This window comes from Hippopotamus amphibius, chromosome 1 (genome assembly GCF_030028045.1).
Source record: "Hippopotamus amphibius kiboko isolate mHipAmp2 chromosome 1, mHipAmp2.hap2, whole genome shotgun sequence".
Taxonomy (NCBI): domain Eukaryota; kingdom Metazoa; phylum Chordata; class Mammalia; order Artiodactyla; family Hippopotamidae; genus Hippopotamus; species Hippopotamus amphibius.
Genome location: NC_080186.1, coordinates 96228089 through 96298283, shown reverse-complemented (window position 1 = coordinate 96298283; position 70195 = coordinate 96228089). Strand labels below are relative to the sequence as shown.

General features: G+C 51.3%; 2 protein-coding genes and 1 non-coding gene across 3 annotated transcripts; 2 read left to right on the top strand and 1 right to left on the bottom strand.

The window, feature by feature from the left end:
* The first annotated feature begins 25563 nt into the window (after positions 1-25563).
* Positions 25564-35924, top strand: ALX3 (ALX homeobox 3). The gene is made up of 4 exons (XM_057745624.1): positions 25564-25840; positions 31054-31370; positions 34274-34402; positions 34808-35924. Exons 1-4 carry the CDS (start codon positions 25564-25566, stop codon positions 35114-35116), a joined length of 1032 nt encoding a protein of 343 aa, XP_057601607.1. The 3' UTR covers positions 35117-35924.
* A 4029-nt stretch (positions 35925-39953) lies between these two features.
* Positions 39954-59077, bottom strand: STRIP1 (striatin interacting protein 1). Its single transcript, XM_057728924.1, has 21 exons — positions 58883-59077; positions 56021-56090; positions 55217-55291; positions 54651-54785; positions 54431-54551; positions 53251-53319; positions 52094-52200; positions 51859-51986; positions 50445-50627; positions 49843-50060; positions 48700-48765; positions 48528-48591; positions 47376-47447; positions 46808-46882; positions 46514-46611; positions 45107-45233; positions 44797-44897; positions 43953-44019; positions 43296-43400; positions 42466-42670; positions 39954-40922 (listed from the first exon to the last, which is right to left on the bottom strand). The coding sequence occupies exons 1-21, from the start codon at positions 59060-59062 to the stop codon at positions 40675-40677; spliced, it is 2514 nt and encodes an 837-aa protein (XP_057584907.1). The 5' UTR covers positions 59063-59077; the 3' UTR covers positions 39954-40674.
* On the top strand, positions 48839-48911 carry TRNAK-CUU (transfer RNA lysine (anticodon CUU)). The gene has a single exon. It is a non-coding gene; the product is annotated as a tRNA-Lys (tRNA).
* Positions 59078-70195: the final 11118 nt, after the last annotated feature.

The window sequence follows — 70195 nt, the reverse complement described above, 5'->3', positions numbered from 1 at the left end:
ATGGGGGCTTTTAAAGGGAAGGAGAGCAGGCCAGAGCTGGCCCCGGGGCAGGCAGGCTGGGCGGTGATGCCATTCCAGGGTCAGGCGCACACGGAGCAGTGAGTGCATCTGCAGGTCAGATCCTGGGGCAGATAAGGGCCGAGAGGGAGAGGACCTGGGGGGCCAGGGGGCTGGGGGCTGAGGGAGGATGAAAAGGGTAGGAAGGAGGGAGGGAAAGACACAGGTTTTCCCCAAGAGTGCTTAGGGCCGGCAGCCTACACTCCCTGCGCTGGCACTGGGGTGAGGCAGGAGGTGAGGGTGCTGCAAGGCTGGGGGAGCCCCCTGGAGCCCACAGGAGCCAACAGGGAGTCATTTTTTTCCAGAGCTGGGGCTTTGGAGTGAGGAAGGATGGGAAGGAGGTGAGGGAGAGTCAAGCCCGGTCTCCACCAGCCAATGGCAGGGAAAATCCCTGTCAGGGGCCATCATGGAGTCTGAGCAATGGTGTCCGGACGCGAGCTTCGTGCCGGATGTGCCAGCACCAGAAGGGACAGGTGCTGACCGTGAGTCAAACATTCAGAACCCAGTGGAAATTGCAAGGTGTCAGGGTCAGTTTGAGAGAATCAAGGCCTGAAGCAGCAAGAGGCTGAGAAAATAATGACATCCCTGGGCAGATCTCAGGTTTGAAGAAGACCTGGAAGCTGTGGGCTGTGGAGGAACAGCTCTGAGGTAGGGGCCAGTGGGTGCTCTGGGATCCTGGAGCAACTGCTTTTAAAAAAGCCCCTGTAGGGATTTCCCTGGCAGTTCAGTGGTTAAGACTCCACACTTCCAATGCAGGGGGTGCAGGTTCGATCCCTGGTCAGGGAACTAAGATCCCACATGCCATGCAGCACAGCCAAAAAATAAAAAATAGCACAAGAAATATAATCAATATTGCATAATAACTTTCAATGAAGTATAATCTATAAAAATATCAAATCACTATGTTGTACACCTGAAACTAACATTGTAAATTAACTATATTTCCATCCATCCATCCATCCATCAACCAACCAATAAGCAAATAAATAAAAAAAAGAAAAGAAAAAAAATTTTAAAAGCCCCTATAGCCATACTACTGTACACCTGTTGTACAAGTGGCTACCCTCACATTTTCCCTGTGAGCCAAGGAAAGCAGTCCAGAGAGATTCAGGGACTGGTCCAAGGTCACACAGCCAAGGAGAGAAGAAGCCAGTATAATCACCTAAGGCTCAGGATATCTGGCCAGTGCTCCAACCCCCATGGATGGAACAGCCTCAGCCAGTTCTCAGGTCAAAGCCTTCAGATGGAAACAATAATGTCAGACAGTTAAAGACTGGGGTCCCAAAGGCCCTTCCCAGAACCCTCCTGCTTTCTGGCCACAGGGCACCAGAAGAAAGGCCTGGACTGGCTCTGCCCACTTGCCAATCACACTCCAACACTTTAGGGCACCCTTGCCTGGAGGGGACTGTGAGGTCATAGCTGGATGTCTGGGCCAATCCCCACCCCACCTTAGACCAAAGCATGGGCTCCTTGGGACAGAACTGGGTCTTCTAATTCAGGTCCTCAGAAGGGTTCTGGTCCATGACGATGCTTTTTCAAGCCAGAGGTGAAGGAGAAAAATCAATAATGAATTCCTTATATGGTAACATTTAGTCAGCTTTTAAACTTGAAATATCATCTCTTTTCTGATTTAAAATGCTTTCTTGTTACAAAATATAATGAAAGTAGGACTTTTAGAAAACCCATTCTTAGCAAAATTAAAATTGTCAACCCTATGTCCATCCTTTTAATTTTTAATTGGTCCATAAAATCCACAAGTGTGGGAACAACAGTATTATTTTATTCAGCGACATTCTTACCTAGCCTGAGGCACAGTGCAGAGCTCTGCATGCTATAAGTACTTAATACATGTGGAGCCCAGGACGTATTACAGTCCTGGTCAGCAGGGACTTGGGGTGGGGAGATCTGGGCTGTAGAATCTCAAATGGCTGGGCAGGCCTGAGCAAACTCCTGCCTTTTCAGGCTCAGTTTCCTCTTCTGGAGGAAGAGACAGAGGAGGAGACAGGACTTGGAGGCAGCCTCTAAGATGAACCCCAGGGGCAACATCCCATGGCTCCAGGAAGGGTGACGGAGCTCCTGGGAAAGAGACCAGCCAGTCCCAAGCCCTGAGTCTGCAGCTGTGTCCCAGGCAGAGGACTGAAGGGGGGAGAGGGGAAGGGGGTGGCACTTGTTCAGTCGGCCCACATGAGAGCAGTTCTAGTAACAACAGCCAAGAGTCTGCTGGCCATGAGAAAAGAGCTTAACTGGACAGTAGCCAAGACTTAGGCCCACACCAAATCAATGCCCACTGGCCCACTGGCCCACGCCTCCGGTCGCATCTCCCAGCCCCGCTGGGCTGGGACCTGGCTCAGAGCCACCCTTTCACCATGAGTCCTGCCACTCCTCTGTAGGTCAAGTGAATCTGGTCCAATGCAGCCGACCTCCGCGTAGCCCCTGCTCTGTGCCAAGGGCAGGGGACACACACATTACCCAAGAAAACGGTGCACACAGTAGTGCCGCACCAGTTAAATTTAGAATAGACGTATTCATAAGTATCCAAGTGTGTTCAGAGGCAATTAGACTAAACAACACATGAGCAGACTCTGCCCTTAAGGACCAGTCCTTAGAAAATGGGCCTACTGACATGAGGGAGATACAGAGGAGAGAGGAGACCCAGTCCTCCCCTAACAAGCATTCTGGACAACAGAAAAGGTGGGTGTCGTGCACAGACCCAGCAACAAGGTAAAAGCAGAGGCAGAAGACACGGACTGTTGGCCATTGATGAAGCCGTCTCTCTGAATGCTGGAGTGAGATTAGAAAGGGCTTGTGCCAATCCAGAGCCAGGACTGTCACCCTAGGCACTGTCTCCAACGCGTGGGTGACTTTTTAGCCTTGGTCCAGTTGTGAAGCAGGAAAGAGGTGTCTTTGCCAGGGTCCTCTGGTGCAGGCGGAGTGGGCACAGCGGCTTGAACTGAGTATGCAAGGAACAGGGAGCCGTGGGGGCAGGGTGGTGGCAGCCCGTCCAGCCCCTCAGGCGGCTCAGCTCTGCACAGTCTCAGCCCCATTCCCCAGACACTGAGGGACACCCGCTGCTGACACCATGGCATTGGGTTTCCCCTGGGCTGGCTCAGGCTACTGTCACCAGGCCTGCCAGGAAATTGCTGCTGACACTTGGGGAAGGGCCCCGGGAGTGGGGAGGCTGGGCACTGTGAAGTCGGTGAGTTCTGAGCAGGCACTGCATAGGGCTGCAGCAGGCGAGACAACGACAGTTCTGAGTGGATTCTAGCCACGCAGGGCTGGGCTCTGCATCTCCATCCCACTCCTGTCCCTCCTGGGCTTCCCCAGGAAGCCAGGGGACCTTGAAGCTCGTGGGCAGCCTGGCCTCATGGCGTGAGAGGGAGGGGAAGGGACAGGACTCCCTCCATATCCCCACACCCAAGGCTGTACAAATTTGCCCCATAGCGTCCCTCTGGGAGGAATGCCAGGGCTGCCCCATCCTCACCAGGCCATGTGCCCAGTACATCGAGGGGACCCCCACAGGCTTTAATCTGGAGAAAGATCATGTCCCCGCCCTGTGAGCCTTCCTCCGTCCCGCTGTCCCACCGGGTCTTGGACGGCTTGCTGTGCAGCCTCCCCTGTGCCTGTGCAATATCCCTTTCTTGCTCCTCTCTGCTGTGTCTACGAAATAAAAACATGCATTGACTCCCAGGTGCTCCTGAGTATCTCAAAGATTTGGGGAGAAAATGGGAACAGGGAAATGGGGTAAGTGGCAGGAAGTGGGGGACCTTCAGACTGGGGACTGGGATCCTCCAGCCGTCATTGCCCCTCCAGTTCTCCACTAGGAAGCACACAAGTGTGCATGTGTACGTACATGCACGTGTGTGTCGGAGACATTGGGGATGGAATGACCAGGGCCACAGAGCACTCTGGGCTCCCAAGGGCAGTACTTCCCTAAGGCTGGGCCCAATCCACTTGCAGAGAGAAGTCTGTAGGTTTCTCTGCCCTCTGAACTGCACCACTCCCCACCCAGGAAAGCCCTGAGACCTAAACTGGGATGGGCAGCCAGGGAGGGCTGGCTGATGGAGAGGGGGCTGGGGGGTGGGGCGGGGGTGAGCCTCATGTGAGTATGGGGTGAGGGGGTGAGCGTCCAGCCAGGGGACCCCAGAAGGTGATGGACGGTTCCTAGTGCTAGCTGGCAGCCTCCGACCTCACAGCTGGCAGCTTGGAGCCTCCATCCCAGACAAAGACAGGTCTCTCTCCAGGAACCCCTCAAGGGCAGGGATACAGCATCTCCACAGATGACCAATCCACCCATCCACCCATCAGCAGGTGTTTTAAATACCTGCCACAGGCCTGACAATGACAAACACGCAGAATTTCCTTGAAGAGGCCTCTCTCTCCCTGAATTTAGGAGACTCAGGAAGGCACCTGAGAGCAGGGCTGGACAGGGGAAGGTGGGGGCAGGGAGGGGAGTCTAACTTGCTTGAAATTATTACTCAGTGTTCTTACTTTTCACTTAATCAAGTAAGGATATTAAAGAACAGACAGAAGAAAAGTATTTTAACACTCTTTTTTAAAAAAAATAAAGAGGATAAAAGACAGTTTTTCCCAATATCAATCAGCGATAGAGGTTAGACTAAGGGTTCCTCTGTGCGGAACTGACTTAAAGGGACACCAGGAGGCCTGGGGGACACTAGGCAGGTACTAGTTCCAGATGTGGGAGTGCATGGGAATGTGTTGATCTGTACTCTTGGTTAGTGCACTTGGCTCACTTAAGTTATACCTCAATGAAAGGAGCAAACAGAGACAGAAGTCGGACATTAGGCTCATGGAAGCTCACGGACACGGGACCACACTTCATGAATTCAAATTCTAGCCCCAACTCTTGGTACCTGTGTGACTTTGAACAAATTACTTAACCTCTCTGTGCCTCAGCTTCCTCATCTCTAAATGAGGATAACTGTGCTTATCTCAGAGTTCTTGTGAGAATTAAATGAGTTAATACTTGCAAAGCCCATCAAAATGCTTGCCATGTAGTAATCACTCGGTAAGCGCTAGTCATTGTTACTAATATTATTCCAAGAAAGTGCAGCTGCCAATTTCATACTGAAATATAAAAATAGGTTAAACAACCTCAAATTAAGAAAACATAAAGTGACATTTTATAGTATGAATTACATTATATGATACTGCTTTCTTACACAAACTTATTAGAGGCTCTATATTTGATTACTCATTCATAATTCAAGCAATGTTTATTGAATGCCACTAGCTTCCAAAACTATTCCAGACAGCGGAATAAAGCAGCAAATTAGACAAAGTCCCTGTCCTCATGAATTTATATTTTCATGTGGGAGACAGTCAGTATAGAAATAATCAAATAAATATATAATACAGCATCAACAGAGGACACCAAGCAGGATAAATACAAAAAAAATACACAAAGCCACACCACACTGAAATGGCAGAAAATCACGACAGAGCAAATCTCAAAAGAAGTCAGAAGGGAAAAATAATGCTTTACCACAGAAGAACAAGGTAAGAATTATATCATTCTCCTCAGACTTCTCTTCTCCTCAGACTCTTCATCATGCAAGCCAGCTGAAAGGGGAGTGAAATACTTAACATGTTGAAAGAATTCTGTATCCAGTGAAATTCTCTCTCAAAAGTGAAAGAGGAACAGACTTTCTCAGGCAAGCAATGTCAGCAGTGGTCAATGCTGTGAGGACAAAGAAAGCAGGGTGAAGGGAAGGTGCCGTCTCAGGGAGCTCAGGGCATCTCCCAAAGGAGAGGCCATGTCCACGGAGACCTGAATAAAAGGAAGGAGCAAAGCAGGAGCCATGTGAGGACCAGCCGTGAGGGCGCCTGGCAGAGAGACCAGCAGGGGCAAAGGCCCTGAGGTGGGTGGGCTGTTAGAGAAGTAGACAGAAGCCAGCAAGGCTGAAGCATGATGATCCCCAGGGCGGAGGGTGCGGGGAAGAAGGAAAGGCCCAGGGCCTGGGTCGTGGGAGGAGTTTGAGTTTGGTTCTGAGGGCCAGGAGAAGCCACTGGAGAAGTCTGAGCTGAGGAGTGATACAATCAGGCCTCTGTCTTCCAAAGATCACTCTTGGCCTCAGTGTGAGGAGAACGGGGAGGAGTAGGGAGACCCGGTGCAGGGCAGAGTCCAGGCAAGAGGTGGGGGGGACACGGAGCAGGACGGGGGCAGAAGGGTGTGGGGGGAGTCATTGGATTCTGGATAATTTTGGAAAGTGGAGCCGACAGGATGAGGCATGGACTGGATCTGGGGTGTGAGGAAAGGAAACGGGCCACGTGGGTCTTGGGCCTGGGAGGGGCGGTGCCTGTAGCTGAGACGGGGCGCCTGGGGGAGAAGCCGGTTTGTGGCAGAGTTGAGAGTTCTGCTTTGTTAAGTTGAGCCGCCTTTAAGTCCCGCAAGCGGAGAGGACACGCGGACAGCTGGACATACCAGTCTAGAACTCAGGGGAGCGGGCAGAGCGGAAAATACTGCTGGGAATCGTCAGCAGCAGGAAGTCGAGCTCAAATACCCCGCCTGTTCTCACGCTTGGGGTTTTCTCATAATCATTATGGAAAATTCCCTGTAGCTCTGCTAAGAAAAGTGGAAACAGTCTTTTTAGGGTTGTCTCATTAAGGTTGGACTATTCCGGGCAACATCAGAGAAGGCGAGACCGGCACCCCTTGTCTCCAGCAACTCCATCAGTCCTCTCCCCGTGCGCGGGTGAGCGGATGTCTAACAGCAGGGACTCCAGGGAAGGTGTGGTCAGGAAATCAGCTGAGAGGGATGTTTGGGGCCAGTGGCCAGAGAAAGATACCTCCTGGGCAGAACCACCCAGTGCTCCGGGCAGAACAGGAGACAGTCTGAGACGGTGCCCTGAAGGGAGGGCGAAATAATCTTTCCCGTCCAATTCGCTCTGACCTGATGACACGGTGCCCTTTGAATAAAAGCTGCATCTGGTCACTAAAACGGTGGCGGATGGGACTCTAACAGCCTCTAACACTTGCTGACATTCCTGTTTAAGGAAAGAAAGCAAACCTTAGACTCAAAGCCTTCCAAAGGCAACCCTAGCTACAAGGTAATCACCTTCTATGCTTTAGTTTGGTTTATTTTTCTGGCTACCCTCTGTTTAAGACAAGTGCTACCAGTGTTCCATTTATAGTAAGAATGTATAATGTTCTTTTAAAAGATATTCCTGTGTATGTGCGTGTGTGTGTGTGTGTGTGTGTAGTGAGTTAATGTAAAGAAAAATGTTAATAGTACAAGTGGCACTCAGATGTGGCCAGAATCATGAAGGTGCTACTCATATGACTAAAGCCTGAAAAACCATGGCTATAAAAGATGCAGAAATGGAAATAAGAGCCCTGAGCCTCATATTCACACACAAAGCTCATAATCACCCAAATCACTCAAGATCAAGGATGGGAGCATTTTCCTTTCTCTTTACAGCCCCAGCAGGCTGCAGGTGGATAACTTCTTCTCTTCCATGTTGCTTTTGGTATTTGCTGTGGCTAGATTTCACCAAAGGTGAACATTCTCCAAAAATACAATTGTCACCATCTCAAGGCCACAAATTTAATGTTATCAATGTTATTTCCCCAAACACTACAAACTTAACGAAATGCCTTCTGAATCAGCAAAGATTATGATGTGCCCTTTAAATAACAGCTGCAACCAATCGCACTTCTAACTCATGGAGATGGAAGTTCTGGACCAAAATGTCCCCAAATGATGCACTTATCAAAAATAAGGAGTGGGTTTGCACATGACTCAGGTCCTTAAGCAGTGCCCAGCCTCGGCCAGACCTCAGGTGTCTCTGCGTGGTCCCTGCACAGCACTGCCTGCCCAAGTCAGATGACAGTGTCCACGTGCGGTCCATAGACCCAGGCGAAGAACAGAGCTTGGGAAGAACAAAAACAGAAGATATTCAGATTCGAGTCCTGCTGACCTCTTAGTACCCCAAAGAAGCCACCACACCCCTTCCCTGGAGACCTTTTGGCCCAATGATGTTATCCCAAAACTAGGAATTGTGGGTCCTGGGTTCTCAGTACCTCCAGCTGCGGCTGGGCTGAGGGAGGCACAGCTGTCTTGCCTGAGGCTGTGTCTCTTGTGAAGGAGAAACATCCGGCCAATTCCACCAAGAATGTCAATCAAAATGCAGGGCAGGACTCGGTCAGCTCAGCCATCCTGTCCAGCAGCTCTTGTGTCCTGGGAGCAGGCGTCTGCACTGTCCTTGGCCAGAATAGGGAGAGGCTCGTGTCCCAAGGGCTGTGGCCTTTGCAGCCCCCTCATCCCCAGAGTCCTCTCGCACCTAAAACCTGCAGCCTAGGGGAGCTGCAGGATTCGGAGGATGTGACCTAGGATGTGGGGACCCGTGGGCTTCATGGAGAGATATGCAGAGGTGAAAGGGCAAACCTGCTTCTAGTCTCCTTATCAGGAACGGTGGAAGGAAAGGGAAGTGGGCAGCCCTGGAGGTCAGGCTGGGGGGGGGGGGTCATGGCTGGGGCAGGGCGAGACTCGGGAGACCTACGAGGAGACCTTGCTGGGTGGGGGAGAAGGAGAAAGGGGTAGGGAGCTAGAGGGAGGCCAAGGAGGAACCAGCTGCTCGGCCCTTTCCCAAGGTGGGGGCGGGGCAGAAGCTGGGGTGGCCAACCCTCCAGGTTTGCCTGGGACTGAAGGGCTTCCTGAGAAACAAAACTTCCAGGCTTAAAACTTGGATGGCTGGTCACCCAAGGAGCAGTCCTGGCTAGACACTTACCTTGCCACCCTGTTGGAATGCCTTCTTAGTTCTCCCCCTCCCTTTATCCATGCAACAAATAATGAAATGTCCCCTCCACGCCAGGCCTGCTGCAGGCACGGGGGCTCAGCAGTGAAAAGAGAGGCATGGCCCCGGACATCAGAGCCTGTGGACTGGGCATCCCCCACAGCTCAGGTGGATGGCTTACGACACCCCCACCCAGCCAGCCTCTGGGGCATATTTCTAGGAAGCTCTTTTTTGTCTATCTCAGCAAACCCCGAAGGTGGGGGCTGCATCTGCCTCTCACTGAGCTGGCCCAGGGCCCTGAGCAGGACACGTGCTTAATACACGTCTTTGGCTTGAGAGGCTAAGACCCCGAGGGTGGGCTGAAAGTGGGGGCACCTCGGCAATCTGTGAATGCCCACAGCCCCTCACCCACACCAGCCCACAAGCACACCTAATCTTTGAAAGACATTCTTCCTGACCCAGCACAAAAGGGTGCCCACCCCTCTCAGCTGGGAACGGGGAAGAGGACACACGGCAGACCTGTAGGCAGACCCCAGCCTAGGTTTGGGGAAGGTGGTCCCCTAGATGAGGAGGAGCAGAGCTGGCTCGTTCTCCCCGAGCTGTGAGGTCTTAGCCTCGGGCTCCAGCATCCTGTTCCCTCAGGGGTCCCACCTACAAGGAGCCCACAATAGTCAGTGTACCCCAACTATGTCTGGGGTCAACACAGGGGGCCGAGCCAAGCTGAGACTTTCCTGGCCTTGGTCCTCGCAGCTGCAGAAACCAGTGTGGACCCTGAGCTGAGACTAGGGCTTTGGGGCACAGCAGGGACTGCTGGGGTGGGGGGCGGTACCGGAAGAGGCTAGGGGTTCCAGCTACAACTCCGACTGGCTCCTCTGCCCACTTAAGGAGTAGGGAACAGTATCACTGAAGTCACCACAGTAGTAAGCTGCTTGCAGGCAGGGGCTGTGTGCACTCATCTTATTCTACCCGGAAGGGCAGTGTTTGATGGGCCATGGACTCGTCACACTCTCCATGGACAACGCCCTTAGAGAGCAGTGCCCCACGTTTCTGTCCTGCCCCCTGGTGGTGTTTTGTCATATTGCAACTCACCAGATACAACAAAAAGCAAGGGGTGGGATTTCTGACTGGCTGAGTTCAGTCCACTGTACCCTCCATTTTGGGAGCCTGGTCTGGGGATATCATTCGGATAAACCCCTGAGTGTTCTAGGAATAGCTGGAGCCTAGCCACTCGCAACCAGCTGAGGAGTGGGAGAAAAGAGCAGGATGTGGGAAGACCACTTTAGAGAAAAGTGGTCTGGGACCTAACGCACACTCTATCCACAGACCACAGACAGACAGTGAAAGCACAGAAGGGATCTTGGATCTTTTAAATCAAAACGTAGGTGTCCAGAATTGAATTATCACTGTCTTTGGCAAACACACACTCATGCTTTCATTTAGTTAATTATTCACTTAGCAATTTTTCATAATTCATAAGTACCTATGAACTAGAGATTTTCTTTCTTTTTAAAGCAGTAGAGCTACCATTTTCTTCTAAAGGAAATTTCACAGGAACCCTGGTGTATAAAGTGGAGCCGCTCTGGCTGCAGGGGGCGGGGGCTGGCTGCTAGCTGCTTGGCCCCCTTTCACTGCCCCAACGGCCCTGAGTAGCCCCTTAGAATTCTGTGGAACGTGATCTATAGCAACATGATCTATGCCATGATGGCAGAAACCTGTCCTTCATTCCTATGCCCCAGTGCCCAGCACAGGCCCAGTTTGGTGCTGGGTTTCAACACATGTTGGGTGAAATGAACTGAATGAGAGACGCTTGCTCCAGTAACTACCCAGGTCTGACTTGGGGAGAGGGCACCAAAAAGTGCCTCTGCCTCCAAATGTCTCCCCCATTAGCCTACCACAGTGCCTACTGTTCCCCATTACCACGCAGTCTAACCCTGCATGTTCTCCAGGACCCAGAGCAGATGCTACCTCCTCCGTGAAGCTTTCCCAGATGTCCCCAGCCAGAGTCCTCCTGCTGCCTTTGAACACTGTGACCACATTATCACACCTCTTTCCTGCATTCTTCACACTCACTCAGCCCTCAGCCCAAGGTATTTGCATACATGTCTCATTTCCCCAAACAGTGAGGATACTGCACTCCTTAAGGGTAGGACACGTTTGATTGACGTTTGCTTCCATCTCAGTGCCTTTGAACAATAATATTCAATACATTTGTTTGAGGAAGAAGGAAAGTCTCCTGATACTCCTAAGGACACTGCGTCTCCAGATAGGCCCTTTTAAAATTCTCAGGAAAGGCACCTGGAATCAGTTTGACCTGACACATGAGCATGAAGTGGTTCCTCCACTTCACAGACTGTCACCAAGCAGAGAGCATGGAAGAAGATCCAAATTAGAGAAGTTTGGGTGGGAAAGAGACACCTAGGCTACATTAGTGCCCGAGCTGTGTGCAACAGATGGGTCCCTGACCCTGAGAGGGATTTGGAAAATGTGGACAAGGAAGAGGTGGAGGAAGGGGCCGCAAGAGGAGAGAAGGGCTGAAGGAGGGTCCTGGGCCCTGAGGCACTTGAGTTCACCTCCCCACGCCTGTCTCCAGTGCCTGGCAGGCTAGAACAGGGGGACTGGTTCCCTTTCTCTCCCCCAGAACATCTGGGGCTGCATCAGACATAACGATCTGGTAAAGAAAATTGTTATGGAAATATGTAACCGTGAGACGTTATCAAAGGCGTCTTTAAAGTCCCTTTTCAACCCCCAGCCGGGTGGAGGGGATTGGAAATTGGAAAACTGGGAGACGATTACAGAACCATCAAAGTGGCCGAAATTCAATCCAATCTGCAGGTTTAAGGATGGCTAGCAGACCCCTGCCCCAGCCCAGAAGGCTGAAAACCCACTGTTTAAAAACCAAATCAACGGCATCATCAGATCCGGGTCTGGAGCAAACAAACGGCGCCCACAAAGGCTTCCCTGGATTTCCCTTGCGTTGAAGAAATCTGAGAAGTGAGGCCCTGGGGAGGCGCCTAGCCCTGGGAAGGCTCCCAGCTTCCAAGACTTCTATCTTCTCCCCATCCCACCCCACCCCCATTCTGGGCTCCGCTCTTTGTCTCTCCATCCTTCTTGATGCCTTTCTTCTACATCTTTCTGTGCCTACTTCCTTCTCCTTCCATCTCTCTTTATATATTTCTTGTCCTAACAGTGTTTTCCCCTCTGTTTCCCTCTGTTTCCCGTTTCCCTCTCATAATCTGTCTTTTTGTGACATTTCCACCCCTTTGTTGTGAATTTCCATCCCTTTTGTCTTTCAGCACTGCATCTGTCTCTTTACATTTTGTCTTCTTTCAAAGATCTCTTTCTCTTTCTCTCTCTCACACACACATTCTCTCTTCTTTCAGAGATTTCTCTCTCTCTGTCTTCCTTTTTCTTTCACAGCAACAACCTCTTTTCTTCGGCCTCTCTTTAATTTTTCTGCCCTTTTTCTGCTTGTGGATTTCCTGTAATTTCAGGCTATGTATGAGAGGAAATCCTCTTTGGCTGGTATATTTACCATTATGAGTCCTGGGTATTTCTCCCAGGTGTCCAAACACAAATAGCCCTCCATGCATGCCCATCGAAGGACTCTTGTCTCAGCGTCCGTCACCATGAATTGTCCATGGCGGCAAGATTACTGTGCCAGTGTACACAGGCACACAAAATGGACATGTGGTTTTACCTATGAGCAGGCTCTGCAGACACGGAAATTTATGTCCGCAGGGGTGGAATGCTACAGCACATAAAATTGATACAGGCAGAGAACGTCGGTAATTTACAATTCTTTTTTACATGGAGTGAGAGAAAGAGACTATAATTTTGCTGCTAATAAAGTTCTCCATATTTATCCTCAAGATGTGAGGGTTTATCTCCATTTATATTTCTTGTGGTCGTAACCTTGAAGGCTCTGTGAGATTGCAGATTTATAATTAGAAAAGAGCTCAATTCACACGTCTCATCGGAAACACCGGGGAGTTTCATCCCACCCTGCAAAAGTCGTCGGTGACCAAGCACGAGAAGAAAGCTCCATTTAGTCATTCACCTTAGAAGAATCGTTTTGGGGATGCAAAGGAGAACACACGTATATTTACGGAAGAACGGAATGGAGAAAGGGCAGGAGAAAACGAAAGCAAACGCACAGTCCGCGCCGCAGGAACCCCCGGGAAGGCGCGGGAGCCGGCGCGGCTAAGCGCGCGCAACCGACGGAAAGCGGCAATTCGCGGCCGGGCTGCTCGCCACGGACGAGAGCGGGACACGAGCTGCAGCAGCGGCGGCTTCAGAGCAGCCGGCACCCGCCCCCCTGTCCGCCACTCGCCCGTCACGCCGTCTGTCCGTCGCGGGCCTCGCGCGCCGCGCTCCCGGCTCGCGCGTTTTCCTCTGCCCGCCGTCGCCAGCTCGGCTCCCGGAGAGCCTGGCCGCGCGGCGGACAACCTGCGGACGGCTGTCAATTCGCCAGGCCCCAAGTTCACGGGCGCCGCGCCGGTTCCGCCCGCGTGCGCCCCGGCCGGGCTCAGGCCCGGGGCTGCGGTGCTGGAATCCTCGGCCCCGGCTGGAGAGAAGAACGCGCCGGGCGGCCGCGGGCTCGACCCCAGAGGCCCCCTGAGCCCCAAGGCCTCCGGCGATCCGGGAAGAAACCAAGCGGCTGTTCTCTTTGATCTGGTTTTATAGAGATTTAATGTTGACATTAAACTTTGAATGCTTTTATCTATTTCAATCTCTCTCTTATTCCCATTTTCCTCTGCCAGCGCGACAATCTCTAAGGGCTGGCGAGGGCGCGCGGGCAGGACTCGGGCACCGGGGTCAGCAGTCCTGGTGGCATGTCGGTGCGAGGGCGACGCTCGGCGCAGCCACCTACCCACACCCACACGCAACTCCCGATCTCCCCACGTATCCCTCCTTCTCCGCACTCGCGCGCCAGGCCGCTCTCCCCGCAACGCCGGCGCGGAGGAGACCAGTGCTCGGAGAGGCGCAGAGCGTAGACCCGGAGGAACTGGGAGCCGCCGCCGCAACTCCGTTCTCCCTCCGCAGCCCTCGTACCCATGCCGAGAGACTCAATTACTTTCAGGTGTGGACCACTTAATAAAATAAATCTTCCGGGGCATGAGGCAAGTTTTCAGGGGCCTAATTCAAATCAGCAGACTTCGCATTTTAGGGGCTTCCCTAAAATCCCTATGTTGGGGGCGCGAGGGAGTTGAGGACAGAGGTCTCTTCCTGGGATGATACTTTCAGTGGCTGTGTTCGGCAGCCGGAGAGCCCCTCTCTGTCTCTTTCCGTCTCTCTTTGGCTGTGTCTTTTTCTCTCTCTGTTTCCCGTACATTAGAACGGAATCAACCATTTTTGGACTGAATCACTGTTAAACCAACTAGAGACCTCCAGCCCAGACAGGACACCCAGTGGAAACAAAAGGTTCTGTCTCTCTCTCTGGCCCCCACCTCTGTATCTCTTTTCTCCTCCTTTGTCTCCATCATCCACTGCCCAATGTCCTCTTGATCGGAGAGTTCCAAGCTTGGTTTTGCAACGCTCTAGGGAAACTCCAATTATCTCTAGGGCTTTGTGAAATGCTCAAAATGAAATAAACTTTAATTAACTTTAATTATTTAACTGCAGGTTATGGACCCCTGATTGGCAGGAAAAGCAGAGAAGGTTGGTGGAACAAATAAAACATCCCAGGGTGTCACAGCTCCCTGAAGGTGAGAAATGCCAGCTTCAGAGATTTCAGGGCTCAGGAAAGAATCCCAGGCTCAGGAAAAGAAAGTCAAGTTCCCAGGAAGGCAGGGGCTTAGTTTATTAAGGTTTGGGGCCAGGGTGGGCTCTCTAACAAGATGGGCCAGGGACTCTGTCCTGCCCCGGGCTTCCTCCCCTCACCCTCTTGCCAACTATCTTCATCTAGGCCTTTAGAGAAGGAAGGCAGTGGGTTTCTCCCTTCCTACCCCACCCCACTCCCATTTAAAATCCTTCAGTAAGGTCCAGTTTACACTGGACAAAGCAAACTGGTTCCTTCCTCCTTTGCTAGGAAATTTAGACCACAACAGAAATTTTGTACAAATTTCCCCGGAATCTGGGCTGCTGTAAACAAGCTATCTATCATGATTCTGCTCTTTTAGAAGAGTTACTCACCCCAAAGTCTCGGAGGGCCCCTCATCCTCCTCACACCACTGGATCTAGGAAAATGCCCTTCTCCTGAGCTCAGAGACGGGAGCCCCAAGAGGTGACCAGAGGGCCGTGGTGGAGGGCAACTGCTCCCACGGCGTCTGACAAGGGCCCACATGTTTCCCGTACAAAGAACAAATCTGCCCCATTAAAGCGTTACTCCGTTGGGGAAAACACTGATGCAATATTGGAAACATGCTGGGCCCACTGTGAGAGCCGGAAGGAGAGGCAGGTCTTCTCAGGAAGGCAGAGAAGGCCAGTGGGTGAAACTAATCCTGCCACGTCCACCCTCGCCTGGCCTGGCAAATTGAGGGAGGGATTATTGACCAAAACATCCGCACACAGAGGGAGCCTATGGGGCTGGTGGTGTAGTTACAGCGAGAGAGCAACCGGGAATAGACAGGTGACTTGGGGGCAGCTGCAGGAACGGGACCTGGCTTCCTGGACTTGGGGCCTAACTGGAAGGAGAGTCCATTTCCCCAAGCTTACACTTTACAACCAATAACTCCATGGTCTGGGCCCCAGCGACACTACTGATCTAAATAGCTTATTAACAAATGGAAAATATATAAACACATAACAATTGCCTCTAAGAAAAAACTTATTAAAATCCCCCCGTGTTATTTGCAAAATAAATAGCTGAGACCATATGGGTGAGAGGGAAAGTGGCTGTGTCCTAATTAGCTCTCTGCTCCTGGCAAAAGTTCCCTCTTTAGCCCTCAGTTCCCTCATTTCTAAATAAAGATGACAACCTAGATCAGTGATTCTCAAGCTTTAGTCCGCATCCGTATCACCCGGAAAGAAATGGTTAAAACAAAAGTTGCTGGCCCCACCCCAAGAGTCTCTGACTTAGTAAGTCTCCGGTAGCACCAATCTGCCTTTCTCACAAGTTCCTAGGTGCTATTGTTGCTGGCTTTTGATAACCTTTGGCCTAGATGATGTTTAAACTCCCATCCAGATCTAACACTCTGTTCTATCTCCATGACCCTGTATCTCCCCCTCACCCCTGAAGGGGTTTGAAGCCACATAAGAGAGGGCTGATGCTTTTGCATTCACGCTTGTATCCCGTCATCAGTGCAGAATAAATCTTTCACTGGCCAGTAGGGACTGGTCAGCCTGCCCACTGAGGAGTCCCTGCCCTCTCGGTACACATATTCCAGTTTGAATTAACCCCAGCTGGCTGACTGCAGGGCCTGAATCTCCAACAGTGGCTAACGCTGCTTTCCCTTTGTACCAAGCAGGGCTGGGCCTAATCCTAGCTAAATCTCAAGCAGGCCTTCAGAGGGGTTGGCAAGAGCCCAGGGTACATCTTCAGGCCCCTCGATGTAGCCTAGTATCTGCCAAACACTTGGCCCAACACACACACGCACACGCACACACTCCGTCACACACAGAACCCCGGTCGTCAGGAGAACTAGTTTTACTTTGATGTACCTCTCGCTGCACATTTGTTTCAGCTCCTCTCCTGGAGCCATGGCCTTATTTATCTTCTTGGCATGGGTTCTTAGAATACTTCCATTCAGGCAGCAGCAGAATCACTCAGCTCCACTGTTTTACGAAGTTTATCAAACAGCAAAATATCCGGTCTCTTTATCCAATGGATCTGGTGTGAATGTGCCTACAGAACTGCCTTTCCCCAGACACCCTGGGGTCTGTGTGTGGTTATAGATACCCTCCCCTGTGAGGACCCCACAAAAATCCAGGGCTTGCCTACTTATGCTGCAAGGGGCCCCCAAAGCAGATGCAGGGCTCTGAGGCATCTTACCAAATAGGGAGACCCAGCCACACACACTCCACACGTGCACGCTCTGTGCTCACACCCCACCAGCAGAGCCTCACACGCCCACAGCAGACCGACAACCCTGCCCCCCACCCCAGCGCCCCCCTCCCCAGGCCTGGTACAGCGCCCTCACCCCAAAGGATGGAGCTGCTTCTAAAATCAACACCATCATCTCAATCCCAAAGTTTGGGAGCTTTGTGGAGGGAACCCCTCCCCTGCAGCTGAGGGCTCAAGCCCTCTCCACCCCCTTAAAGGGACCAAGGTCTCACAATCTCCACAGGTCAACTCAGAACAAGGTCTTCTCCACGGCTCTCGCCCCACTCCAAGCATCCTGCTTGCTTCCCAGAAATCCTGCCAATCCCAGGGCTGGGGCCCCTACCTCCAACAGCCCCTGAGGCCTCGCAGCCAGGGCTGAGGGGCAAGAGAGCCAGTAGCCAGGTCCACTCTCGCTCAGCACCTGGTGTGCCCCGTGCTGTCACCAGGATGGCACTGACCACAGGGTTCCAGAACCCAGAAAATCCACTCGGTGCCTTCCTCCCTCTGCCCCTTAAGGAGATCCCGAAAGTCCACGGAGTAGCCTGGGGGCTTTGTAGATACCCTGCTTTACAGCTGACAACGTGTACTGAGTGAAGGACCCCTTTCAGGAGGTAAATCTGGCTCAGAGGTTCAAAATGTCCCCGGAAGCCATGTCTCTGTGCCCTGTCTCTGCAGCCCCCATTCTCTGGGCTGCAGATCATCCAGACACCCCACCCCCCATGTGGCAATAAAATCTGGTCACTCCTTCCCACTAAATACCTGTTCCCTCTAGCCTTCCCTCTTCACTTCCTTAGCCACACCCCAGTCAGACCTTAGTCACCTCATGCCTGGACCACTCTCCTATACGCTGACTATGTCCCTTTCTCCTATGTCCCCTGGCTACCTGGGGCACGTTACATATGCTCTGTGTGCCCTAGTTTTCTCATCTGGAGAAATCATGGTACCCGCCTCATAAGGAATGACATAAGACAATGTACTTAAAAGAACTGGCGACAGTAAGTGCTCATAAATGTTAGGTACCATCCTTGCTATCGTTATTCTGCTCAACCTACCAAAATTACATTCCCAAAGCACAGCTCTCATTCTGCTAAAAAACAATGACAACAGGAATAACATTAACACTTATTGAACACTTATTATAGGCCAGGCCCTGCTCCACGTGCCTCTCAACACTCTCCCCACTGCCCAAAAGAAAACAGTCTCCTTATTCTGCATGTGCCACCTTCTGGTCCCACCCAGCCTATATGTTGTCACATCTGCTACTCCCTCACAAAACCCCCCTGCGGGAGGTGGCCGAGCTCTGTATGCCCAGACACTGCCTGCCCACCGGACCCTGGCTCAGCAGGGGCCCTCCTCTCCATTGGCCCACAGTTTCCTGGCCCTTCACATTTTCTCAGGCTGCTCAGAGATCTCCCAAGATTCCCTGCAAGGGGGAATGAATCTTCACCTTGGTCCTCAGGATATGCAGTCAGGAGTCCAGGGCTTGGTGCTGATATGCTCGTGACTACCCAGCAGTGTCCTTCTGCACCTGGAAGTGACCTCAGAGTGCACCAGCCCCTCCCTACTCACATCTGTTCCTCAGCAAGGGCAGCCCATCTCACCCTTAGTGGTCATCTTAAAGGGCTGAGTATTGTTCGTGTGTCCAAATCTTGTCTCCCCCGGAGAAAAAAATCTCATAAGAAGGACCCACCCCGGCTTTGGAGTGGGGATGCATTTCCCCCGGCCTGCAATTCTGCCCAGCACAGTCTCTGCTCACTGAATGCTGAAATCCACTGAATGCTTGGGGGCAGGTGCAGACCTTGCCTGTCTGCGAAGACTCAGGCAGCACTCCAGGCTGGTGCAAGCTGACCAGGCCACCTGCCTGGGGGCCTCCTGGTTCTGTCATTTAGGAGGTATGTGACACCTTGGGCCACTTACTTCATTTTTCTGAGTTCTATATTCTCATCTATAAAGTAGAAGTAATAATAGCTACCTCCAGAGCAGATTATATGAAATTCTAAAATGCAGAGTGCCTAGTTCAGACCTGCCACACAGTGGGCCAACACCACCCTGCCAACGACGTGAGCGGGCCACCTTGGAAGCAAATCCTCTGGAGCCTGGCCAGTGTCTGACTCGAGGTCATGAGCGCCCCATGACGGACCGCTCAGCCAAGATGCTCCGGAATCCCTGACCCACAGTCACTGACTGTTGCTGTTTTAAGGGGTGATTTGTTATGCAGCATTAGATAATACACAGACCAGTCTCGGCTTCTTCATTCTGTAAAACGGGAATATTAAAACTGACTTTATAACACAGTAAAGAGGATATGAGATGGTGTTTGCCTGACACGTTGCAGGTGCTCTATGAGTGGTGGATACTATTATTGTTACCCATCCTGCTCCCTCTCCTTCCCAGGAGACTCCAGGAAAGTCTGGGCAGAGGCCCTTCCACCCTCTTCATTTGCTTTTCTCCTGGTCCTTCGTAAGTTTCAGGCCCGGTCTTCATACTCTCTCTTCCTCCAACACAGAAGCAGACCCTGGGCTGGAGTGGATGCATGTGTGGCGTGGTGGTGAGCTCCATCCAGAACTGTGGGGTGGGTCCTGCTCACATTTCTAAGGGTGTTCAGTGGTGTGTGTTTGCATTTCCTTTGAAGGGCCCCAAATGTGATAATTACATACTTGTTAGCCCTGTAAAATAACAAATCTGGAATCTACACTCTGGAACCAATGGATTTCCTGCTGAAATGAGTTCAAGGGGTGCCCTGACCAGCGTTCCTGGTAAGAGCCCTGCCCCACAAGGCCTTGCAGACCACCCGCCCGCCCACATCCCACAGCACCTCTGCCCCTCCGCTCAGCTCTCCACTTCATGGCTCCGGCGAGCAGATGTGCTTTTCTGTTGCTGGTGTTTTCATGTTTTCTTAATATCCGCCCTCTGGGTGTGGGTCCTGTGTTCCCACTTAGCGTAAGGAGACTTCTAGGGCCTGGGGCTTCCTCTCACATCTCCCACTAGTGAATCCAGCACTTGCAGCTGGGCTTGGCAGACGCTAGGGACTGATGCCTGTGGTGCCAGCCTGCCTTCCCCTCAGAGCTTCCTTTGATTCCTGTGGACTCCTCCACCTTTGTCTGTCTTCCTCCCACCCCACCCCAAACTCTCTTCCGGCCCAGGCCCCAGCAATATTTGACAAATCCAAGTTCCCCAAACTTGGCTTCCTCTTTCTCTCCTCTGGGCTGTTCTCTCCAGAATGCCCTCTCTTCCTGCCACCTCCATACACCTTCCCCTAGTTGACCCTCACTCAACCTCCGGGATTCTCATCTGGAAGTATTCCATGGCCTGCTGCCCCCAGCCCAAGGCTGGTACAGTGTCCGTCTCATGGCCCCCACGGCCCCCTGTGCTCTCCTACCTCAGCACAACATACCCTGCTATTTACGTGCTTGCTGCTCCGTGTCTCTCCTGCTGGTATGCAAAAGCCCTGAGAATAAGTGGTCTGTGTCTTTGAGTCTATCCCCACGGCACAGCCCCACTGTGTGGCAAGTGGCAAGCATTCAGTAAATGCTTGAAGGGACTTCCCTGGTGGTGCAGTGGTTAAGAATCTGCCTGCCAATGCAGGGGACACAGGTTTGAGCCCTGGTCCGGGAAGATCCCACATGCCGCGGAGCAACTAAGCCCGTGCGCCCCAACTATTGAGCCTGCGCTGTAGAGCCCGTGAGCCACAACTACTGAAGCCCACGCACCTAGAGCCCATGCTCCAGCAATAAAAGAAGCCACGGCAATGAGGAGCCTGCGCACCACAGTGAAGAGTAGCCCCTGCTTGCCACAGCTAGAGAAAGCCTCTGTGTAGCAATGAAGACCCAACACAGCGAATAAATAAATTAATTTATTAAAACAAACAACCAAAGAAACCTCCCCCCAAAACGACTTCTCCCAGTCCATGCCGGCGCTTCCCACAGAACCCATTTACCGCACACAAAGGCAGTAAGGCAGACATCAGGGCAAACAAGGCCCTCAGACTCTTCCACATCCCAGATACAGCTCCTCCTCTCTGGCCCCTGCCCCCCTTCCAACCCAAGTCTAGGGAGGTGGGTGGAGAGAGTGAGCAGAGAAGTGCTGGTTCAGAGGGGAGTCAGGCTCAAGAAACATCTCTATGAACAATGTCTCATTCATTCCAGAAAAGCTGAACTACAGAAGCACTCACTTTTCCAGGGGAGAAACTGAGGTACCAACAGGTTAACTGGCTCCCCAGTGAACGAGATCAAATCAACGGAAGAGAAGGAATCGCTTCCTAACTTCCTAGAAATTTTACCCCAAAGCACAGGCTTCAGCCTGGATTGTCAGAATGACAGCCAAGGGTTCTGGGTATCCACAACACAAAGCTGCTGCTTCCCCCCCACCTCCCCCCCAAAACCCCACCTCCCTTCTTTCTTTTAAATATCATGGGTAAGGAGGAAGTACCGGATCTGAAGGTTTATTTACCTTTCCTTAGCCTGACCTTCCAGGAAGAATGTCACTAATGAGAAACAATCTACTTGGGCTCCCCAACCCAGAATTTTCATAGGGATCCATTTAGGATTGCAGAGTCTAAACAGGACAAGAGTAATACCAACTGTCTTGCCTTCAAAGAAAAAAAAAAGCAACTGAGTTTTTCCTGTCTGGAAGGAAGTTTTGTATATGTCAAACAAATGTCAGATCTTGGGTTCCATCTTTCCCGTTGTTCTGACTGCTTTTGGACATCCACTGGGAGAGAAAGTAGCACATTCACCTTCGTGTGGTGTAGGCTGAGGGAAGTCGAAATGGAAAGGAAAGCTGAAGTTGGGACTGATATTTCTCTAATTCAAGAACTGACCTTATAATATTCCTCAGCCATAAAAAGGAACAAAATTGGGTCATTTGTAGAGACATGGATGGACCTAGAGCCTGTCATACAGAGTGAAGTAAGTTTGAAAGAAAAACAAATATTGTATATTAATGTATACATGTGGAATCCAGAAAAATGGTACAGATGAACTGGTTTGCAAGGTAGAAATATAGGCACAGATGTAGAGAACAAAACGTATAGACACCAAGCAGGGAAGGTGGGAGGGTGAGTGGGATGAACTGGGAGATTGGAGTTGACATATATACACTAATATGTATAAAATAGATAACTAATTAAAAAATGACCTAAACAAATAATAGAAGAAAAAAAAAAAAAAGAACTGACCTTACAGTTGAGGCTAGAAGCCAGGAACTCTGCTCTGGAGACCAGATTCCATTCTCATTCACATCCAAACGATGATTTTTTTTTTTTCATTGTGGAGGAGACATTTCCATTCCAGCAAAGTTTACACTCCATGAAGGCAGGGATCACGTCTGTCTTGCTCTCTGCTGTGTCCACTGCCAGCAAATGCCTGCCACATAATAGGTCCTCCTATTAAAAGAATGAATGAATGAATGAAACAATCAGCCAGTGTAAAACAGTTGCCTAGAAACAGCCAATAAGTATCATTTCCATTTTAAAAGTAGTTTTTCCTCAGCAGCTGGAGACATTTTTGTTTTTACATGATAGGACCCAGAATTACCTGCATCATCCTATCAGCTCATCTCACTGAGTCTCTGGACACTACGTCAGTGACAAAATGCTATTGTAATTCAACTGGTTATTAAACAGCATGAATGGTGAACTCACAAATTCTCTTAAAACTCTGCCCCACATCTGGCTGTCTTGGTGGGTCGTAAAACCTCTCAGGTGTTAGATGCTCTGTTTCATTTAGTCTCAGCTTAGCAGAAACCACCCTCCACCTACCGGGCGTGGCGAGTCGCAATAAACTGTCACTTGGTGATCAGAACAGCAGCAGTACGGCTGCATCTTGGACCAACTCTGTCCCCATTCCATCCACTCTGGCCTCAAATTCCCTCTCAGGAAGAAGTTCTGACCTTCCTCTGGGAGAAGGAGGGTGTGCACCCAATGATTCCAGCTTTGTTATATTAGCCGAAGAACAACTGAGAGACAGCTGGTGTCAGGTGGGGAACCATGGTTCCACCACTCAGGGGCTGTATCCGCGCTGAACAAATGGCTCCCTTCTATGGCCTCAGTCTTTCTCTGTAAAATGGGGATAATAATTGTGCCTCCTTCCTGGGGTTGTTGTGAGGGTTCAGTAAATCAATATATAGAGGACACATTAGAGAGTGCCTGGCACACTGTACGACTATGTTAGCTATTGTTTTTATCTATAATGAGGGCCCCTATGATACTTCATGATCTCTCAGCCCTCCTAAGAAAGAAAAGAAAACTTAATAACTCTGAGGTTGAACTTTTGTTTTTCCTATGCACCTGCCCCATCAAACTGCCCAGGCCACATATGGATAAAGATAAGAGTTTGCACTGGTGGTTTAAAAGGGGAGCAGGAAAGCCTCCTCTAAGTACCCTGTTTTGCATGGTCCTGGAAGAAAACCCTCCTAAAGGGGCAACCCAATCTGCCTAACCCAACTTAAATGTAATCTGGGATTTCCTGCCATCTCCATTCAATTGGCAACACCATCACAGCGTGGAAATTGGTTCTGTTCAAAGAGTGGGAGAATGGCAGGAGGAACTTCTGGGCTTGGGAAAGGGTGTGGGTCTCTAGGTCTCTCTGCTCAGCCCAGATTCTGGACCCTTCCATCTAGGGTCAGGAGCCTTCCACCAATTCAGTGATGTAACCCAGAAATCTGGGCACGGTCTCTCGGTCTCTTAATGATAATAATAATCTTAGATGAACACACTTCATCACAACCATCAAAATAAGTGCTTCTCAACTATCCTTTGTCCATGTGTGTGGCCCACTTTTATGATGAGTAAACTGAGGCTCGGAAAGGTTATCACTGGAGGAAAAACACTTGGCATTTAAGCTAGGCTGCCTTTAGACTGTTGATGATGTTTTTCCTGTGTCACACTTCCATCTTCCACAGTCAGCTGCTTGATTACTTTGTTGAACAGAAAAGGTGTCCTGAATTGACATTAACATGTTCCTAAAAGAGTCAACAATATCTACAGCCCTAACCCAATAACTATTATTTTTTAAATTGAGGTATAGTTGATTTAGTAACCCAACAACTGTTGAAACATCTTTATTAACGGGAAAGAGTGACCAATACAAGTTGGTTGCCCAGAGCTGGGATCCAATGGATCCTAGAGAATGGATCCCCCTGGTGAAGCCAGAGAGGAAGCTTAATTCCAAGCTAAGCCTCACTCTTGGCTGGAAATAGCAGCCCCAGGTGCTCCCATCTCACTACCCCAGTCTGCAGTCTGTGATTAGGGGCCCTAATGGCCATAATGCCTCCAATGTGATGTTTAAACCAATAAGGCTTCAGAGAAGTTACGGTATGTTTAATAATGGCTTAATGACTACTTGTGAGATGCAAGGCTTCTGGTTCCTGTTTGGCCTTGATTTACAGCCCAACTCTGGCTGAGGACAGCCAAGAAACCCCCTCTAAGCCCCCAGCGGAAGAGGGAGGTGTTCACACCAGGCCCCTTGGATTCCTTTAAAAATGGAGAATTCAAATGAAATACAAATGATGTTTGACTCCTCACCCCTCTTGCTAGTCTCTGGAGGCACTGAAAATTAAAAAACGGTGTAACCCAGACCTAGGGACTCCTCAATCCCCAGAAGTGAGCAGGGTCCTAGGGCCCTCAGGTACTTCCCAGATTGTAGATAGGGTGGAGGCTGTTTCACTTTTCAGAAATTCTAAGCTACTGTCCTAGTCCTATGGCTTCGTTTTGGCTAGGGAGACCCAACTCTTAGGAGGCGCAGTCCTACCTTGGCCTCCTTCCAAAGTGGTGGGCCTGGGGCAGCAGAGCCTGGAGGTCTGAGCTGCAGACAGCCTCTGTCCAGTGGGTCCCCAGGCACTTCCAGATCATTTGCCCACTAAAAGGCATTCACTCCATGCCTGCTGTTCAAACACAAAATCCCCTAGGTACTCCTCCACCTGCTCCTAAGGGAACCTCTGCTGGACTCTGTTCAGTCCTGAGCTGCCTCTGTGAGCCCCCCTGTCTGTTCTGGCCCTGCCTCTGCTTCTGAAACCCACCAGGAATATATAGAAAGACTCTGAGGATTGACTCTGTCCAACCTCTGCACTCAGATGAGGACACTAAGTGGCCAGTTCAAGGCCCCACAGCTAATTAATTATCATGACCAGCTCCCAACTCCCATTGCCAGATTAGAGCTGTTTCCACAGAACACTGCCAATGACGCCTCTCCCTGGAGAAAACATGAGCTCTCTAACGGAGGTGTTTTTGCTGGAGGTAAGTTTTTCCAACTCTCAGTAAAGAGAGTTAAAGTCCCAGCCCAGCTCCTACCTGCTCCCTAGCCATTATCCCCAGCTAATGTCAGAAGACCAGGCCTAAAAGTATTAGTTAGGGGGTGGAGGAGGTCTCTACCCCCGAACCGCCTCGCGCCTCCAGGGTCAAGAGCCTCCGGGCCAGATATCAGAGCCAATGGTGCTGCTCTAAACAAGGGACTCACCAAGATGGTCAGACAAAAGGGACCCTGCCTTCGAGAGGGGGTGGTTTACTCCCCCTCTCCAACTGCTTCTGATACCGGGGCTGGAGTGAATCAGGGGGCTCCCGGGCTCCGAGGGGTTAACCCGCGCGGGGCCGCACGTGACGTGGATGGTTCCAGCATTAAGTCAGAGTGCGGCCCCCTCCCCCGCCCCCCGCGGCGCGCGCCGCTCCCGGGGGCTCCGCGCCCCCGCGCCCAGGTCCCTCCCCCTTGGCGGGCGCTCACAGGCCGCGCGGGCAGCGCGAGCCCCGGAGCCCCGGCGGCCTGTGCGCCCCGAGCCGGCATGGACCCGGAGCGCTGCGCGCCTTTCGGCGTGGGGCCCGGGCCTGGCCCCTTCGCGGCCGCCGGGGACGAGCCTCCGGGCCCCCAGGGAACCCCCGTCGCCGCGCCTCACCTGCACCCCGCGCCACCCCGCGGCCCGCGGCTGACCCGCTTTCCGGCCTGCGGGCCCCTGGAGCCCTACCTCCCGGAGCCGGCCAAGCCGCCCGCCAAGTACCTGCAGGACCTCGGGCCCAGCCCGGCGCTCAACGGCGGCCACTTCTACGAGGGCCCTGAGGAAGGTAAAGCGCGGCGCGGGGCGTAGCGCGCAGCCCCGACCCGCTCTCCTTCTCCCCTCCCCGGGCCCGCCGGGCCTCCCCGCTTCCCTCTCCCGCTCGCCTGTTTCTTAACTTTTTACCTCTCTCGTCCCTTGCCACGGCTCCCTCTGAAGCCGGCCGGGCGCTGGTCCCGGCTAGACGGAAGCCAGCGCGGTGCGGGAGGCAGAGCCACGCGTGCCTCTGGCGGCGGGGGACGGGAGGCGGGAGATCGAGAGAGGGTGGAGTGGCGACGGCTCCGGGCCCAGTGGGGCCCGAAGGCTGCCGGAACCGGGAAAGAGAGATCGTGCTGGGTTGGAGTTGGGCTGAAATTGACACCGACCCAGAAGCCCGGACCGGGCCCAGGGCCCGGGCGCCACACTGAACTGTCGGCCCCGATGCGGGAGAGAAGCGCGGCTTTTGTGTCTGGCGCCCGCTGAGGGCCCTGAGGCGGGCCCCGACCTACAGTGGCCAAGCCGGACTCGGCCGAGGGCTGCGGCCTGGCCTCCCCGGGAAAGGCACTCGGCGCAGTGGCCGCGGCTGGTGCCGCAGTGCCAGGGCCATTCTCAATACGGAATAACTGTGTTCTTATTTCCCAGACTAACCTGGCCTCCCCGTCGTTACGCACGGCGATGGCCGCCCTTCTCGCAGTTTTGGCTTCCTCGCACTGGATCGTCACCGCGGGGTCGTCGGGAGAGGGCCTAACCCCTGGGCGCCCGCAGCTCCAGGGCCTCGGTCCTATGCGCTAAGGCCGGTTGGACCGCGCCGTCTCCCAAGAAGGCGCCTGAACTCCGGGCCCTGGCGGGCGGGTCCGCAGCCCCGCCGCCGCCCACTGCACCGGCTGACCTGTGGAAGTGCCGGTGCCCGCGCCCGCCTCGTCTTTGCTGCCACATCCCGCAGTTTAGGCCCAGAGCTGGATCCTCCGAGATCGACCCCAACCCTCCTCCGCCCCGCTGGCGCCTCGAGGGCCTCCACGGAGAGGGCAGGCAGCTCGGGCCTTCGCCCAGTTGGGGCGGTGGGAATGTGCAGGGGAGGGCGGGGAGGTGTGCGGGTCAGCGCAGGAAATGAGCGAGTCCGCGGAGCTTCGTGTCTGTGCCCTTTGAAAGAGGCTCTCCTGATAAAAACCACAGTTGGGACTTAATGAGAAGCAGTTGGCCTGGCTCCTCTGATCCCAGCCAGACGGCGGCGGCCGCGCAGCGCCGTGAGCACCCGCCGGTGACAGGTACCCGGCCTGGCTCGGCGCGCCGCGTCCGGCAGGACCCACCCTGCAGGTCCGCGTCCCTGCTGGGCCCGACAGTTCCCACACGGCCCGCCGGGGTGGCGACCGGCCCCGGCCCCGGCGCCGACCAAACTATGGAGAGTGCTGCAGCAGAATGAGCGGCGGCGAGGAAGCTAGCGACCGCGAGGGCGTCAACAACGAAATACATGGGAGGAAAACAAAAAAGTGTAAACAACAGCTAAAAAGAGGGAAACGGAAATTGGACAAACAACAGAGGAGAGAGAAAAGAAAGAGAGGTAAAAGGCGGTCGGCCAGCTGGGCAGAACGGAAGGGAATAAATGAAGAACGAACGAAAAAACAAAGCAAGGGGAGGATGGAGTGAAGCGGGCAAATGGAGGAGAGAACGGAGGAAGGGAGAAGCAGCAGACAATGCGCAAGGGAAAAGGGACGTCCTAAAAGAGTAGAAAACAGCAAAATGGGAACAAGTGGGAGAAGGAAAGCGAGGATTCAAGTTGAGCGGAGGACAGACCAAACGAAAGGGAGGCGCGGCGGGTGCGAGCCGAGACTGGGTGGAGACCCCGGCCGCCACTGGCCTCCCCAGTGCCCTGGCCAGCGCTCGGCGAGCGAGCGGGCGGCCGGCATCCCCGTGGCAGAGCTGGGCTGCCAGGGAGGGACGGCCTCCGGGGCTCGGGCCGCGCCGTCTGCTTGGTGGGAAATGCTGGTCAGATGGGGAACCCGCCTAATTTCTCGGCTTTTAAATAAGGAGTTCCGAGCGTTTCCAGTTCAGACCAGTGAGCGCGCAGCTGCGCCCCATCTGCTCCGCGATCCTTGAGAGGCCAGGCGATTGCGCGCTCGAGACCCTGGCGCACGGCGCTCCTCTCCAGCCCTTGGCCGCCCTGTGCGGAGAGCGCCCAGCCCTGGTCTCGGCCGCGGTCGCGTCCTGGCGGCGCCAGCCATCGTCGCACCCTCATGCGTGGCTGCTCGGAGGCACAGAGAAGTGCCTGGCTGTTGCTTTCTGCTCTGCCGGGGGCCGTCCAGTCTGTGCCCTAGCTTGGCTTCTTGATCTCGGAACGCGCCCGCCGCCGCTGAGGCCCTGAGCCGGATAACGAGGCTGACCGCGCTTTACGGGCCGGCCGCGGACTTCGAGAAGAGTCCTCAGTCGTTGGACCCGGCTGAGGCTTCTAGGGCAAGGTTGGGAACCTCTAGGGAATGCACCAACGCCCCACTGGGGGTTTACAAACGGCGTGTAGGCCCACCCCGGCTTCGGATCTTCGGCCTGAGCTGCGGAAGCCCAGGCTTCAGAGAGCTCTGCGTGCCGCTTGGGAAAGGGCGCGGGCGGAGCGAGGCTGCGAAAGCTGAAAGCCAGATGGCTGGTCCTGCGGCGTTGACGGATGCCATCCATGGGGGAGTGGGGACTCCCAGTAGGCAGCCCGAGCGGTGCGGCTCCCGAGCTGCCAAGGCTTCGAGGCAGCCCCTAGTAGGGCTCTGGCATCCCCCCTGGGTGTGAGAGACGAGGCAGGGATAGAGCTCTGCCGGTGCTCCTCATGACTCTTGGCTTTCAGGCACAGACTGCTGCTGTGGTTCTGAGGTTGTGCAGGCCACAGACACCCGAGTGCTGAGCTCCATCCAGGCTTCCAGTCTCCAACATGAGCACTACCCCCTTAATCACCCAGTGTCCCCACCAAGGTGCAAGTGACTCCTGTACAGAGCCTGTGCACACGTTGAACATGCTCTGGGCTTACAGTGCATCCGTGCATCCGTCCCCCGACAAGCTTAGATTCAAACTGCTGGCTTCTACTCCTGCTCTGCCTTTCCTTGATCGCTGCCCTCCATTTAGCCCACCCTCCATCTCTTTTTTCTTCTGGGCTTTGCTCCTAGGGGTCTACTTGGTGTTCCATGAGACGTGCCCCTGTCCCCAAAGAGGGGGAATGCTGCCCTCACACTGGAGTCCTCCAGGCAGATGGATGTTTCAGGGCAATGGCAATGAAGAGGGGAGAATTTCTGTGGTACTCTGAGAGGGCTGTAGAATGGGCAGTCCTGGGAGGCCAAGTCCCAGGAGGGCAGCAGAGGCCAGCAGGCTTGGCTCTTTTTTTAGATAGCTATTCCCAGAAGGCCTGCTGCATTTTCATCCCTTACCCTGGTAGCTGGGTGGCTGAAGGTCAAGAAGGCAAGTCCCAGAGCCCCAGGTCTGATCACGTCCAATATGGGCAGATCCTATTGAGATGGACACTCGGGGCCCAAGAGGCAGGTGAGCAAGCCCCAGAGCTTTGGGGAACTCCCTGCAGTGACGTGAGTGCTCCTCTGACCCTCATTCCTGAGCCACCCTAGCCCTTTTCTGCCTGGAGTTCAGCCGTCCTTCCCTCTGAATCCAAGATACCAAGGTCCCTCCCTTTCAGGCCTGCTATGTGTGTGATGCCCCCTCCCAGTCTCCCTGGTCTTTGTGACTATTTAAAATTATTTGGTTCAGCTTCTCTTGCGTGCTCCTTCCTCAGGTCCTACCAGGGGAACGACCCCTAGAACCAAAATGTGTTGCCCAGGAATAGAAGTTAGGAACTGAAGCATATTCCCCACCTGTATTCCAGCTGAATTATGAAAGAAGCCTGGCGTCTGGGCTGTCACTAGGCACTGGCCCTACCTGACTCTCCCCAGCCTGCAGGACACACTCATGAAATGTAGCTTATTTCATAGCCTGGGTGGTCCTGGGAGGTCACCCATCACCTTCCAGCTGGGCGGGGGGACCTTGCCCAAATTGTCCTCCACAAGCAGACAGGGACTCATCAGACCCAGAACCCCAGAGCCCATCTCTCTGGTCCTATCCCTCACCACCCCATCCCCTACACTCCCACCCGGGAGCTGTGATCCCAATGCCAAGTCCGGGGAAAGAACTGCCTCATGGTGCCAGCTCACTGGGCCTCCTGGGGGCTAGGCCCCCGCTGGGGATGGGCCTGGGGCCAGGGAAGGGGCTGTGTGAATCAGTGGGGCGTCTTTGTGGCGTCACTGCTGCCATCCCAGAGGACTGTTAAGAAGAGGTTTCATGGCAACGCTGCTGGGGGTCCTTGCCAGAGGGAGAGGGCGGGGTGATCAGGGTGACCTGTTTTTCACCATGCCCCAGTCGGTCGGTCAGTTGGTCGTGGTGGAGCTCCACCAAGCTTCCAGTGAGGGCTAGCGCTTCAGAGTGGGGCTGCTTGTTCATCGTGGGCAACGGGGGAGCCGTCGGAACCTCCTGGGGTGCAGTGGGGGGAAGAGACGATGGCAAGCATGTTGGGCTATGGGGCTGTGCCCTGTTCCACGCTGTCCCCTCTTTTTCCTTCTCCAAGCATAGCCTGTCTCCTGTCTCCCGCTGTCTAATGCTGGAGCTTAAGTCCTTGCCCAGACATCAGTATTTTCAGAGGAATTTGACAATGCTTCTTGAAGCTTCTTTGCCCCATCTTGCCTTTCATTCCCTAGGACAGGGGGATTTGACATTGTCCTGAGACTTAGGGTTCAGAGAATAAGGCACAGCCAGATCAGCCACAGGTGGTCTGAGCATCCCTGTCCAGTCCTGGAGCAGAGACATGGGCATGGGAGCCAAGGCCTTCAGTCAGGGACAAGGAAGCAGGGGCAGGGAGATGTCAACCACCCCATCCCCATCCCCTCTTCCTGCCCCTGTGCTAGGCCCTGCCGTGGCATCAATCCTGGCACCTCCATACTCCGTGGGATGTGCCACCACCGAGCACTTCCCCGAAATGAACCCCCTCCAGCCCCGGCAGATCCACCCAGACCACAGAGCACATGGTTCCCCAGGGCCCCCTCCCCATCTGGAGGCTCAGCAGGCAGGCCTCCGAATGCCAGGCTCGCTTGAAGTGTGGCTGCTGGGAGGACAGGAGGAAAAAGGAAGGGGGAGGCGGGGACTGAAGCGTCAACGGTCTTCCCCCTCCCTCCATTCCACCCACAAAACCCCCTGGTTCGGTTTCCATCCTCCTTTTTGTGTTTTCCATTGCAGCTGAGGAGAAGGCCTCCAAAGCTGCCAGCTTCCCCCAGCTGCCCTTGGACTGCCGAGGGGGCCCCCGAGACGGGCCCTCTAACTTGCCAGGCTCCCCAGGCCCCTGCCTGGCCAGCCTGCGCGTCCCTCTGTCCCCGGGACTCCCTGACTCCATGGAGTTGGCCAAGAACAAGAGCAAGAAGCGCCGTAACCGCACGACCTTCAGCACATTCCAGCTGGAGGAGCTGGAGAAAGTCTTCCAGAAAACCCACTACCCTGATGTGTATGCCCGGGAGCAGCTGGCTTTGCGCACGGACCTCACCGAGGCCCGGGTACAGGTGAGGGCACCCCGACCACAGGGCTCTCTGGCTGCCTCGACCATCCAGACCGTGAGCCAGGTCACGGAGGGGCTGGGAGAGGGGGACACTGGCACCACATAGAGCCGTCTTCCCCCGTGCCTGCCCACATCGGCCCTCCTGGGCTCGCCTCCATGCCTGGCTCTGCTGCAGCCACAGGCTTGCAGCCCAAGTTGAGGATCCTGCATGGGATGGGGGTGACAGCCTCCTGGAATCCTAACTCTGCCACTCACTAGCTGACCAGGTGGCTTGGGGCATGTCACTGAAGCCCTCAGTCTTGATTTCCCAGTTTAGGAAAAGAGAATGATAGTACTAGCTACGTAAGGGCTATCTTTGAGGATCACAGATGTGACAGCATTTTGGAAGACGTGAAATGCTGAACACGTATCAGAGCTGTTCCTAAGGTAGCTGCCCAAAATGGGGAGGGTCCCTGCTAGGCACCTCAGGATCAGTGACGCCTAAAGCCATCCTGGACCAGTGACCTCAGTCTTGCCAACTCCCAGAGTGTGGCTGGGAGAGCCTGGCAGGGAGTCCCTGGCCACAACAAACTCTCCCCAACAGAGATCAGGCCCCGGGGCTGGATGGGGCTGTCGCCAGCTTCACTAGGGTGGAGCCCAGCCTGTTTGGATGGGGTGGGAGGATGGAGGGATGGTGGGAAAGGGAGAAGGGAAGGGAATCCACATCCAAAGCATGCTGGAAGTGAGAAAGAACATGAAGGTGGCAGGCAGGAGGTGGGAACGGAAAAGGAGGCTTCAGTAAGAGTCTGGCCCAAGGGGAAGGTGGTCACTGCTGCCTTGCTCTGAACCTGCCTGATGTGCAGCAGGCTCCCTGATGCCAAGCAGGAGGCACCAGGTGAAGGGTTGGCTTTGGGCTTCTTGGGAAAGATGAGGAGGTGACCCCTAAGCAGAGGAGAGTCCCTCTCCTGGCAGAGGAGACTTAGTAGGGGCAGAGCTCATGCTTACCACAACCTGGGTGGGGCCCTCCAGAGGCTCTGAGGGCAGTGGGGCAGGGGTCAGCCCTGGCAGAATAAGGGGACCAGCAGTCAGTTTATAAAGAGGCCAGCTGCAGCCTAGCAGAGAAGGCCCTACAGCTGGATTCAACATAGGACCAGAGTGGGCTGGGCTGTTTCCCCTTCTCTGCTGGGTCTTCCTGCGTCCATGTTCCTGCCAGGTGGCACCCAAAACAGACTTCCAGAACTGCTTCCCCAGGGCTCCTCAGGGCCTGGGACCATCATGGTGAAAGGCCCAGCATTCAAGATAACCCCAGACCACATAAGCCATGGACGTCCAAATGTCACATCTCCAGACACCCCAGCAAGCCTCGGTGGGCGTGGGGTGGGGGTGGGCTCTGAATAGCTGCCCCTGTGGAACTGCTTTGGGGAAGGGGAGCACACGGCCCCTACGGCTCTTCTGGGCCTTTTCAACCCTAAAAGGGTGGAGGGGTGGCCACAAGGCCCCCAGACCTAGTCCAGAAGCCTGCGTGATGATTGAGACCCAACAGTAGGGATGCTTGACAGGGGCATGACACCACCCATACACCTCGCCCCGCTGGGAGGAGTAAGGGGACCGCACACGGGACAGTGCAGGGGCAGGTCCAGAGCGGGGACGGGAGAGCGGGTGGTGGGTGACAGGGAAGGATTCCCAGAAAAGTGATCAGCAACTCCAGGCTCTTCCATCTGCCTGCAGGGGAGGGACCGCAGAGAAAGGAAAGCTGGTAGCGGCCCTTCCCCAGTCTTGCCTCAGGCCTGCTCTGGGGTCTCCAACCCAGGGTTAGGGGCTGGGATTATGCCCAGCTTCTAAACTGGGCTGGCCTTACCTGCCTGTGTGAGAGGGGGTATGGGGAGCGAGGGACTCACATACACATACACGCAGCTTCTTTTGTTGTGGCTCCCAGCTAAATCCCTGGAAAGCGGGAGGATTTCGGGGGGTTGGTTTGGTTTTGATATTGCCAATGTCTAGCCTAGAGCCTGACACATAAAAGTTTATTAAGTGGTAGAAATACAAAATACATGCACCAATACACATAGAGCACATACCAGATGACCGACCCACCCCAGATCTGTGCACAGCACAGGTACGCCACTCCCAGCTGCCAGGAGTTCACAAATGAATGGAAAGACAGATTCCAAAACAGATAATGGTAGCAGGATGTGGTAAGTATAACGAGGGCAATGCGGGGGTATTTAGGAAGTCCAGTGGAGAGTGCCCAGCTCAGATGTATGTGGGGGGAGGGGTGGTGCAGGCAGGGAAAACCTGGGCAAAGGCAGGAGGAGCAAGATAGCAGAGTGTTTCACAGGTGAGCTGGGGTGAGAGGCAGCTAAGAAGAATTGAGTGTTGTTGCCTGACAGGAGATGAGGCTGTGGGGAGGGGCAGGGGTCAGTGCCAAGGGGCCTCGTTAAAGAGCTGGGCTTTAAGCCGAGGTCTCCAGGGAACCACTGAGAGTTTAAGCAGGACTAGGACCTGAACAGAAATGCCTATGATTTCTCAGATGTGATCAGGTGGGAACGTTGGGAAAGAGATCAGGCAGCAGGGCTAGGAACCCCAAATGTGTACGGGTCCAGGGCCTCTGAGGGCACAGACCCCCGTGATACCCTTACACAGCCAGGCTGGAGAACCAGAGAGTGAGTCAGCCTGGGGAGCGGGGGAGGGCCCACGGGGCCAATAAACCCGTTCTGGGCTTGGGCCTCTCACAGGCCCCATCCCAGGCTCCCTCCCTGGCCCTGAGAATTATGTGAATTTTTAAGTGCCTGCAACTCAAGATCCTCCAGTCTGGAGCCAGCTCCCCACCACCCCACAGAAGGATACAACCATCAACTCTCTCCCCAGTGGGCTCCACACCTCAGGGCTGCTTTATCACCCCCTCAACCTCTCCCAACCTGCCCCCAGGTCTGGTTTCAGAACCGCAGAGCCAAGTGGCGGAAGCGTGAGCGTTATGGGAAGATCCAGGAGGGGCGGAACCCCTTCACGTCTGCCTATGACATCTCCATGCTGCCCCGAACCGACAGCCATCCCCAGGTGAGACCCCACTCCACCAGTCTCAGGGCAATTCCATGGGGGAAGCCAGCAAGAGTGTGAGCTGTGGCCCCAGGAAGACCTGGAGCAGCATTAGGGCTCAGTGTGACTGTGGGTAAATCACTTCTTCCTCTGCAGAATGGGCTCTTACCAGTGTCATGAATGATATTTGCAGAGCAGTTGGTACAAAGGAATCACAGAAGGAAATCTTTTGAGAAGTAATGGCAGGGGCCTTCTGAGATGCCACTGCAAGTGTTGGGGTTAGGAGGGAGCAGATTCTAGACCTAGACCAAATGGAGTTTTCTTGGAAAGTTTCTGGAGCCCTAAAAGGGCAAAGAGAGAGTCCCTAGGTAAAGGAGGCCCCTGGGGCTCCTGATTCATGGGCTTTCTTTTTCTCTCTCTTTTCAGCTGCAGAACTCCCTGTGGCCCAGTCCAGGGTCTGGGAGCCCCGGGGGGCCCTGCCTCGTGTCTCCAGAGGGCATCCCCTCCCCATGCATGTCTCCATACTCCCACTCTCACGGGAATGTAGCTGGCTTCATGGGGGTGCCAGCCTCTCCTGGAGCCCACCCTGGCATCTACTCCATCCATGGCTTTTCCCCCACCCTAGGGGGCCACAGCTGTGAGCCCTCCCCGGATGGCGACTATAAGTCTCCAAGCCTCATCTCACTCAGGGTGAAGCCCAAGGAGCCGCCCAGCCTGCTGAACTGGACCACATGATCTGGCGTGTGGACACGCAGACTGAGCTGCCCAGCCCCGTTTCCGCTCCCAGCGGCTCCCACCCCACCCCGGCCTGAATGGCAGAGAGGACACACCTCTGCCTCCAAGGCCCAGAGGGTTCCTGGAGAGCCCAGCAGAGCAGCTGGGACCCTCAGGCTTCCGCAGGGAACAAGCTACAGAATCTTTTCTGTTAGAATAAGGCAAGGCTGCCAAGGAGGAAGGGGGCTTCAAAGCAGGTAGGCCTCATCCTACCACGCATCGGGTCCCCTCCCCCAAACTCTGGGCCGGAGGGAAAAAGATACTGCCCTGCTTCCTTCAGACTTTGTCGGAGTTTAACCGTCATCCCTCCAGCTGAAACAACTTAACTGGCACCTCATTCAGGGAATGCAGGAGAATGGGAGAACGAAACAGGTTGAACTAGGCACTTCTTGCCATGCAGGGGAAACCAGGTTGTCTTACATGACAGCCTAGGGCTAACCTCACTTCCCCTTCCCACCACAAGGGGGCGTGCACCCAGCATCTGGCGCCGACAAGGGCCTGGAAACTGAAGGTCGGTGTAAAAGGCACCTCTTCTCTCCTGCTCAGCCATCTCTGCTCTTGTCCTACAACATGTGCCCCCTCCTGCAACATGCTATGGAGTCCTCTTCCCCCTGCCAGGGGCAGAAATTCCACCAGAAACCGCCAGATATCTGGATTCTCTTCCATGAGATCAGGCCAGAGCACTGCCGTGGAAACTGCAGGCTCCCTTGGTTTACTCATTGGATGTTGGTAAGAATAAAACATTCCAGACTCAGCCCCTGAGGTTCCAAACCCCACTTTTGTAAAGATACTTCTGTAAAAATTGTGCTGCCCAGCATAATAATAAAGGTGGCAGTATTTTTTATACCAGGTGATGGTGTTTCCTCAGGGTTTGGCACTTGGTTGCTTTAGGGCTGGTCTGTGCCTGCAGTCCAGGCAGGGATCCTAGGGACTAGGGGAGGATGGCCCTGTGGCCAGTCCTCAAGGCCCATGTGTGCCATGCCTGGCTCTGTCACCTGCTCAGGGTCCCTGTGGCTTCAGCTGGTACAAGGAGGCAGGGGGGAAAGCCCAGCTCTAGGGTTGCTGGGCTCATCTGAAAGGGAAATTTGGGGATGGGAAGGGGACTGAGAGCTGAAATAAGCTTGTGGCTGAACTGACACTGGAGGGCAGATGGAATGGAAGTCCAGGGAGCCCACTGAGGGTTCTGAGCTCCCCTGGGCTGGGACCCCAGAGTAGTGGGGGTGGGGCCTTTCGCTGAACCCAGATGCCCCAGGAGCATGTCTGAGCTGTAGGGCAGAGACGAAAGCCAGGACTCTTTCTTGTGGTTTCAAAGTATTACCCATTCTATCCTTCATCCCCGCTTCTTGCCTTATCTTCCTGGAAGGCAGGAAAAAAGCAGGCCTGGCCCTCTCACCCTCCCAGGAAACACAACCACAATGCTCAGAGCAGCGCGGCCTCAGCTAGCAGCCCCGCTCCCCGGACCCTGAGCCTCCTCCTCCAGGCACAGAGAAACCCAAGCACACAAAGATGCCAGTGGCCAGTGCCACGCTTCTTCTCAAGGAGGGGGCAAATCCATCAGATTGGATTTGCCGACCAAGACAGTCACTGTGACAAGGCCCAAGCACCCCCCAGAGGAAACCAGTGTCTTCCTTCTCTTCCCTTCCCTCCGTCTGAGGGCCTGGCTTCTGAAGTCTAGGTGTGAGCCCTGTGTCCATCAGGAAGGGAGGAGTCTGGGCAGTAGGGAGAGGCCACCCCAGCTACCGCTGATGAACAGAATCACCTTCACCCAGCTGGTCAATGATGAACTGGGGTGCAAACCCACACTCCTCATTCCAGGGTTAAGAGAACTGCACCACAAGTTTTCCACCCAAGGAGTGGCCAGCAAAATTTTGGACTTGCTGTCTCACAAAAGAGAGATGCAGAGAGAAAGATTAGTTTGTTCTACAAATATTGAGTGCTCACTTGTGCCAGGTATTGTGCTGGGTGACAAAGAGAGAGCAATGGTCATGAAAAACCATGATTCCCTCTCTCACAGCTTAGAAAGAGGGGAAGAGGAAAGAATCTGTGAATGCAAAGGACACAGAAGTGGAGGAAGAGACAGTCAAGAGAAGAAAATAAAGTTGAGTCAGAGATCAAGGCAGCAAGGGTGGGAGAGGCGGGCAGAGGCCAGAGCGGGCCCTGTGTGGGAGGGAGGCCCTGGTGGGGGAGGGCACAAGGAGGCCAAACACCAGCTACTGGCTCCCATCCAGGGGCATCTGCCCACAGTTCATATTTTTCTGTCTAGTGACAGCTAAATGAAGAGAAAGCTAACTTTACAACCGCCCACTTCACACATAATGAATATGAATGGGCATCCCGGAGCCTGTTCCCTGGGATTATCTGTGAGTTGACGGGTTCTCCCACTGACTGGGCCATCCCAGCCGGCCTATCCCCTGGCTGGAACTCAGGCAGCCCTTCCACCTGCTTCCCATTAGCCGTCCTCCCATCCTCCCCTCCTCCTCCACACCCTAGGCGTCTCACCCCCAAGACACATCCCCCAGGTCTCCAGACGCCCCTGCCCCCAGCCTCACTCCAGAAGCAACCTCAGCACTCAGCCTAGGCCTGATGTTTCCCCACAGCCAGGCTGCAGCTCTGGTTGGCCCCTCTGGAAAAAGAAAAGGGAAGGGGCCCCACTTGGAATCTCAACTCGAGAGAGGTGCTAGTCTCATTCTCCCCTTGCTAAGGCTCCTCTGCTCCTTGAGACCCACCCAGAGGAGCCCTAAATCTTGGTCCTGGCAGGGCCCCGGACACCAGGCCCTAGTCAGCGCACCCTTCAGTCCAGCTTCCAGCCTCAGTCCAGCATCAGGAAATGCGTCTCATTAGAGGCATTCAATCTTCACCCCCGGCCTCCCCCAGTCCTTTACACATCAACCTGAATTACAGCCCCAAAGTGCAGACCCTTTGCAGCCCCAGACAGGAACAGAACCTGGCATCCCCAGGAACTGGGCATTTCCTGTATCCAGCAGAGGGAGAACACACCTCACCCCTGCTCCAGCCTCGGTCACGGGCTCATCCCAGCCATAAGCACAAAGTGTCTGCTCTCAAAGCCCTTGTTCCTGATGCTGGAGCCCTCTGCCTTTCCCTCAACAACTGCAGGCTCCCCTTACCCTGTCCCTTCTCCAGGAGGAGGGCACCAGCTGGGAGCAATAGGCCCTGTGTGGCCCTGCAGATGTCTGTCTCAGTACCTACCACATTACTGAACTTACTTGTTTTTATGGCCAGCTCTCCATCAACTGTGAGCTTGTCAAAGAAAGTAAGAGTGTTGTCTCCTATTCACCTGGACACTCAGGGCACCCAGAATGGGGCCCGGCCCAAACAGGCCTCCAAGGTATGACAGCAGGGCTGATGCTCTGGAGAGTTTTCTGTACAAAGACCTGGCTTCAAACGGCCAGTCTGCCTGGAGCACACTGTGGTTGTGGTAAGGCACTTCCCCTCCTGGGCCAGCCCCTGGGCCCACAGATGCAGGTTTCACCTGCCGAAGCTTTACAGCCCTTGCAGCTTTGATAGTCTGTGTTCTTTGTGTACAGATTTATATAGAGATATTTACAGACCTTTGCAAACCAAGAGGGAAAATGGCACCTCTGGTTAAGGTGAAGCTTCAGAGGAGAGAATAAAGAAACCAAAAAACGAGAAGGAGGTCGAAGCCTCAGCTAGATGGGTTCAGTGAGCCGGGATGTGTGGTGAAATAAGAATGTGAAAATCCATCTTACTCAAACTGCAATCTCAGGATAAGTACTTCCTATTGATCCGAGTAAGAAACAGCAGAGAATCCATCATGCACACATAAATTGTGTCACATTCCCTTGTCCTGTGTAAGTTACTGCGTGGCAAAGGCCAATCACAGGGACGTCCCATCTCCTGGGCTGTGCTGTGACTTCCACACGGAGCACACAGCTAGCTTCCGCCCGGGCTGCCTATAACCACGCTGCCACATCGAGGTCTGTCCTGGAAGCCCAGCCCAGGACCTGCACTGAGGCTTAGTGGGCAGGTACTGAACGGAAGAGCCAGCAAAGGGGAGATTTCCCCTAGGATACGTTTCCTTTATAAGCCAAGACCCTTTGGGGGCGTAAAGCCCCCATACATGGCCCACAGGTAAGATAAGGGAACTTTAAGCAATTCTGAAAATGGAACACTCCTTTTCTCAGGCTCAGAATGGTAAGACCCTCAGAAGCAGAGACTCAAGATCGAGCAAGGCGGAGGCAGACACGTCCAGGGAACTGAAGGCCAGATGCAGGCTCCAGGCTCCAACTAACACTGACCACAAAGCTGTTCCTTGCTTCTCCCTCAGCCAGGCAGGTTCCTGGGCCTTCCAACCCTCTCCTTCCCAGGACTCCTGATGGCCCGCTTCCCCAGGCTCTGGGCACTTACGTTTCCTCTCAGTCCCAACTCCCCGCCCCATGCCCACTGAGGGCCCAGGACAGCTGACGCCCTCTCTGACCGGGCCCCACCCTCCCCAGTACTGGAACTGGCTTGGCTGCGACCCGCTCAGGGGTGTGATCCAGAGGAACCTGCGGCTCCCACTGCAGTCACCTCTAACCCAGGGGTGCAGACGACGTTCCCCTCCAGCAACCCAGAGCCCTGCAACAAAACCAGACGGATGCGGGTGGGGAAAGAACACTTGGGGTAAGTGCCAACCCCCTCCACTCCCCCCTCAGATGGGAAAGGTGGGCAGCTTGGCAGGGACACGGGCGTGACCTATCAATGCTGGCAAGAAAACCCACTGTCTAGATCTGGAGGAGATATTCAGGGGCCGTATTTCCTGCAGACAAGGCAATGGGTGTTGTTTTTGCTTCCTTTTAATGTAAACAGAATACACAAACACATTAAAAACCCCAACATGACACAAGAGAATACACACAGATTTATATATAGGTATTTACAGACCCTTGCACACCAAGAAAAAAAAATGGCACCTCTGGTTAAGGGAAGCTTCTCTTCCTGTCCCAACCCTGTCCAAAACCAAAGTGCTGAGGCAGCTGCAGGAGCCTCTGCAATTGCTTCTGGATGAAACTTAGCAAGAGGCTGGAATGACATCAGAAACCCCCCAAAGTAAAACCAAGATTTCTACTTTCTGGCCTGGCTCTAATCCTAAGCCCTCCTCTTTGGCAAGCTGACATGCCAAGGATTTGTGTGTCTCAGGAAGAGTCCGCGTGACCTCTGAAATTCAGATGCAGTGGGTTCCCAGCCCACCCCAGCTTTTCCCAGCCTTGGGGTGGGATGACAAATGAGCTGTAACCAACTATGTCCAAGAAAGGAGGGCGGGCAGGAGTAAAGAAGAGAGGATCCCAAGCAGAGGGATGACCACTCCCGAGCAGGACGCTGGAATCAACGAGAGGCCAGATCCAGACTCGCCCACCAGCCCAGTGCCGGCTCGGGAGGGCACAGTGGGACTGTGCTGCCACCTGGAGGGTGATGGGAGCACTGCAGCAAGGAACCAGGACAGCCCCTGGGGTGCCTGGAGATCACCCCGTCTTTCATGTTCAGTCTCCCGCCCAGGAGCCTCATTGCAGCAGCTCTTCCCAGGAAATGGGCTTGGAGAAAACCTCCCTTTCTAACCAGAGGTCGTAGTTCATCTGGAAGTCCTCCGGGAGGTCCACCCGCTGGCCCAGGACACTTTGCAGGCAGTTGTCCACAGGCAGAAAGTCAGGGTTGCTGTGGGCCCGGTCATAGCGCCGGGCATTGAAGCGCTCGATGTTGGCACGGAGGGCACACTCCTCTGCCTGGAAGTCCCAAGGCCGGGCATCAAGATCTAGGACAAAGCAGGAAGACACGGTTACGAGCCAAGCCCTTGTGGCAGCTCCCTTTGGGTTCACTGCAGCTCAGGGCCACACCAGCCTGGGCTTGGAATGCTGCCTGTCAACCAGGAGCAGGGAACCTCCAAGCCCCATCCTGGGGAAGACGGACAGGACTTCTTTCCTAGATACAAAAGAAAGTCAGGTCAAAGGGAAAAGCCAGAGCTACGGAGAAAAAGGCTACACTGCAGCTTACATGAACCTGGCGAAGGAAAGCCAGGGATACAACATGCTTCTTTGAAAGTCACGCTTTCCCTGGCTCTCTGGGATCAGAGGCAAGAACCTGCAGACCCCCCATCTGCTCATTCTCTCAATCCCCTGACCGGCTGTTGTGGGCCACCTTGGGTCCGCACAAATTCAGGGCGTCGGGAGCGGAGACGCAGCCACAGGGCGCTGGTGCTGCAGCCGGGAACTGTAAGGCTGGGGCAGCAGGCTCGGGGGCACCAGCAAGACCCACTCTGCCAGGGAGGCCAAGGCAGGGCAGGGAGGCACGCACGCAGATACAGAACAGTCAGGGGGCACAGGGAGGCACCCTGCCGGGAGAGAGAACAGAAGTGGGGGGATAGCATGGCCAATATGCCCTGACTGTGCCCAGAGCCCTAGGTGTGATGGAAGCTGGGGTGAGGAGAAGCTGGAACAGATTACAGAAGAGGACAGGGAGGGACAAAGTGTGGGCCTTATATGCGTTGAGAGTTTGGCTCTAATTCTTAGGGAAATCAGAAGCCAATGAAGAATTTTACTTGGGGAGGTACCACCACTGGGATGTGCATTTTAAAAAGATCACTAGGGGACTTACCTGGTGGCACAGTGGTTAAGAATCCGCCTGCCAATGGAGGGGACATGGGTTCGATCCCTACTCCAGGAAGATCCCACATGCCACGGAGCAACTAAGCCCGTGCATCACAAATACTGAGGCTGCACTCTAGAGCCCTCGAGCCACAACTACTAAGCCCGCATGCCACAACTACTGAAGCCCACACGCCTAGAGCCCGTGCTCCACAACAAAAGAAGCCACTGCAATGAGAAGCCCGTGCACCACAACAAAGAGTAGGCGCCGCTCACTACAACTAGTGAAAGCCTACGCGCAACAACGAAGACCCAATGCAGCCAATAAATAAATAAACTTGGGGAAAAAAAAAAAGATCACTAGGGCAAAGTCTGAGGCACTGAGAAGGGAAAGGAACTGGAGGCAGGGACGCCATCAGGAGCTGTAAGAATTTCAGTGACCAGAACCAAGGCAGCTGCAGAGGGGAGAGAAAGGATGAGAGGACGGAGAAAGTCTTGTGACGATTTCTGGAAAAGGAAGAGGGAGGCAGAGAGGAACGGGGATGACCACAGAGGCCCAGCCTACCAGCTCCTCCAAGTCCTTCCCAGACCTCCCATCGTGATGCTGCAAATGCAGCAGCCGGGCTCTTCCAGGTTGCTCCAGGGAAGCTTAGCGCAGAGGGAAAGCTGTTACCTCTCCCACCACCACCCTGCCCCACCTCGCTGGAGCCTCACCATTCCCGTAGGCCCAGTCGTCGTTCAGCCGGTGCCGCACCTTCTGGTAGATGGCAGACATCGTCTTCATGTTGCTCTTTCGCCACTGCCGCCCCAGGTACTTGGTCTGCACCTTGAGCAGCTTCAGCACATAAAGCTGCATCATGGCCTGCTTCACTTTCAGGGCCCGCTTCAAGATGGGGGCTGACTTGAACACCACCAGCATCTGGGAAGGGTTACAAGCGAGGCCCATGCTAAGGGCAGAAACAAATGCCTGCACCACCATCATGCCGCTGTCCTGTCTGGGGTTATGGGCAGGGCGACCGTCACAGTTTCCCCCAGACTGAGGGGTTTCCTGGGACATGCGACTTCCACTGCTACAACCAGGAGAATCCCAGGCAAACCTGGATGGTTGGTCATCCTGGCATCTGAAAAAGCTATGAATTCCTTCACCAGAAATATACTTATGTGCACATATATACAGTTTCAGAGGATTCATGGACCTCCCCACCCCAAAGGCATCCACGGAGTCGGGGTTTAGGCATCCACCACTCTCAGAACCCTGGTGAAGAAACTGGAGATCAAGAGGATATGGAAAATTCCTTTTACACATGTAGATTTGTTTCAGTGCATGACTGAGCCTCTGCCAGCTTCCAGTTCAACACATCAAGGAACCAGGGATCAGACCTTGAAGTGCGAGGATATGGCTACAGGAAAGCTGGGTGAGGGGACGCGGCTGCAGCAGCAAGCCCACCCTGGGGACCCCACCCCCCAACGTGAAGGGGACCAGACGGCGCGTAGCACTCTGCTCTGCGCGCCAAGATGCATGCCTGCTGACGGTGGTGACTCACCATTGTCCTCGAATGCTTCCATTTTGTCAGCTTGTTCAAGATCCGAAGCAGATTAATACAAGAAAAGAGGTTCCTCCAGCAAAACTGGTTATTGTCACCTGCTTCCTGCAGGGAAAGCCCAGGAACAATCATCTCCCACACCGCTGCAGGTGTGCCACAGTTTCCAAGGCCCTCCCATACACGACCTCAGCACTGCTGGGTCTCTCCACGTGTGTACCAGGAACCCGCTCCTCTCCTCAGCCCAGGGGGAGCTCCATCCCAGAAGCTGGCAGTGGGTAGGGGGTGCTCCCTAGAATTTTCCTGCAGGAAACGTGGGGCATGATATTGGAGTCTGTGGCCTCGGCACCCACCACCTGGGGCATCCAGGCTCCCTCAGAGCTGTGGCCCCAGAGCGTTGCAGTGTGGGCACAGGGAGACAACGCGACCAGGTGACCTCTGGGTCAGCAGCCCCTGAAGACCACACTCCTGACGAAATAATCCCTAAATCCAAGCGTTCCCACTCTGCAAGCTCCCTCCCCCGGCCCCTCTACGCAATTAGAGTGCGGCAAAAGCCAGGCACTCCACAGTGACCTGACCTGCAAAGACACCTCCACTGTGTGGGGGACACAGGCCCTCCACCCCCACCCTCACACCAAAGGCAAGAGGCGAGCCGCTCACCAGACTCTCGGCAGTCAGCTCCGGCAGCTCATGCACGGCGCACTGAGGGTAGTCCAGGACGGAAATGCTGCAGGGGCGAGAGGAGCCAGGCGCCCACTGTGAGCAAGGGCTGGGCCTGGAGGAACAGCACTGGCTCCCGGCCCCCTCCCCCACTTGCTGGAGCAGAAGCAGCAATCCACCTTAGCTGCACCACCCTGCTTCCCTCAGCTGTAACACAGGGAAACACTTGCTCCAAAGGAACTCGTAAGATCCCTCTGTAACCAAACTTGTAATCTTATAAGGGGTGGAGACAGCACATCATCCCTCACAGCAACAGACCTGGAGCGGGGCACAGACTTCTCTAGGCAATTAATTTATGCCAAGTCCCCACTGCAGACTGTCTGGCTAACAGCTCAGCTTGTGGTGTATCACACTGATGAGCCATTAACGTCAAGTACAGCTGGCACAGGTGACGGGGCGGGGGTAAGAGCAGACAAGGCATTACAGTGCACGTGGCCAAACTCCTCTGAGAGAGCAGGTGCCTGGCCAGTCTCCTCAAAAAAGAAAAAGGGGGAAAGAAAAGGCACAGAAGGGCAGTGAGAGCAGAGGGCAGTACTGGAGCCCAGGATGAGAGCCCTCCCACCCAGACACAGACAGCCTGAGGCACCTGTCACCAGACTAGCTAGACTCAGGCTTGACCGGCTGGCATCCTCCACTAGCGGGGACCACGTCTCATTCATCTTTGAGTCCTGACGCCTGGCAGAGCACTGGCTTGTGGGTGCTGAACGGACTCAACGGCAGAGGCCAGCTGAGAGCCCCGCCATCTGGCCATACCCACCCCTTCCTAATCCCTGGTCCTTGTCACCTGTTCTTGGCAGTGATGTAAGACATAATGTTTTGATTGAAGAACTTTAGGATCAAAGGGATGCAGTTGGCAAACACCAGGTGCTGGGCCATGTACTCAAACTGAAAGCAACCGGAAGAAAAATCAGCACGCCCCTTGGACCTCACCCTCCTTCCTCCAGTGATAAAAGGCCTCGGTTGGAGGACTGTGTCTTGGGACGTTCACGCCGAGCTCAAAAGATTTGAAGGCCAAGGCCTCTGTTCTTTGAGGCCAGAGGAGCAGCACTGCCTGAGGCCCTGGCCCAGTGGACAGAGGAAGGGGCTGTAGGTACCTGGTAGACGTGGTTCAACTTAAAGTGCTTGAGCAGCAGCAGCAGGACCGCAGAAATGGCCTTAACAATGACCTCTTTGTGGCGGTTCACATCCACTCCCAGCTTCATGCTCTGCAACACTGTGGTGCTAGAAGCACAATGAGCCAGGTGAGCCCCCAGCACATGGAGCATCTCCTCTCTAGTGCTCCCAGGAGACGGGATTCCTGAGCCTTCTCTGGGCAAAGCTCCCACCTCACCCGCACCCTGCAGACATCAGAGGTTAGGCCCAGCGCCTCCCACCCACCTCCCAAGCAATCTAGCTCAGCACAACAGATTTCTTCCTTGTGATGCCCCAAACACATTCTTAAGCCTATTTCTCTGCTTTTCCTCCAAAAATGAACTTCTCATTTCAAGATCTCCTGTAAGCTTCTGCCACCATAAGAACTTGTGTTCCTCACAGTGTGTTCTATGGAATACCAGTGTATCGAGATGTTTCATATTATGGGGGAAAGGGGTTTTGGAGTCAGATAAATTTAGGAAGCATTTACATAAATCATTGTCTTGCAAATTTAGGAGTTCTCAGTATACATCCTTATAAGAGGAGATATAATACTTGACCCTGGAATCCTTTCTCTAAGGACCATCATGATGGCCTGGTATTCTATGATATTCCCTTTGGGGTTAGCCAATGCTGCCTCCTTCCTCACTTGGCTATCACCACCAGACTCAAGGAGCCCACCCACCAGGGAGCTGGGCTCAGAGCTGGGCGGTGCTGGCAGGCACACAGATCAGGTGTCCAGGTCCTTCTCAAAGTAGAATGTGATCTTGGTTTGTACTCTCACATCAAAAAGATGAGGTCAGTGCCCCAGGGAGGAAGAACTCCTAAGGATTTTATTATCACCCTGAGACATTCAAAAATATTCTTCATGCCAGTTCACTGGTGAATAGGAATCTACACCCAGCTCAGGTTCAGCTGTTGGCTGATTTTTGTCCAGAAGCTAAAACGGTACATCCTGAATGTCCCAATCACATAGCTTTCAAGAGAGCCTTTGAGGAAATGTCAAACACAGTCTGATTCACTTTACCGAGGAGGAAGTAACTTTCCCCAATTCACTCTGATGTTCATTCAGTGGCAGAGTCTACACTAGAATCCAGGCCAACTAGATTAAGCCATCTCCCCAAGCAGTAAAACTGAATATTTCACCCAGTACATTTTCTTTCTCCTGAGCCAGGAATAACCTAAACTTAATCTGCAGAGAAGCTGAGCCAAAACAACAACAACAGCAACAACAAAAACAAAGAACAACAAACAACTTAGCTAACAGTGGGACCAAAAGGCAAACACTTCCCCTTTCCCCTCTACCCTCTGCCCCTGACCTGCTCTTTCACAGGAACCATATGTACTCAAGACTCAGACTTGATACTCACGGCATCTCCTCAGGCAGAACATCTGCTAGGATGTTGATTGAGTCTGTTTTGGCCTTTGAGGTGGGAGCTGCGGCCAGCAGGATCTTCAGCAGCGCAATCTGGGGAAGGGCAGACCGTTCAGACGGCATGGATGAAGGGCCCGGGGGCAGCACTAAGCCCTGAGAGGTGGTCCTTCTGGAGGTGCTCAGGCGGCAGAAGGAGGGGTTGAAGAACAATGGCAGGCATGCCCTCAAGGCCAGTGTCATGGGGAGGCGACCCCACGGCAGGCAGAGCACTCAGGAGGAGTGCACTCACCATGTACTGCGGCAGGCTGGGGAGCAAGCCTTGGTAGAGGGTTTCCGCAGGGACTTGCTCGACTTCCTCTTCTCCCTTTCAACACAATGGGTACAATGGGTACAAATACAAAGCCCGGCCCGTGCCAACAATGCTCTCCTGAGCCAGCTTACGAGCTGCCTAGAGGAGGATCTGCAAGTATGGATGTTAAATGATGATAATGATGGCGTGCCTTGAACAGTACAACATGCCAGGCACTTCACTTGTAAAAACACATTTAATCCTTACTACAACTCTATGAAGAAGGTACTACTGTTATTCCCATTTAAAAGGTGAGGAAACGAAAGCAGAAGGAGATCCAGCACCTTGCCTAGGTCGCCACCCACAAAGCGGTGGAGCTGGGATTCAGAGGCAGGTGGCGGGCCCAGAGTCCGTGCTCTTAACCCCTGCACCTGACACATGCCAGCTCTGCAGCAGGAGCTAGACTTAGAGCTTTTTGAGGGCAGGCCTGGGGCACTTTGCAGTCTAGGCCAAGCACAGTGCTGGGAACAGCTGGGATCCTGTGGGCTAAGAAAGGCCTCCAACTCACCCCTGAGAGAGGAGAGCGAAGGTACTCCTCCTCCATTTGCGCCTGGACCTCTGCAATTGACGTATACTTGTGCTGGAGAAAGAGGGAAAGAGGCGCTGGGGAAAACACCCCTCGTTCTCTGGCCAAATGCCCATACCTGGCAAAGACCCCACACAATTTTCTTCAAACACCATCTTCTCAAAGACGGCTAAGTCACCACACAGATCCTGAACTAAAATCCCAAACCTGAAATATTTCTCTAAGTGGGCACCTATCTCCTAAAACCAGTGTAAGAAAGAACACAATAGATTAGAAAAAAAGCAAATTAAAGGAGAAAAGGGGGCTTTCCGATAGCGACAGTGACAGGAGGAAAACAAAAGCAGAATCAAGCACGCGAGTGCTCAGAAAGCCCCTGCAGGAGGCCCACTTGGCACTGCAAATTTCAAAAATATATTTCAAAAACATATAAACACTTACAATCCAGATGTGCTTTTAGAGGACACAGCTCTTCCCTGCTCATGCTGTTTCCTCCCATGTGGAGGGACACAGGTGCACAAAACACTCCAGGTCACTCCCTGCCCCCTCCCCCCACTCACTCCACCCCTCCCTGACTGGTGAGTATGGGAGGAGGAAGAGGACAGTCTCAGCCCAACCTCTTTCTCTTCTCTTAAGAAAAAAGAAAAGCCTGTAAACTCTTCTGCTCCTTGACCAGGCTTAGCAGGGTTCCAGCACTGCCTGGCCAGGGTAGGCGAGTCTGCCTAATTCTGGAAGTGAGGTATCTGGACACTTGCCGTCGTTGTGTTCTCATGCCTCATTCTCTAATCACTCTATGGGCAATAGAGCTGCTGTTTCAATCTCCATCTGCCTACTCCTCTAACTCAACTGCCTTCGAACTTGGGCAAGGAGAAGGGAAGCTATTTACTAGGCCCCTTAAAACTCCAACTGTTAGGTAATATAATCTTTAATGAACCCCCAGTCAGTGCCCAACAAAAGCTGTTAAAATAAGTAAAACGCAGAGGAACTGTTTTAAAGGATACTGCCACCGTCCACCTATTCCTCCACCCCCGGTTCCTTCAGGCAGACAGAAGTCTAAAAAGGCTTCTCCCAAAGGGCTGGTCTCACTTTATTCACTTGGGACCAAACTAGGCCAAAAGCTCACCCAAAGCCACCTACCTGTTTCAGAGTCTTGATGCTTTCGTGGATTGGCCTGGGCAGACCCACCACTGTGTTCGTGTCACTGGAGAATAACAAAGGCCCTGTGTTAGCCCTAGGTCCCTGAACACCAAAGGCCAGGAGGGTGACCTTCCCGCTACCTTTCTTCAAAAGGAACTCAGATCACACTCACCTTCCCAGAGTGTAACCTATGAACTTGCTGCGGCTGGACTCGAGGAACATCTCGATGTCTTTCTCCCTGCCAAAGGAAAAACTGTGGCTTTCTTAAATGTTATCTCAATGCATCGTGGTTAATAAAACACAGAGGGACTTCCCTGGTGGTCCAGTGGTTGAGACTCTGCACTCTTAATGCAGGGAGCCTGGGTTCGATCCCTGGTCAGGGAACTAGATCCCGCGTGCCACAACTAGGACCGGGCACAGCCAGATAAATAAAATAAATGAATATTAAAAAATGAAATGAAATAAAATAGAATGTCCAGAAATTGTAAAGCCAAAAGAAAGTCTCCCACAATTGTTTTCTTTATGGAAAACAGAAAATAAAAAAAGAAAGAAATCTAGTTTACTCATAAAATTAAGCTGATACATGAAACTTAAAAGCATACTTTGTTCAGATATTATTAACAAATCTGTCAACAGAATTTCTCAGATATTTACAATTTTTACAATTAGAGCTGTAAGCTACTGATTTTTTCATACGAGTCATACTGTCCTGTCTCAGACAATCAGGCTAGTTTGCATTTCCTGATGACTTGTTTTGTATTCCCATCACAGATCACTGAAGACTGGGGCTTTACCTGGATCAAGAAAATGACTTCTGTATCTTTTCATACGTTCACCTATTTCTTAAGCTGGCACCCTTTCAAACAGATATCATTTACATACATCCAGGAACCTTCACATCCACTGATTCATGCACATGTTATCTCAAACATCTTAATTATGGTTCTAAAGAAATTCTTCCTTAATCTATAATTTTCTGTCAAAAATCACACACAACCCCAGGGTGGGAAGAGATGGGTTCACTTAAATGTCCTTGTTTTAATTTTTTCCTATTCGCTTTCACTACTATCACATCTAACCAAGAGCTAACCGACGTTACTCATTCGAGAGCCATATAAGGGCCTCTTTGTGCAAGGCCAGCACCCTGACACCCTTCGGGCCAGCACCAGCCACTTTAAGAGAGGCTCCGCACAGAGCCAAGGTCAGCCTGGCCCTGCACGGGACCTCATGTGACAACTCAGGCCAGGTGCCAGGCCTGGGGGTGTGGCTACTCAGATTTCAGGAGCAAAGAGTGTTCCAGAGATCTGAGACTCACCTGACCTTGGGAGCCCACGGGAGCCCCTTTGGGCAGGTAAGCCTGTCGGTCTGGGGGTGCTGCAGCGGGGGAGGCATCACCTCGTCCCGCTCAAGGGGGAACGTCTCCCCCTCCAGACTGCTGTCATCATCATTCTCCTCTTCCTCCTCCCGAGGGTCGTCAGCCTTGTAGGGGTCCCGCTCGTTGAAGGCATCCAAGTTGTCCTGCTTTATCAGAGCCTGAGAGCAGAGGGAAGGGAGATCAGACAAAGGCCAACCAACAAACTAGAAAGGGGCATGGAGGCTAGAGAAACGATCACAGAAAGGTGGCAGGAAGAGAGCCAGGAGCAGTGGGAAAACCTGAGAGGAAGTCAAGGTTGCGCTCAACTGACAAATCAGTTCATGCCCAAGTCCCTCAAAAGTGCCACACCTTGAGTGCCCACTATAAACCGGGCCCTGGGCTGGGGACACAGTGTCCCTGCCCTAAAGGCTTTCATTCTGACCAGCTGACCAGAGGGAGCTTCCAACAACCTTCTAACAACCTGGGGCTCATCCAGTGACCATGCCACCGCACCTGTGCAACTTGAGAACCCTCAGGAGTCGTAGGGACCTTGTCAGCCTCACCTTGTGCTCCCGACGGCCCCGTTTCTGCTGCTGTTCTATCAGGTCAGAGGCAGAGGCTGGGGGAGAGGCGGCCCTCATGTTGCGGATGACTTTGATGCTGTCCTCAGGCAGCGGGGGGAGGCCCAGGGTGGCGCGCTTCTCGGCCTTCATGCTCTGCAGCTCCTCAAAGCCGCCCAGCGTGCACTGCATCACAGACAGGCGCAGAGCAGGGTCAGTGTGGCCATGAGCAGGTCCCTGTGTGTGTCGGGCTCGAAACCACTGTGACACCATGGCCCACGTCTTCACAGAGACCCACACCACCTCCGAACAAGAGACTGAATCCACTCCCAGGAGATGCGCGCGACATCAGCATGGGAGAGAGAACACGGGGCAAGGACGGGAGACACGCAGGCTGACCGAGCCTGGTGCAGAGACGCACGCAACTGCGTGTGCACGACAGACTCCTCAGGTGAAGCAGAGGCCATCCGAAGAGCTTAACCCTTCAAGTGCACAGAAGAGTAGGTGAGACGCAAATGCTTCGAAAGCTGTATATGCTAGTCTTTCAAAGTCAGATCGGGAATACACTGTTGGATGCTCAAATGAAACAAAACAAAACAAACCCCATCTTCATCTAAACATCTCCCTAGAAGCAAAACCTTAGTAATTTTCAGTAATTTTCGTCTGCTGAGTTTCACTGTTTCTAAGCAATTCAGCTTTCCTCTCTGGCTTCAGTGAGGCTTCATGGGGAACCAACAGGCTACCTGGCCAAGATCAAATGTGTAAAGCACTCTAAAAAGGCCTAATCTCACTGAGCCCTGGCTCCACAGAGCTGGCCCATTCTGCAAGAGAGGAAGGTGGGTCCCAGGGAGAGAAAGAGTCCAGACTCCAGCTCCACTGTCTTCCCAGGTCGCTCCCCCTGGTTTGGCCTGGGCCTGGCTGCTGACAACGGCCCCAAGCCAAGGGTGCTAGCCAGCCCGCTCTCCTGGACCCACCCCTTCCCTAGCCAGAACAAGAGTCAGCTTTCATACCACACCCTGAGGAAAATGTAAGCCCAGGGCTCACTCCTTCTTCTTTCAAGTGACATCGGACTGAGAGGCCCCAATTACAGCAGCTCTAATTTTGCCTTTACACTTTACAAACCCCAGGTTCAAGAACAGCTTGTCTGGAAAGCAGGTGTCCTATGACTGCAGAAGATAGCTTCCAGGAACCAGAGAGCCAACATTCTATTCTGATTCAAAGGCCAAGTCCTCTTTGGCTGAGTGAGCCCAAAGTGACATTTTTGTCATCACCTTTCAGGAATCTTCTTTCAGAATTTTTTTTTTAACCAAAGCAGTTATATTGTCATATAATTCAATATTTAAAAGGCTATACAGTGAAAACTCTCCTTCCTGCCCTGTCAACTAGCACCCAAGTTCCCCTTCAGGGAAGCACTCACCAATACTGTCTTCCAGAGCAGCAAGAGAACCTTTTTCATGGGGAAGTGAGGGGCATGGCCACTGCAGAATTTGGTCACCATCCCAAATAACATGATGGCAAACGGCTCATTGTGGTACAGCGGGGAACCTGGGGGATACAAAGGTATCAGGACCACAGGCAGGAAGAGGACCCTCCCAAAGCCCTCCAACCTCGATTTCAGGCAGGGCCTGGAGCCAGGATCCCCAGAGTCCTACCCAGCTCAGCCCTGAAGGTCTGTCGCATCGCCCTCCACTCGGCCTTATCACCCTCACACTCCTGGTGCACAGTCTCCACAATCAGGTACATGATGTTGAGCAAGACCCTGGGGACAAGAGCCAGCTCATAATGAAGCAGGATGGGGGGTCAAGGGAGCACCCCCTGGCTTCCTCACACCCCGCCTGACACGAGAAAAGCCTGCACACGAAGGCTGGCTGCTGGGGGAGGGCTGTAAAGTATGAAAAACTAAAACTGAGAGTCCCATAGAGCACCTTGTGGTGCTTCCTTCTCTGTCGTGGTGCTAAGGTTGGGACCAGATCATCTTCCACTTTGTGTTTCTAGCAAAGTGCTTACTCAAAGGTGCTTAATAAATGGCTGTTGAATGGATGGATATGAACAAGAATGGCCAAAAGCATTTACTACCCTAAGCTTCCTAGGATGAGAAAAACACAGAGGCGGAGTGAGCTTTGGAAGCGAGTGTTGGATCAGACAACGCAGAGGATGATCAAGGTGAGAGCAAGGAAGTGTTTACCGTGACCGAGTGGCAATCAGGAGCAAGCAGGGCAATGGCCAGGGATCCTACTACAGTGGGGAACACCACCAACATCTAACCTGAAAACTTCCAAATTCACAAAGAGACAGATTCTAGTCCTTACAAAAATGGGAAGGTGATCTTGTTGTTTAGCAGTTGCTATTACTTCCGGCACAGCCAGGAAACATCATGAAGTTGTCAGGACTAACCCCACACTGACAGGCGTCAAGCTGTGCATAGAAAGGTAGGAGCACAAGGGGCCACATCATGTGCTTTGTCCAAGAATGCCACTCCACCGAGTTTCCCAAAATGCCACTCCACAAAATGCCACTCCACCGAGCGTCCCAGCAGCAGTGTGGGAGGAGGCCACATTTCACTGTGGCTCTATTAAGCGGCTTCACCCTGGATTCCCACTGGGAGTCTCAACCCAGGGCCCCAGCCAGGGAGAGCCCTCAGCAGGGCCTACTGACCACACCCTGAGCCCAGCACGCCTGCAGATTAGTGGGTACAGAAGGAGAGCACACATAGCGAGGAAACCCAAAGGCACCCACCCATGCCCTGCCCTGCCCTTGCTCTCGCTCTCCAGCTAAAGCTCAGGGAGCCCAGGCTTGCTGTCTGCCTCACCTCAGGTCCGTGCTATCAGCCAGGGAGATGGCCGGCTTCCTCACCGCACTGCTGCAGGCGGCACTGTTGCTGCAGGAGAAATGCGAGAGTCAGTGCCTTTCCCGAGGAAGAAAGAGAAGTGGCTCCCCCGACAAGTGCTGCCCAACAGGGGAATAAAACCCTATGCTACACCCTTAGACTGCACGAGAACCCACAGGACCCAGGACCAGACTGCCAAGGTGTGAATCTTGGCTCTAACATTTACTGGTTATGTGCCCTTGGGCACTCAACTTCTCTCTGCCATAGTTTCATCATCTGCAAAATGGGGATGGTAAGAGCAGCTATCTCATTAACAGGAATTAGTACACAGTGTCCTTAGAACAATGCCTGGCGGGGGGCCTTCCCTGGGGCTCCGGTGGTAAAGAATCCGCCTTCCAATGCAGGGGATGTGGGTTTGATCCCTGGTTAGGGAACTAAGATCCCACATGCTGCGGGGCAACTAAGCCGGCACGCCACAACTACTGAGCCCCTGTGCTACAACCTATAGAGCCCACACGCTCTGGAGCCTGCACACAACTAGAGAGGAGCCCATGTGCTGCAATGAAAGAGCCCCCATGCCACAACTAAAGTTCCTGCATGCCACAATGAAGATCCAGCATGCCTCAATAAGACCTGACACAACCAAAAATAAATAAGAAACACATAAATAAATAAATATTAAAAAAAAAAAAAAAAAAGAATAATGCCTGGGACATATAAGCACCCAATGAGTGCTTTTATTGCTGATGGTGTTTCCTGCAGATGAGCAGCAGCTGACCTGTCCTCCAAAGAACTGGTGGAGACACAGGCTTTGAGCCCATGTGCCAGACCTGAACCTGGCTGCCTGCTGAAGGGAAACTTGCAGTGCAAACATAATGGAGTCTGCAGGTTCAAAATGCGAGGGTTTTTTTCTTTTTTCTTTTTTTCCAAGGGGCACTGTAGGCCTGGGCAGGAGCTGCACTGTCTGGTGAGCTCTCTGGTGTTAGTGAGCTGTGGGGCCCCTCATTGGTCTTCAAGGTTTGGGTAAACATCTCCTGTTATTCCACCTGGCTGGTCAGAACACAGCTCCGTGTGACCCTATAACCCTCTCAAAACCAGTTAGTTCTGCAAGCTCTGTCCCTCTGCTGCCCTTTCCCTGCTTAAGCCCCTCAGAAGAACTCACTCTATTTCCATGTTCAGAAGCTCCACCAAAGCGTTGAACGTGCCCACCTCTAGGAGCAGAAAGATGTTGTAGCGCATCCAGGACTGTACCTCTGCCTCCGAGCTACACTCCCCGAAGGTGCCTGGAAACACAGGGCACAGCTCACTGAGCCCCTGTCCGTATCTGACTAGCCAGCATCACTCAAGCGAGTGCCAGGGGTCCCTGGGTGTCCACTCAGTACCTTGGGCAACATAGAGAATTGCTCGAGCCACCTTGAGCCTCTTCTCCCTGGCAGTGACCTCCAAGCCATCCAGGAGCCTCATGGCGTGGGTGCAGTGCTGATTGGTGTCCAGCTCGGTCCACTTCTTATCTGTCACTGCCGGGCAAGAGACCACTTACACTGGAGCCCAGAAGAATCCTCACAGTGGAACGGATACCATGCTAACCCATCAAATTCAGGGCTGCCACAGGACCAGAACACTCAGAAAGGAAAATTACTCTCCACGTGAGCCATGGGGTCACACTGCTGCCCTATGAATCTGAATTCCCAGACTGAAACACTGCTATTTTGGGTGCAATTTTAATCACATGAAGTTTTTGTGCCCCAATATTCACATTCTGAAAAGCCCCCACCGACTACCTGCAAGCCTACCCTAAATATCACATCTGGCCTTGAATAATCATGGTTCAGCAGGTTTCTTAGGTCACTCCAGGATGACTTAGGTCATTCAGATAACTAAGACAAGCCCTGCAGTGCTCTCAGGATGCAGGCTGAAAGGAGCCAAGAAGTAGGGGGGATTGTCTCACCATGCATCCGGAAGTCCTCCTCAAAGCATTTTCGATTCATCAGGAATTCTGGCCCTTCTGTGTAACTGTAAAGCTCTGCCAAGAACAAAGTGTCATCATCTCCATGTCCATGTCCCACAGTAGATGTCACATTTGCAGAGAAGGTAAGGCGTCTGCTTGTAGGACCAACTCTGTCCCCAAGTCACAGTGACTCCCGGACTATGCTATCTAATTACTAAGGGGGTCTTAGTGCTCTGATGTGCACAAAGGAGAGAATGCTGACGTCCGTTACGGCCCATAACCAGATGCCAGTTAGGCATAAAGCCAGTCATTTTCAGGCTGAAGTGCATCAGGCCCACCATGCCATGCCAGAGACACACTGTGAACGTGTGTCTCTCAGGTGGTTTGAGAATAAGGCCTGTGCTATGGAGGCTTGAGAATCAGCTCAGGCTGACTTCATATTACATGTGAGCAGCAGTGGCAGCAACAGATCGACACAGATGCAGGTACACTTGCCGGCACTCCTCATGACGGCCTGTTCTAGGGGGACTGCACAGGGCTAAGGAACATCCCTGTCCACACTGTGATTGGGTCATGGCCAAGTGAGCTGATCATGCAGAGATGCTTCATAAAAGTAAAGGGCAAGCCAAAGTCAGGAGACGCAAAGGGCTTGAATCCAACAGTTAACATGTTTTATATATACACATCGCTATTGGGACTATCTAGGGGGAAAAATGAACTCCAAAATGACACTCAGTCCTAATTTTATTGAAGTCCAATGAGGGAAAAAAGCACTCTCAAATAACAGGAAGGCTGCTGCTTTACCTGAGAGCTCTGCAGCCCACTTGTCTGTGTCAGCATACTCAAACTCCAGGTCTGGAGACTCGGAATAGCCCTGCGGAGAAAAGGACAGTTATGCAAAAGATCACTGTGTTTTCCAAAAGAACACACATGCTTCCAGAGACACTGCTGTGTTATAGGACATCACTGCCTCCATTTTTCTGATGTTTTATCACAATATTTCACCTCCTGGGCTAGTTCAGGTCTCCCTAAGAAGCCCTCTCAGAGCACCTTGCACTGCTCCGTCAGAGCACGTACCATAATTCATAATTACATACACGTGTGTCTGCCTCTCCATGAGACTGCTGAGTTCCCTGAGAGTGGGAATTTTGTCCACTTTGCTCACCGATGATTTCACAATGCCCAGCACACTACTTGCCACGAATGACTTATAGCTTACACTCAAACGAATGAACGAATAGCTTACACTCAAATACTCACTCTTTGGATGAATGAACACTAAAGCTTCCACGTATTCTGCGCAGTGAAATGACCATTCCACACGGTGCTAAGATTTTGAAAGCCTCATTTCTTTCTGGCTAGTGAGCTATCAACAGCTCAGAACAAAATGAGTACTGACACGCTCAGCCTTCCTGCCTTTCTCTCAAATTTCAGTGAGAACTGACAGACAGAGAAAGCAGCAGCTGAACAGAAATGGCTTCCCTCCCACACACAGGAGAGACTATGACAAAGAGAATCTTTTTACTGCTCGGGATAGGTGAGTACTGAGAACACACCATCTTGGAAGCCCCGTTCTGGGAAAAGAGAAGAGGTAAAGAAGAAGGTAGTCCTCAAGCTTAATTACAACCTACTTGGGAAGACAAAGATCACCCACAAAATGATATACCCACAAACAGTGACAAACATGAAGAACTCTACTCCTTATTCAGTGGCAACAGAGTGCACACGTTCATAAATTCCTGAGCTTCAGTTTCTTCATTTAGGGAATGAGGATGACAAAAATCTATCTTGAAGGTTTTTTAAGGACTAATCAAAATTATGTAGCGCACTGCGGGCTCTCATCAGACATCGGCCTCCCTGTCCTGCAGGCATTCCTCAGGTTCCCAGCCCACTGGTTTTAGCTATGACTCAAAAAAGAGCCACATTGGGACTTCCTAGGTGGCGCAGTGGTTGGGAGTCCGCCTGCCAGTGCAGGGGACACGGGTTGGAGCCCTGCCCCAGGAGGATACCACGTGCCATGGAGCAGCAAGGCCTGTGCGCCACAACTATTGAGCCTGCGCTCTAGAGCCCGTGAGCCACAACTATTGAGCCCATGTGCCACAACTGCTGAGGCCCATGCACCTAGAGTCCACGCTCTGCAACAGGAGGGGCCACTACAATGAGGAGCCCGCGCACCACAACGAAGAGTAGCCCCCACTCTCCGCAACTAGAGAGAGCCCGTGTGCAGCAATGGAGACCCAACACAGCCAATAAATAAGTAAATAAATAAATTAAAAAAAAAAAAAGAGCCACATCAGTATCTATAAGAAAACAGATTTAGACAGGTCTCTCAGCTTAAATGTTCACTGACTGACCTTCTATGTGTTGGGTCTATATGGAAATTAAAGGGTAGAAAGTGCATTTAATGGCCACTTAGGAAAATGTTTAACTATTTTAAAATTAGAACTCCTCTCATGATGAGAGTGGATTCACCCCTACCACTTTCATAATCCTCCATACTTGAAAAATTATTAATAAGTCACCACTAATGTGCAGTGAGCCCACCACACAAGAGCTACTAAAAGGTCAGTTTCATTGCTTTTTCAAATAATTCACTTCAAGCTCAAAGTGTATCTGATTAGAACTTGCCAAATGGTCATGTTGTACCAGAGGTTTGCTCTTGCCAACAAAAACCAGAAGCTTGGTTTCACATGTCTAAAGATAGCATCAGCAATCTCTGGTATGATCTGGTACATTATGTCTGGACAATGAGGAATTCCCTCTCATTAATAAGCACCTGACTGCTAATCAGTCTCGGGGTTGTCTCAGGTGAAGAAAACCTCACAGTAAGCGCTCTGGGAACATGCTGATTAAGAAGCCCTGAAGCGCTGCGACGTGTGTGTCTTCATTCATGAATTCTACAATGGAAGGCAGTGGGAGTAATTCTTTAACTCGGGGTGAGGTGACTAGTCAGCTCCATATTTCCGTGTCTCCGGAATGGGAGGAATTGCCCACTCACAAGAGACTAGGGATGCTGAGCCCTAACGCACGCTTAAATATATATTTCTGGTCTTCAGCAGTTCAGCATCGGGCGCACTGGGCACACCAACCACCGGGCACTGTCAAACCGTGGTCGGAACCTGCAGTGGCTAAGGTCAGAGTGAACAGAACTGCTCCCCCTCCTACTCTCGCAACCTCGGGACGCGTAGTATATACTATTAGTACTAACTAGCTCCGTCTGTCTTCCAGGTCCCTGCCCTGCCCACACACGCCGCCCGCCGTGAACCGCGGAACCCATGGGACCAGAAGCCGGAGACGGTTAGGGGGTCGGGCGGTGCAGCTGCCCCACCCTCCGGAGCGCACGCAGACCACTGACTCTTCACCCCTGAACCGGGAAAGGGGGCGGATTACCCGGAGGCCGCGCCCACAGCCCCGGCCGCAGAGAAGCGAACGAGCGGACACCGGCTCCGGGAGGTTCTCCCGGTCGGCGGAGGTCCAGGAAAGCTCTCCGACTTCACGCCTCCGGCCCCGGGGGATGCCAGCCTTGCTTCCTGTTCCTTTCACTGTAAATGACAACGCCCCTGCCGAACCCTCCGGAAAACCCAGGGTGGACCCGAAATTCGCCCCGGGACCGGGTCCCCCGCCGCTGCCCGCCTGGTGTTAGCCTCGCCCCCCAAAGCTCCTGACCTCCGAATCTTTGCGCTGGTTGCGGTTGAATTCTCGGGCTTTTCCCCCGGGCAGGAGGCCCCCGGCGGTCCGCGGTGCCCCAGGCGGAGGCTGCGCCGTTGCGGGCGGCGGAGGTGGCGGCGGCTGGGGCTGCTTGTTGTTCAAGATCAGCGGGCCGGGACTGCCGGCTGCCGGCTCCATCTTGGCTGCTCCACGCCCCCGGCTCAATTCACGGACTGTAGCCGTGATGCAACTCTCGCGTAACTTCCTCCCGGAACGCTCACTGGTCGCCATATTAAGTGTGGCGGCAGGTGCCAGACGCCATCTTGGCTGCCCAACACCTCGCGAGATTTCCTGTGTTTGAACTCACCCTTCTCCGTCCTTCTATTCCGTTTCGTTTCCAGTTTAGAGGTCGTTTTATCTGTGAAGGTTCCCTTAGCCCGTTCAGTCAGTTTAGTGGCCCCTCTTCCTTCTTTTAATAGTGCTTTGCACTTGTCACTTTTACAGCCCTGTCCAAAGCTTGGGGGATATTGTAGTGAACACAATGGACACGATCCCAGTCTTCATGGAGATTGCATTCACGTGGGGGAGATGTGGGAAGCAAATGAGTATATCAATGAAACAATTACAGTTATGACATTCATTAATCATCCATTCAACAAACATTTAGTGAATGTCTCCTAGGCTCCAGGCAGTGCGATAGAATGGGGAACAAAATCAAGTTCCTCTACTAATAGAGCCTAGTGGGAGAGACAGACAATGTGCTCACAATTAGACAAGTGCTGAGAAAAAACGAAAAAAAGTGTAAGAGATTGGAAGGTGACAGTAATGGGGGCAGGTGAGGTGCGGCAGGGCTGTATTAGGTAGGCCGCTGAGGGAAGGCAGGCCTGAGAGTGCGATTTTGAATGAGTTCTGAAAGAAGTGAGGGAGAGCCACGCCAAGATCCGGGGAGGTAACACAGGCAGAGGGACCAGCTAACTGCAGAAGCTCCGAGGTGGCGTGGCAGGAATTGAGTGAGCCACGGAAAGAATAGTAGGAGGTGAGGACCATGTAAATGCAGGGGCCAGGTAAATATAGGGCCTTGAGAAGAATGGAAAGGAGTTTGGATTTTATTCTGTGAAATGGAAAATCGTCAGAAGATGTTAACCAGGCAGGTTTATGGTCTGATGTTTAAAAGACCCATCTGTCTGCTTTTTGAGAAGGGATGGGGTGTTGCAAGAGTAGGTGAGGGTAGACAGGTTACCAGATTATATAGGTGGAAATGATGGTGGCTTACACCAAGGTGGATCATTGGGTTGATAGGGTAATTCTATACTGTGTAGGTAGATTCAACAGGACTTGCTGAAAGACTGGAATCCTATCAGCAGGATAGAAAGGAATAAAGGATGAGTCCTAGATTTTTGACTTGAGCAACTGGGTGGGTGGTTGTATTGCTTATTAAAATAGAGAAGTCTGAGAGAAAGAAAAATGGGTTTAGGGGAAAGATGAAGATGTCTGTTTTGGACATGTTATGTTTAAGATGCCCATTTGACACCGTGGAGGTGATGTGTGATAATGACATGTTACTATGTTGTGAAATCCCAAAAGGTGTTGTATTCATCTTGTCTCTCAAAGATGAATAAAGAACTACATTTTGGCTGCTCCACACCCTCAGCTCAATTCTTGGAAAGTCATTGTGATGCAACTCTTGCGTGATTTCTGCCGAAGTCCCACCCCGTAGTTGCTTTGAAAGTCTTTGTTGCAAAATAATGAACAAATCCAAAGCTGCTGTGTTGCTACCTCCTCCAACTATCTTCCTGTCCTTTGCCCCTGTTCCTTCTCAAATCCAATAATATACAGTATAAATTAGCATTTCATCCAAGCTGGGCTGCATCAAGCTGATAGGAAAAACTAAGGAATTGGCAGGAAAAGGACCAATGCTGAGAGGCTTCTTAGACAATATCTGCAAATCCCACACAACCCAACACCTGGCATCTAGTGACCACAGTTTTGTCAAGTCCTAATACTGACCAAAAGCTTAGAAGTTTTGGTCAAGTTCTAAGACTGACTACTACAAGTTCTATCACCTGGGGAAAGGCTTAGACCTTTAAACACAGTACACTATTTCAGCTACATTCAGAATAAGGAATGTTTTGATTCAGTAATTCCACTTTTAGTGATAGAGTCTAAGGAAATAATCAAAGATTTAGACAAGGATATATGTATGATGATGTTTCAGGCAGTGGTATTTTCAATAGTGTAAAGTTGGGACCAACCTAATTTGAAAAATAGCCAGTAAGAAAATAGCTAACTAAATAATGGAGCACACAAAAGATTGAATATAGAAAAGTCATTAATATTTATGTTTAATATTAAGAAGAATTTTGGTGGCCTAGGAAAATGCTTATGATATAATTGAATGTACAGTTGGTTCTCAGTGTGCTTGTGTGTGTGTATGTGTGTGTGTATAGAAGAAGACTGGAAGCAAATACACAAAATTGTAGTAGGTTTTATTTCTAGATAGTGGAAACATAGGTTATTTTCATTTCCTTCTTTATACTTTTCTGTGTTTTTGAAAATTTTATAATTAATGTGCTATTTTTTGAGGTATAATTTGTGTACAATAAATTGCACATGTTCAAAGTATACAATTTGATATGTTTTGGCATATATATAAACACCATAAAATCACCACCACGATCAAGATAATAAACAAATGCATCACCCTAAAAGTTTTCTTGTGCGCCTTTGTAATCCTCTCTCCTACTCACTACTGTGCCCCTCTTCCATTCCCAGTTAACTGCTGTTAAGCTTTCTAACACAATAGATTACTTTGCATTTTCTACATTTTACAATAACAGAATCATACAATATGTATCCTTTTTTGTCTGAATTCTTTCACTCAACATAATTATTTTGAAATTCAATCATCTTGTTGCGTGATATCAATAGTACATAAACAGAATTCCATTGTTTACCCAGTCACCTGTTGATAGACATGTGGGTTGTTTCCAGTTGTTCTCACTTGTTCAAACTTAATATCAGGAAACAACATGGCTTTTTTTTATGAGTTGTCCCAGCTTGTGTGGAAATCTTTCCTGAATGAAATGCAGTGTCTCCAAGCTGTGACCAGCTCAAGAACTCCAAATAGGAGAGCTACTTGAATTGGTACCACTTTTGAGTTCCAGAGGGTCCTCACTTCACCTTGGCAAAGCTCCTTCCTGAACTGTATCCCATGTGGCATCTGGTCGGAAAAGGAATACCGGATGTGAGGGAGCGGAAGAAGTTGCAGAAGTGCCTTCATGGATTTCTCTTTTCTTTCTTCTTTCCTAACCTGTAAAATGAGGATAATCCTATCTCTCTTTGAAGCCATGGGTCAAATAAGCTAATTTATGGGAAATCATTTTTTAAAACTATAAATCATTGTTTTCAAAAGGAGAATTATGATTATTATTATTCCCAAGATGTGAAGCCTATGATGAGAAGGCCCTTCCTTTGCCAGAAGCAGACATGGTTCAAGAGACCAGGGGAAGGGAATTCCCTGATAGTCCAGTGGTTAGGACTTTGCACTTCCACCACAGGGAGCCCGGGTTCCATCGCTGGTCGGGGAACTAGGATCCCACAAGCCACGCGGCCCCCTCAAAAAAATGAGAGAGAGAGAGAGACCAGAGGCAATGAAATTTCATATCTGAGCTATTATAGCATTGCAGGGGCTGTACCAAAAACGTGGTAGTTTTTCCAGCTGGGCTCTGTAGAAGGAAATTGGCATATACTGTGTGTCTATAGGGTTTCAGGTACTGGGCAAGATGCTGCACATCCATCCATCCCTAAGTACATGATGGGAGGCAGAGTGAGCCTATTTCTGGCAATTTCCATGTTAGTTCTGGCCATGATATTGCTAGTCACTGAAGTGCTCAGTGTTAAAGTCATGACACCTAGAGCATCTGTGGGTCAGGTCTTAACCTCTAGCTGCAGTGACACGTGGAATTCTCTTCATGAATGGCTATGAGAAGAGGAAAAGATTAATAATGCTTTAGTTAGTAAATTAATAAATAAGGCAAATAATATTAATCCTGTCTTCCAAAGGAATCAGTTAGCCTAACTCTGTCTCAGGTCAGATTAATTTATAATCTCCTAGCCTTCTTACATACAGTATGGGTTGGTCAGAAGAGGATTCATACATACATCAAAGGGCTGATTTGTCATCTCACTTGGTTGTCCATGAGGCATTTCAAACTTAACACGTTGCAGACAGAACTCTGGATTCTCTTTTTCTTGCCCCAAACCTGCTGTTCTTCTGCTTTCCCTTATCTAAATCAAGGGTATTACCAACCACCCATTTTTCTCAAGCCAAAACTAAGGAGGCATCCTTGACTCCTCTCATCTTCACCCCTCACATCTAGCCCACCTGTGACTCTCCTACCAAAACACATCCTGGCGCTCCCTGTTCATGATCGTTGCCACTCTAGCCTTCCTCACTTACCCTCCTGCTGCCCTATAACCGACTATCCCTGAAGCCAGAGCTTTAGGGCCATGGATCAACTAAGTCACTCGCTCTCAATCTGCCATGGTTTTCCACCTCACTTAGATTAAAATCCTAACTCTTTACCCTAACATACAAGGCCCACGTGGGTCCAACAGGGATCTGCCTGCTTCTCTGACCTCATCTCCTACCACTCTTCTCCTTTAGCCTCATGCCCTCCATCCTATCTCCCCAGCACGTCAAGCTTACTGCTACCTACCTCATGACCTTTGCACCTGCTGGTTTTCTGAGGGTGGCAGCAGGGGTGGGGGAAGGAGAAGGCTGGAATGTCTTTTTATAGATAGTAATAATAACAGCATGCACACATATTTATGTGTGCTTACTGTATGGGAGGTACCATGCCAAGGACTTAAACTCATTGAATCCTCACAGCAACCCTATTGGATGGACACTGGTATTTCTCCCATTTGGAGATGAAGAGACCGAGACAGAGTTAAAGTATTTGCTCCAGGTCACATAATGTCAGGGTCCCCAGAAAGCAGGCTCTCAGGCAGAGATTTGCATTTCAGAGGTTTTTTGGAGACTGTCCCTGTGTTCCTGGTAACAACATCTACCAGGAGGTGAAAGAAACAGGATTGGGTGGAGGGAGAAGTTGAACTGTGACATAGTGGCAACAGAGGTCTCAGTGGATCCCTCAGGGCACTCTAAAACTGAGATGATCCCTCAGAGTCGTCCCCTACTGGAGGCTAGGGGCCAGGCCTTTATCCTCCTCTATGGACAAATCCTTCCATGGCAGACTGTCCCTGGGGAAGGGGCATATCTTTATGCAAGGTAGATTTCTTTACCAAGGGCAATATCTGGAGAAGGACTTAGCCAGCTTTCCTGGCAGTAGAAGAATGAGAGCCCCAGTCCTGGAGGGGGAATTTCAACAGTGCGTCATAGTATCCAGGATACACCATGCATTAGTTTCTATTTCTGTGTAGCAAATTACCCTAACACTTAGAGGATTAAAACAACAAACATTTATTATCTCATAGTTTCTATGGGTCAAGAATCTGGGGATGGCTTAGCTGGGTGCCTCTAGCTCAAGTTTGTTCATGAAAAAATTATTCTGACACTTGTTAGAATGGTAAGGAAGTCTTTACTCAGGACAATTTTGATAGGTGTCAATGCTATTGCAATAGGTGAGAGAGACTGGGCTCAACTCCAAATATGACAAAGACAGCTGGGAATTTATAGCCAACAAGTGGAATGAAGGGGGTCAGTGGATGAAAAATTACTGAGAGGAGACACCAAGGGTAGGGGGATTCTTGCTGAAGGCAGGCCAGGATGATCAGATATTATGGGTAGGAGATGAGGAATATTATCAGATATCAAGGGTGCGGGAGTTCTCGCTAAAGTGACTTAGCAGGATGCTTGCTACAACTGGACTATGCAGGCCCAGCAAGGATGGGGGCCAAGGTTAGGCTTAGTCAATAAGAAGGGTCAGAGGAGCCTGACTAGAGGTTGGTCAGGTGGAGAGTCTTTGTTAAGGCCTCTCCTGAAGTTACAGTCAAGCTACTGGCCAAGGTTGTGGTCTCCTCCAGAGGCTTGACTTGGGCAGGAGCAAGATGCTGGAACATATTCAAATGATATATAAGTGGTAAAACGGTAGGAATTGTGCGAGAGGATTCCGGGAATATATAGTGGAGCAGGAAGCCCCAGGTATCTGGCTCCTCACCTAGACAACAACTGCACTGACAGAATAGTCTGCTGTAACTATTTTGGAACTCTGGAGTCTGTTGAAGGCTTACAATTTCCAGGGGAAAGCTTGAAAGGTAAATTGTGGTGTATGCATAAGCAAAATATGGTACATACATACAGTGGGATAGTACTCGGTCTTAAAAAGCAAGGAAATTCTGATACATGTTACTACATGGATGAACCTTGAAGACATTATGCTAAGTGAAATAAGCCAGTCACAAAAGGCAAGTACATATTATTAAAATTATATGAGGTACTTAGAGAAGTCCAATTCTTAGAGACTGAAGTGTAATGATGGTTCTCAGGGGCTGGGGGGAGGAGGGAATGGGGAGTTCTTGTTTAACAGGCATAGAGTTCCAATTTCACAAGATGAAAGAGTTTTGCGGATGAACGGTGGTGATGGTTGCACAAGAATATGAATGTATACAATACTACTGAACTGAGCACTAAAAAATGGTTAAGGTGGTGGGACTTCTCTGGCAGTCCAGTAGTTAAGACTTCATGCTTCCACTGCAGCGGGCACGGGCTTGATCCCTGGTCAGGGAACTAAAGATCCTGCATGCCAGTGTGGCACGGCCAAAAAAAAGAAGAAAAAAGTTTAAGATGGTAAATTTTATGTTATGTGAATTTTTCCACAATGAAAAAGGAAGAATTCAATTAAAAAATCCGTTGAACATAAATATTATAAAGATTTATTTCTGGAAAAAAATGGTAGGGGTTGCAGCATCTTCATTTCATATTGTTTAGTGATACTCTCATCTGATTCATTTGACTTTGAGAGGAAAATTAGAAAAGAGCAAAGAGCTCATTTGCTGGACATTAGGAAACCCACAGCACAGACAGGAAAAAGCCACAAGTGCTGGTTTGCTCCCCGTTGTGTGTGTGCGAGTTTCCTCCTTAACTCTTACCATTAGACTTGAGATAAATCAGTCTTTCCTTGAAAAAAAGTTTACACAAACCAATCCCCTCTGACAAATTTGCATAAAAGCAAACAATGAGAGCTAGTGCACCTCAGAGAAGGCTGTGACATTCAGTTGACCTTCAGCTCCGTATTACATTTCCCCTGACTAGAAAACACCTCTGAATTGCCCTTGGGAAGTAATTTGCCCAGATAGATATACAAAGGCAAAAGAATCATTGAAGAGAAGGGCATTTTGTTTGGTGTTTAAGCACTGAAATGGAGGAATCCGTAATGAATATGTGTGATAACTTTGGTGATTTAAGAACAACCAGAGCACAAGGGCCCAACTGCTCATCAGTGAATCTTTGGGGTTCCAAGCACAGGTAACTTTGACCCAATTTGGCTCTGGCTTCGGGAAGCAGAGGCTGGTGCCCTAGGAGGCAGCGGGTTCCCTAGGTGGTCGGGCCCTGCTTTCAGGAAGCATTAGGAAAGTCATGGCACCTGCAGTTTGGGTCTTCACGCCCATGCCAAGTTTCCTCTGCTGAGAAGTGAGTACCAGGGGATAACTGCCTGAGAGTATCCTTGGGGAGTCTCAAGGTGACTCCAGAGAAAGGCCACAGGGAGCCAGAAAGACCGGGGTCAAATCCTAGCTCTACGTATCAACTGCACTGTGACTCTGGAGAGACATTTGACTTCCTTATAGCCCTGAGAGTTTGTTTCAGTAGGTCTGAGATAGGATCTAGGAATCTCTATTTTTTACCAGCCCAGAATATGACTCTGATACTAGAATCCTGGTTTGGGGCTGTTTCCTAGAATTGGTAGTGCCTTAGAGTCAAGCATGAACCCTGGAGCCAGACTGTCTGGGTTAATTCCAGCTCCACCAATTTAGGAGTTGTATACTATTGGGCAAGTTACTTCACCTCACTGTAAAATGGTGATAAAGGTAGTACCTATCTCATGGGGTTATTGTGAGGTGATCTCAAGTATGCTAATTGTGTAAAGCATTTAAAATGAAGCCAGTTATACAGCAAACACTGTGTGTTATTCTTATTCCAGAGCTGCAAACCTTTATCTACAACTCCAAAATTCAAAAAATACTAAAAACCAAAAATTTTCTCCCTAAAGTTTGGCACAAATTAATTTGCCAGCAAAACCTGATCTGAACTGACGGGAGGCTATTAATAGTCTATATTTATCCCTTATTCTGTATTAATAAACTTAATGAAGAAACATTAACATGTTTGATTACGGAATGCTGCTCCACACCCCCATGATAGGTATGACATAATAAATTGTATATTTGTGTATTTCCTAAAAATCTGAAATAGTCTCAATTTCAAAACACAGGAGTTTCAGAGAGGGGATTGTGAACCTATATTTTATTATCCTTTGTTGACCAGAGATCCTGTGGGACAACCAGACAATGTAGGAAAACTCGCCATCTGGTGGTTGCAGTGGAGAAAAAACAAACACAATAAAACAAATAAACAAAATGCCATTATTAAAAGTTTCAATAGTGTAGAGTTTCCAATCCTGTATATATACAAAAAATTGATTGCGACTTAAAATTGACTACTAAGTCTAAACTGATTACACACTCTAAACTGGAATCACAAATTTTAAAATATTTTTACATTGCTTTATCAGTTTGCTGAGATTTCCTAGTCCCAGGGTGACTCCTAGCCAGGATGCAGGTGGCTTTAGCATGTGCTGCTTAGGCTAGGCTACTCTTTGATATTCTTTACTTTCTAATGCTTTCATTGTCTCACTTTCTGCTCTCACAGAGACTTCCTCTTCCTACCTAACAGAATGCAAATCAAATGCCTTCGGACACATCTTTCCCTTTGTACCTCACACAAACTTTATGCCTGGGGTCAGCAAACTTTTTCTATTAAGGGCCATTTTGGACTTTGTGGGCCATTTCGTTGCACCTACTGAACTCTGCCTTTGTGGAATGAAAGCAGGCATAGACATTATATCAATGAATGAGTGTGGCTTGTGTACAAAACTTCATTTATGGATACTGAAATCTGAATTTCATATAATTATCACAAGTCATAAAATATTAGTCATGACTTTTAAAAACCATTTTAAAATGTAAAAAACTATTCTAAGCTTGTAAGCTGTGCAAACACAGGCAGTGGGCCAGATTTGGCTCGTGTGAGGGCTATCGTTTGCTGATGCCTCCTCTAACCAAAGGTTTCACAACCAGTTAGCAGTGATGTAAATTCTTAATGTACATTCTTTTAAAGTTCACAAACTTCTCTGGAATTTCCCACATTCAGAAGTTACTTGGCAGGTACGATTTTGTTCAGGGAGCACTTTGGAGTAGAGCCACACCCCTTCTCCCCACCTTCCTGTTGAACCAACCAGGTCTATATATTGCTTTCATTGAGCTTGTCAAGTGAAATACTTTGTTTTGTGTAGGCATGTAAAATATTGTTTTCCTGTTCCTTACTTTTCCTTTGCTAACCCAGAAGGCTTAATAACTTTATTATTACTATCTGGTCTAAGATGTTCCTAAATGGAGCAAACAGATCTTTAAAATTTTCTAAAACGATAAAGCCAAAGTCTGATTTTCTTTTGGTCTTGAAACTACCATTAAAAAATTAAAAAAAAAAAAATTAGCAGTAATCAAACATAAAAATGTGGGTAGTATATTATTTTCTCCTGACCCATCTGTGAGTTGGTGACCTGATGACCCATCACCCCCCTAATATAAACTGTTAATTTTCTACAAACAAGCACATTTTATATAACCACAGTTCAGCCATTAACATCAGGAAATTAACACCGATGTTACTACCACATGGTCCCCAGACTCAAGTTTCACCAATTGTCCTAACAATGTTCTTGATAGCAAAATGACCCTGTTCAGTTCATTGTTACTGCATGTCTCTTTAGTTCTTTGGCTGTTCTTTGACATTGGCAGTCTTGGCCCTTTTGAAGAGTACAGGCCTGTTATTTTGTAAAATGTCTTTCAATTTGGAGTTATCTTATACTTCTTCATGATTACATTCAGGTTCTGCGTCTTTGGCAGAAATATCACAGACAGGATGCTGTGTTCTCAAAGAACCCTATCAAGTTGTGGAAGATTTAGATTTCTTCCATTTTGTTCACTTAAGGTGAACTCTGCCAGGCTTCTCCATTTTAAAACTATACTCTTTTCCCCATTGTACTTAAGGAATATTTTATGGAGAGGTGCTTTGAAATTACTTACATATCTCATTCTTCATTATTCACTCATTCATGTCAGTATAGACTTGTAGTCTCCTCTTTTATTCAATGATTTATAAGCCATTATTTGGATGCTCAGATTGTTACAGATTTGTCCAGTGTAAGTCCCTTAAGGCTGGTTTCTCTGTCCTTTTGACATGCAATCATTTTTTGAGTACTTCCTTGCTTTCTTGCTCATCTTGTACTTTTCCTGCCCAGCCATGGAATCAGCCATTTCTCCAAAGAGTCCTGGCTCCTTTAAGTGGAGAATGCAGTGCCTGAATCTGGGTGCTAGGTGTAAACACTGCACTGGAGGAAGAGAATTGCTGCTCCATGGCTCACTTAGTAGACACAGCTCCCCTATACTTCTTTATGTCGAAATTCATGAGTTCACATAAAAATCCAACATCCCCTACTCAAACCTAACCAGAGTTTATTCTAGTCTTTTCCCTTTCTGATTTGTAACACTCCCTCTAAAAATGAGAAAGCTGGCTTCTATTATCCTTAATATTTCTGCTTATTTAATCAAGTTCCCTGTTCCTACCCAATCCACCACTGCCATCCCTCCACTGGGATGCCCACCCCATCCTAAGTGCAGGATGACTCCAGCATTAGACCACACCCCCATCTCCCACCAGCACATACCAGGCTGCGAACTCATGTGGATGCCTGCTCTACCTAATGGTGGAAATGTGGGTAAAGGAAAAAGGGGAAGGGGAAGGGAAAGGGAAAGGCTGAGGCTTGTTGAGATTTTATGTAAATTCCACAAAGGAAGAGGTCTTGGTTTTCACTGATGTATCCCAAATATCTAAAACGGATCCTAGCACATGGTAGGCAATAAAAAACACCTTGAAGAATTTATAAAACTATAGGGTCAACAGTGCATTTAAATTCTTTATATTCTAACTTCAAGATATTTTCCCATCATAATAGATTAACTTTTTTTAACTGTAGTTATCAAAGAGATTCAGGAAACAGTTAAAAAAAAGTTTAAATCTCTAATTAGGCAATA

Bases quoted from the DNA above. Each gene is read 5' to 3' on its own strand.
- ALX3 (XM_057745624.1), top strand. From the start codon at position 25,564: ATGGACCCGGAGCGCTGCGCGCCTTTCGGCGTGGGGCCCGGGCCTGGC. The intron at 25,841-31,053 runs GTAAAGCGCGGC...TTTCCATTGCAG, and splicing joins CTACGAGGGCCCTGAGGAAG to CTGAGGAGAAGGCCTCCAAA. The intron at 34,403-34,807 runs GTGAGACCCCAC...CTCTCTTTTCAG, and splicing joins GAACCGACAGCCATCCCCAG to CTGCAGAACTCCCTGTGGCC.
- STRIP1 (XM_057728924.1), bottom strand. From the start codon at position 59,062: ATGGAGCCGGCAGCCGGCAGTCCCGGCCCGCTGATCTTGAACAACAAG. The intron at 53,320-54,430 runs GTGAGTTCTTCT...TTTCTCCTGCAG, and splicing joins CTTCTGAACATGGAAATAGA to CAACAGTGCCGCCTGCAGCA. The intron at 46,883-47,375 runs GTGAGTTGGAGG...TTGTGTTGAAAG, and splicing joins TTCGCTCTCCTCTCTCAGGG to GGAGAAGAGGAAGTCGAGCA.